General features: G+C 38.4%; 2 long non-coding RNA genes across 2 annotated transcripts; both read left to right on the top strand.

Annotated features, from left to right (window-relative positions):
- LOC110389261 lies at positions 3,706-18,857 on the top strand. The gene is made up of 4 exons (XR_002433097.1): positions 3,706-4,227; positions 10,178-10,281; positions 15,632-16,052; positions 17,698-18,857. It is a non-coding gene; the product is annotated as an uncharacterized LOC110389261 (long non-coding RNA).
- On the top strand, positions 57,323-64,181 carry LOC110389510. The gene is made up of 5 exons (XR_002433268.1): positions 57,323-57,419; positions 57,925-58,099; positions 61,227-61,296; positions 63,540-63,567; positions 63,939-64,181. It is a non-coding gene; the product is annotated as an uncharacterized LOC110389510 (long non-coding RNA).

The following is a 72,089-nucleotide window of genomic DNA, read 5'->3' as shown; positions in this document are numbered from 1 at the left end:
GAGATAATAGACTCACTGTCATCCCACGGCTCTGTCTAATTCTATGTAGCTTTTTTGAAATCCCATGCTTTTATGACAGGAAAGGTATAGTGTCACATTAAGTCAAATCAGTCCTTGTGGAGACAAGGTGCTGCTGTTTGATTTCGAAGAAGGCAGACATGGTTAAGCTAAATTATTTTAGTTATGCAAAAATAAAATCTGCCATGCCGTGGCACTACGGGATTTACACTGAGATATTCAGTTCCACATGAAACTTGCCTTTCACTGGAGTCAGTCTTCAGCTTTCATGTCACCACTTCCTTGCCAAAACATGGAAAAATAGAAGTGTCCATTCATCTGCCTGAAATAATGTTGACAAATGGATAAACTCTTGAAAACCTCAAGGTTTCCTCAACTATATGTCCTGGAATGTGATGTAATCCTCTGCTAAACTTTATGAGGTAGTCTCCTACATTTTTTGTCCATACTTGTAGCTACTGCTTTCTTGTTGAACTCAGACCTTCTAGTCTTTTTGCCAATGGAAATTGAGAAAATAAATGTGACCCTTTCTTTTCTAGTGTCGTTTTTGTAGTTGAACACTGTTGAATGCTGTTCTTTCATCAACCTTCTCTTTTCTACATTCACTGGTCTGATTTTTCCAGTATTTTCTGGGAAGGAAAATGAACTCAACCAGTTAACCTAGCTGAAAAAAATTGTTTCCTTATGTACTGTGTTGCATTTTTAAAGGCACAGATTTGTTTAAATAATTAGTGTGTGTATGAGAAGTAAAGCATGTCTTTACCTTGGCTGCTGCTGACATCTTGTGGAAATGTAAGACAAAATAAAGCAACTGGAAAATTTTATTTAGTACACAACTACACCTGAATGAACAAATGGTAGAAAAGATAATCTAATTCTGAATATTATAAAATGTAAGAATTCGACAAAGTATTCAGCTATCCTGAAATAAAAACTACATTCTCTTTTTTATTAGAGGAAATGAAAGGCTTACATTTGAGAAAACACAAGCACATTTCTTGTTTTAATTACGAGATGAAACTGTTTTGTTGAACTGGAAAACAGGCAAATGAAGATGGTAAGCTGCTGTTATTGGTGGTAGAATAGGAGATAATATAGAAAAGAAACATGAAAAGAGCTGGAAGAACTACTACAATCTTTCCTTCCTTCCATCTGGCTTTCTTAGGATCAACATTATGGCATTTTGCTATTTCAAAGATAACTGTTCTAGGGAAAGCAGGTATTTTTAGGTGTTGTTTTTTTTTTTCCTGACCTGGTAGTCACAATATGTATTTTATCTGTATGAATATATAGGTATGTATATATAGACAAACTCACAAAAGATGGAAGTGTATTCTTCTACACTAAAGAAGAATTCAGGAGTATAAAGTTTTTATTTGCTTATATCTATTATTGTTTCCTTAGCTGTTTTAAAATAACCGAAGAATCATTAGGATAATTAAATTTTGTTTTGTTTTTTTTTTTTAGTTGAACAGAGTATCTAACTGTTTCAAAGCGTGGTCGAAGGCACGCTGACAAACGTCATTGTCATCAGAACAGGGTATTGCAACCAGCCTGCAATACAGGGTGCATTCCAATCCAATATAGCCTACGCATAATCATTTGGCTTCACTTTTATGCCTCTTGCAGCATCTTCATTGTAGCCTGTTTTCAGAAGTGTGCATTACATTTCCTGCTGAGTGTATATGCTTCTGCCCTATTACATACTTAATTGCTTTATGTGCCAGTCTACTTGACTCGGTGTATGTGTGTGCATGTGCATATAAATGAATTAAAAGTCATCTTCTGATGAGTTCTTCATTGATTTTCACTTTTATTTCAAATTGCTTTAGAGCCAAGAGGTGTTGTATATTGTGCATGAGAACTTTTCAGTGATTATACTGATAATGGATATGAGTTTTCTGAATTTACATTGGTAATACATAACTAAACTGTATTGAAATCACAATGCAGTGACAAAGCTGATGCTGTGACTCATGTAACAGTTTATCACTGTTTAAGCATTTGCACATCACAGTAAGACAGGGCTCTAAATATGGCATAATCTCTCAAAAAATGTGAAATAAGCAACAGACTATTGGTAATGTTTATGATTTAAATAAAATGCAGTTTTATAGGCAGACTGTAAAAGAAAACTGTTAACAATGTTCATGCTGCCAACAGTACAGTCTCCTACTCCGTATGTCTACAATGTAAGTCTTAAAAACACTTTCAGGTAGGAGGCTAGAATTAATTTTATTTTGCATGTGTCCTTTGCCTAAATGAAGTACAAACATTTTATTAAACCAGAGCAGCCTACAGTGAGACTTGGTCCTAGAGAAAAAGCTAAGCTTATGACTAAGTCTGGGCAATCATCATCACTAAGAATAAACCATGGCTGAAGAAAGTAAGCTATCCATAATAAAGGACATAGCTAATGCACTGTATTTTAAATTCCAGTGCAAAACTTCATCTGGAAAACCACTCACTTTACACTTCTTAAAGCTGCCTTTTTAACTGTTTATTATATTTTAAAACATATTCAGGAAATTTTGTTCTATGACCAGTCTCAGGTTTTAAATTTACTTCTACAATCATTCAGAAGTAAATACTAAAATTTCTGCTTGTATAATTTAATAGTTTCAAATGGAACCAAAGCTATACATTGCAGTTTAAAAGGTTACTTTCCATAATAAATAGTTTGCTTATTTTAAAATTTGGAAAACAAGGTAGGTAGTAAGCATTAAGAGAATGATAGCATTGCATAGGTGACATGGTTGTATTCACCAGCACACTACGTATCCACTATATTTATTTATTTTCATGCATCTAAATGACAACTCATTAGATGGCATAGAGCATCTGTAGATGGTCATTGAAAACATTTAACACACCAGGTGGAGCCCCAGTAAAATTACCTGCTGTGTGACCCAAGACCTGTGTAGTGCACTACTCTATGAACACACTGCACAGCCTTCCTCTGCACAGATCCTCCTGTAGCCAGACCCAACCATCTGTGTGTATTGCCCAAGCTAGATTTTGTTCTCAGCTACAACCACATGGTGATACCACTGATCTTTGTGGATATTCTCCTGATATCTCTAGATGTAACAAAGACAAGGATACAAAACTATTTTGGTGGCATACATTCTTAAAAATGAGATAGTCATCTTCTTAAAGTGTAAAGGAGACGTGCTGACTTTGGCTGGCCCACCAGGTGCTCCTCCTCCTCAGCAGAACAGGGGACAGAAAGTAAAACAGAAAACCTGTGTGTTGAGATAAGGACAAGGAAATCACTTAACAATTACCATCAGGAACATAACTGACTTAATGTGGGGAAAATTAATTCATTTACTGACACTCAAAGTATGTTTAGATAGTGGGAAACAAAAATATATTTTCCCCATTCCCTCTTCTTTTTCGAGGCTCATCTTCATTCCTTCACACCCAGCTCCTTTACCTCCTCCTCCTCTCTAAGTGGTATTGAGGGTATGGGGAATGGGAGCTATGATCAGTTCATAACAGTCCATATCTATTGCTCCTTCTTCTACTGCACCATGGTCTGCTCTCATCGGGCTGCAGCTCCAGCTCAGGGCTTCTTCTGCAGGGATATCCATGGGGTGTGCCTCCCCCATGCTGCATCCACTGCTGCACCAGGGGCTCCTCCATGGCTGCACGGGGAGATCTGCAGCGGGACAGCCTGCTCCACCATGGGCCTCTCCTGGGCTGCAGGGAGCTGCTGCTCCGCGCCTGGAGCTCCTGCCCTCTTCCTGCATTGCCCTCAGTGCATGCAGGGCCGCTTCTCTCCCATTGCTCACTCCTCTCCCAGCTGCTGTCACACTGCGGTGTTTCCTCTCTTAACTCTGCTCTCCCAGAGCACACCCAGCATCACTCACGGCTCAACTCTGGCAGCGGCAGGACCCTGCTGGAGCAGCTGGAGCTGCTCTGCTCTGACATGGAGCACTGCTGGGCTCTGCTCACACTGACCATCCCTGCAGCTGTAGTGCTTAAATATGTAAACATGAGTACTATTAAAGTACATGGCAATGATGCTGAAGTTATGGTAAGTTGAACATGAGGCAGCAGTGTGTGCTGGAGCACAGAGGGCCAGGTGCGCCCTGGGGAGCAGCAGTCCTGGCACTGCCTCCGAGAGAGGGGAGGGGTTGTGTCATCTCCTCTGTGCTGTGCGGGCCTCACCTCTGGCACTTCGTGTGGGTTGAGTGCCACAGTGTAAGTAGGGCTTAAAGCTATTAGAGAGCATCCAAAGGAAGGCTAGAATGATGGTGAAGGGTCTGGAGGGCAAGGTGTATGAGGAGCAGCTGAGGCCCTTCTGTTTGTTCAGCCCAGAGCAGAGGAGCTGAGGGGAGGCCTCATGGCGGCTGCAGCTCCTCAAAGGGAGCGGAGGGCAGCGCTGAGCTCTGCTCTCTGTGACAGCGACAGGGCTGGAGGGAACGGGATGGAGCTGTGTCGGGGGAGGGGCAGCTGGGGGTTAGGGAAAGGGTCTGCACCAGAGGGCGGTGGGCATGGAACAGGCTGCCCAGGGCAGTGGGCAGGGCCGGAGTTCAAGGTATGTTTGGACAACACTCTGAGACACAGGGTTTGAATTTAGGGTGGTTCTGTGTGGAGCCAAGGGTTGGCTTTGATTGCAGGTATGGGTCCATTCCAACTCAGGAGATTCTGTGATTACCAAACAGAAAGTGAGCTTCCATCTAGAAGATCTTATTTTTGCACTTTCTATTTATCTGTAAAAAGATAAGGGCTTCTGACTCGAAAATAATCCATTCAAAAGCAGTTAAGATCTTTAGTAAGTCTCTTCACTTGGCTGAAAACTGTTTTCTGCTTAAATTGTTATCTTAGGTTCTTTCTAGTATTTTTATTTTAAAAAAGCATTTGAAGAGCTGATGGTGGCTTGTCTTCAAAATGCCACCCTTGTTTTACTTAAAAATATAGCTTTTAGTAGTTTGATAGAAATACTGTTCAGAGTGTGTGTGGAAGGAAGGGAGTGCTGGGGAGGAAAAGAGATCCTGCACAGAAGAATGTGAATTGAGACTGAGGCAGGTAGCCAAACTTCTTTCAGTTTCCCTGAAAATCAGTAATATAGAAGAACCATTCATTTCCACAGTATGAAAGCAGGTGTGCAATGTGACTAGAGGGGAAGAAATGGTAATGCGTAGTTTGAAAAGGGGATAAATGCAGTAATTGTTACCTGACCCAGTTGGCCTCCTCAGGCTCGAATTTCGCTCAGAAAATGCTGAAACAAAGAAGTATTGTTTAGGTCATTAGTTACTATTCACCCTTGCAGAATGGTGGCTTTGAGCATACAAAATTTGTTTCAGACTGTTAGCTAAAAGGCTTATAGCACTTTGAAAAGAAACTGTAATATCTGAAAGATAAGTTTCAATTGCTCACAGTCCAAGGAGACAGAAGAAAATAAGTAGTACAGAAAGAAAAACAATTAGAAGAAAAGAGACAAAGGTGATTTCCAAAGCTGTAGTTCATCATGAGATAATAATGGGATGTTTAGATCAGTCGTAAGATTTTTAGGACTTATAACAATTTCTGTAAAAGGTTGACAAGACTGCAAGGAACTTGCGTGCTTCTTTGTGTGTGTGAACTGTTTAGCAATATTCCCAATTTAAAGTTTCTCTGTCCCCTATTAAAACTAGAAGTTATGGTATTGGACAGATAAGAAAAACCAAATAAGGGATAAACATCCCATGACATTGGAAATGACAACTGTAATCTCACTGGAGGAAAAAAAGAGCCTGAAATATATTTACATTTATTCCATTTTGCCTAGAGGAAGGATGCAAAGTCGAAACAAATTTCTGCTTTGAAAACTGAAGCTGGCAAAATCTTGTCAGCCCAGTAACTCTTAAAAGTTGATGCCTAAGAGTCTTTCTGGAGCAACTTCCTAGGGAGATCACAGAGTTGTTTAGGATGGCAGAAATCTCGGGACACATTGCTGCTTTCAATTACAACACTCTGAAGTCATATTAGCCTCAACCTATTTAAACATGAATTCCTAAACCCTTGATTTACATAAAGAATTAAACTTGATTTTCTCAAATTGTGGATTGGCTGTGCACTGGCGGCAAGGGGAAGAAGTTCTGGAGAAGATACAACATGACATGAGATAAAAGACAAAAATAGTTACTATTTATTGAAATTCTCTCCCTCCATTGCAAATGAACATTCAAATAATGAGTAACAGAATGTAACAAACACACACAGTTATTTATTCAATAAAAGCAAATTTCCTGTTCTTCCCCATAAATCTAACGCCAAAACAAAGGTTATGTGCTCTTGATCACCTGAAAGAACAAAACATCCCCAGAGACAGTGATCCTTGAAGGCAGTAGGCCATTCTTCTCATAGTTCAAGCCTCGTGGTAAATAAACCAAATTTTGCAATGTCATGCTTTCTCTGGATTAGACAGTAAATACTATAGAATTAGAACACAAAATGTTACGTTAGTTATGGCTGTTCTACTTGAACTTTTAATTAGTATGACTAACAATTTTATGGCCAACTGAAACACTGAGGTTTTTTTTTATACTTTGTACTTATGCTTAGAAAAGAATCTGATAATCACTAGAACAACATCAAGTGCAAAACTAATCTAGCGTGGTGAACTGAGTTATTTATGTTCATAACTTACAACAGAAGGTCTTACTGAAAGCTAAATTGGACTGAAGTCCAATATGACATCTCTCCTCAGCACCAGACTGACTGAAGTAATAATAACAAAAAGGCAACAATTTCTCTTTTTTCTTCTTCTTTTTTATTTCCTTTTCTTTTTTTCTCTTCTTTCTTTCCTTCTTTCTTTCTTTTTTTCTTTCTCTCTTTGTTTCTTTCCTTCTTTCTTTTTTCTTTTTCTTTTTTTCTTTTTTATGCTTAAATATTGATGAAAACAAGATAATATGTTGTGGGTACATTCTTGCACTGACATTTTAAAAACTATTAGAAATTTTATTTTTTATGCAACAGTGCAAGTAGCAAGCAAACTAATTAATCTTCTGTTCTGCTCAGGTTTCCCACAGCCAGCTACATTTAGAGTAAGAAGCAAAATGGATTGCCTCTTTGTTAGTAATTAACAGTGTGATCCTGTTCTTATCATATTGATTGGTGTGGCATCTAATAATAACAACCTCATCCTCGATTTGTGTTTAATCCTTGAAATGTCAGTGAACATTTCTGACATTTAAGATGTTTTTGATAGTAAAAAGAGGTGTTTTTTTCATTTGTTTGTTTTTTTTTTCGGTTTTGGTTTTGGTTTTTGATATTCTAGGAAACTCCCAGTGCAAAGAAATGCAGAAAAGATCATTCTGAACAAAAAAGTCTAACTACAACAAGTCTCTTATGGCAACTGGAAACAATTAAATATATATATATCCAAGATGACTGATAAGCAAAAAGGTGAAAATCTGTTAACTATTTTCTTTTCCCTTGTATTAAAGGCTATGAAGTGATGCTGTGCTGTATTTGAAGGAGTGTTTTCTGTATGCACATATAACATTTAAAAAAAAGAAACCCACACATTTTTTCATAAGCCTTTTTATTTGATTATTTTTCCTCCAAGAGCGTTGTGCAGAAATCTGATTCAGACAAGATGCCATCTGCTGGAAAACTCTGGAAATTGTTTTCATGTCTTTCATGTGAAAGATAGATCTAACTCTTGATGTTCAAATTCATAAACACAGCAGGCAAGCTTCCAACTGTGGAGCCAATAAGAACAAGTTCTCCTGTACAGCTTAATCCGCCTGCCTGAGGGTGACTGCCAGCAAAGTTTCCCAGCAGGTTCTTTCTCCTTTTTCTTACCTGTAGACCTCCAGCAAGTCTCCTTAGCAGGAGTGGTTCCCTCTGCACTAGTTCGATGGATCATACTACCATACCCCCTGGCTGTACCCCCAAGTACAGTCCACTCTGCATCTCAGTATAATTTGCTTCTTATTTCTATTCTCTCTCCTCTTGTAACTAGAACACCTCCTTGTGCCTCTGGTAGCAGGATGGTTTAAAAAATCACATACATAAAATAGGTTTGCTGTGTTTGAACGTAAAATATTTTGATAGCTGTCAGAATGCTGGTCATGGGCTCTGGGGGAGTAGTTCCCACTCATGCAAAGGTATTTTTAAGTAGGAATTTGAGTAAAAGCTCTGCAGCTAGCTAGAGACCTGAAATTTCCTTCTGAACTATATCTTTCTTTCTACTGATGTTAAGGGAACTCAATAGCCAACAAAACAGTCTTTTCAAAATACTTATCTCCTCCATACAATGACTACACAAATCAATGCATTACATAATTAGTATTTCTAAACTCTGTTTATTCTCAAGTGTCTTCCAAAACCTTCTGCATTTTCTCACTATATTTGAAAGAACAGATGAAAAGAGCAACTAAAAAATGATTTACAAAAGAAAAGCAAAACCATACCAAACAACAGAAAAAAAAAAAAAACAACACATCAATTTCTCCTTAAGTTCTGGCTTTAAATATTTTATAGTTTTCTCCATAGTATAGGATCCTTAAGAACCTGTATTTCAGATAAAATGGAATTTAGTTATTTGTGAGTCAGTCTTCCTGAGTAATAAAACATTTACATATTCTTAATACTACATTGTTTCGTGAGTAATCCTGTTTTTCTCAATGAAGCTGCAAAAATCTGAGCTGCATATTAATTGTAGGGGTAAACAAAAAGAAAATCCTTTCTCTTTAAATGATGCTTTGGCCACACAAAGTAATTTTAGTCTGGAATTAGGAAATTTAAAATCATTAAGAAACTACCTCTCTAAACACACTGTTTGGAATTCTACAAAAAGTATAAAATGCAGTGTTGAAGGTTCTGAATATTTGTTAAGGTTTTATAAGTCCTTATCATTCATTATTCAAACAACTACTGGCAACTGTAGAAATGTTCGTGAATCCTGAAAGCTTAGTCAGTTGGAATAAGTGACATGTTTTGTTATGTATTTCTGGGGTACAGTAACTTTTTTTCCTTAAATACAATCAGGCTATCAGAGAATAACCTGCCTATACTGGTATGAACTACGTATCACAACAAATAATTAAGCTATTAGGACGATATGCCCTAAGTTGTGCCAGGAGAGTATATTAGGAGAGTATACTGTATATTAGGAGAAATTTCTTCTCAGAAAGGGTGGTAAGACATTGGAACTGGCTGCCCAGGGAGATGCTGGAGTCACCATCCCTGGAGGCGTTCAAGAAATGTGGAACTGAAGGACATGGGTTTGTGGGCATGGTGGAGATGGGCTGATGGTTGGACTAGATGATCTTACTGGTCTTTTCCAACCTTTATAATTCTATGATTCTATTAACAGTAAATGATTAAATGAATGAAAATTAATCTTTCAGACATTTTTGCAGATGCCTGCAAAAAACAAATTCATTTTGGTAAAACAAGATGTATTTGCTAGCAGATGGAAAACAAGATTGTTGCTTTGCAAACAAGTGATCTCAGACAAGAAGTCAGTGAACACAACTATGTCTGTGTAACAATTTTTGTAGGTTCAGTTCCTGTATTTAATACAGAAAGATCAGATATAACTACAAAAGCAAATCTGTTTAAACACCTGTCTTGAAAACCTCTCAGCCTGTGACACACAGTGATTTTTTCAGCTGAACACTATTTGCGTAGTGCAGACTGAGTTTGGAAGTACTGCCCTACTGCGGGTGTTATTTCTCTTCTTCTCTTGAAAGCAACCTAAACAATTTCTCCAGCCAACATCCCTCAGTCAACACTCACAAATGTAAACTGCACTTAGGTTTGCAAACAAACAGTCTCCCAAATCAAATATATGGGCCAGAAGGAGGTGTCACTACTCAAACTTATATCCATGTTGTTGAGACTGTAGGATTTCATGCACAAGTATGTTGGCAACTAATCCCTTCCAGGTGTGCAGGAAAGGCTTCCATGTCAATGGCCCACATCTGATGACCTCAGAAGTGTGGTGTGATGTTCTAATCTGCTTCTATTTGTCTCTTGTCCAGTAGTAATACCAGTTAGCCAGCACTGGTCTCTGTGCTTGAGACCCAACCTGAGCAAGGTTCAGAGTCTTGTCAAATAGCAGCAAAATTACATTCACATCAGAGTAGTGCTAAAAAGGCATGAAGTTGCTTAGCAATTTATCTTGATAAACTCCTTTTTCCCTTTCCCTATCTAGCATGATAGAGATATACAGAAGTAATTGCAGAATCTATCGAAGGAAGTTACTCCAGCCAGAGATCCTACAACATGAGAGTGATTAGATTTACATGTATAAAAAAAGTAAGTACTTCTTTATTGTATTTTGATTACAACTATGAGCTTTCAAAAGCAACACAATTATTCTCTAATTGCTAGCTATTACTGTGCTATAGGCTGAAGAGAGAATTAAAGCTCTAAATTTCATTTGAGCTGGTCTGGCAAAGTGGTGATAGAATCCTTAATACCAAATGTACTGCAGCTGAGCCAGTGTTTCTAGAGAATAGCAGGGTACATTTCACAGACTGCAAGCAAATATCTGCTATTTCAGCCACAGCTGTGTGCCAAAGCCTTTTGCAAAGATGTTTGTCTGAGGCAGATGCAGCCTCTTTCAGAAAAGGCATGTGCTTTGACTTGTTTTATACTGTTGGTTTTTGATAAAAGTCTAGCAATAGCACAGAGAAGGCTGGAAAAAAACACCCACCATGTCAGAGCAAGGTAATTTCGGTACTTGTCAAAAAGTCTGTGGCCAGTTCTCAGAAAGGGAGCCAGTACAAGTTACACAGCCAAACCAGCAAATGTTGCAGATCTGAATGCTTGTGTACAGACTCCAACTCAGCAAATTATCACTACTTGGATGTAGAACATCAGCCTATGCTTTGGGCTGGTTGAGGACTTTAGGTTCATGATTTTGCCTGAGAATTAGTTAATTTAGAAACAAGATATAGTACTTGAGAGACGTTCTGTGATCTCAGGATGAATCTGTACTAAGAGACCTCATTCTTTTTTAAAAGTTACACGTTTCTTTAAAAAATGATATCTGAAAACAAACGAACAAAAAAAAATACTGGTTACTGTCTTTCCTAAAGTTTGGCTGACATTTTCAGTGTAAGTATGAGAAAACAGAGTGCTCTTCACTTCATCCACACCATTTGATCACATTCAGACTTATGCCAAGGATTTTCCTCTGCTGTATCTACAAGTCCTTCACTCTAAATTCAGATACATTTATGAAAAGATTAAAAAAAGCATAGCAGTAGAACAGTGAGAGCAGTAGTTTTGAGGAGTATATATATGAAGCAATTAAATGCAAACAATAGCAGCATAACAAAACAAAACAAAAGACTAAAAGAACATGCTTCAGGTAATCATTAGTTACTGCAACCTTCATGAAGAATGGCAATTCCATGAATATCATATACTGAAAGAGATGTACACAAGAATGTATTTTAGAATTTATCTAATATTTAATTTATCTAAAATTTATGTAAGCATTTCTGATTTGTTGGTGATGATGGTTTTTGTTTTGCTGCTGTTTTTTGAGGGGATTTGTTTTCTTTTGTTTTAAAGCAAAGCTTCATCTTTATGTTACCTAAAATAATGGAGACTTGATTAAAACGGGAGTTGAATGAGAAAGTCGCATTCTGACATTCTGAATAAGCACATGTTTTTCAGCTTGCTAGGTGGATTCCAATGGGCTTCCAATCCAAGTATTTTTGTTTTATTTGGAAGGGTTTTTTAGTAGATAAAAAACAAATACTGCAGAGCTGCCTGCCTTGATGACATTGCCTACGCCTTATCTGAAATATGTTCTTTTTTTCCTCCAAAATTATGGAGCAAGACAGCCTGTCTATCAATAACGTCATGACCACTGAACTATGGCACTTTCTTGTCAGTTGGAGCAGCTTTAGGTAGGATAACATATTATTTACTTGGAGAACAGAGTGGGCATAACTCTGCAACTGAAAGCCACTTTTCCCATTCTGTAGGAAAATGTGGTAGAAGGTCATCCCAGGTTATTCTGTACTCTGTTAGCTCTAACACTTTGGAGGTAAATAGGCAATTTCAGCTTAAATTCTTAGTGTATTTTGGATTAGTAATGGCTTGTGCTCAAGGCACCCCTTCAGGATCTATAGCTCTCTTCTTACTTTAGATCTGAGAGGGATGTCAGCATCCTCCAGCTAATCTAGCTCAGTTTGTGGGATGACAAATCACCTATGAAGATTATTGAATTCCAGCATTCGCTGCTCATCTCACTTAACTTTGGCACATAAACTTTCAGGTCTAGCTGAAAATTTTGCAGAGAAGGTATCCCTGGAGGAATTTTTTTCCCCTCTCTTTTGAGATATTTGTAATGGGAGAGTGAATTAGAATTCAGGTTACAGACATACAGACAAAACACAGTGGAGACACGGCACTCTACCAGTGTCTTTTCAAGTCAAAGCCAAGAAACTGTGAAGAGCTACAAAGAGAGAAAAAAAAGACTCTGCATTTTCTGGCTGAAAGAAACTCATAAAGGCCAAGGCACAAATCAAAACCAGTGAAGGAAATTCAACATAGTAGCACAAGCATGAAAGAAGAGCAGCACTCCATAATTAACTGCTGGAAAGCAATATGCAAAATGTTCATCTTTTTAACTGGTCACACCGTAAGCATCCTAAATCTGTCAGTCAGTCTCAGCACTACTTTCAAACTAGGTTAAGATGTTGAATTACAGATTGAAGTGGTAAAAATGAGAAAGTTGCTTAGGAAAGGCTGAGCTCTGTGTAGCCAGTATCCTTGCCTGATAGCACATACCTCTTAGTCATTGTTTGTCCTAACTCAATTACAAAAGAGATTTTGCTCAAGAATTTCGGGTTTGTGATTTAAATACAGAATTGTTAAGCTCAGCTCTGACAGTCAGTACTCCAGTGATTACTTCAGTGCAAATTTGTAGAGAATGTTTCTGGAGTAATTGAACAGCTCTGCAAAATAAGATATTTCAGCATTTTAATATAGTTAGATGTCTATGATCATACTTTTCCTTTCTGTTCACTAATGTGTGAAAATTCGTAGATCAGACAATCATTTGCAGTCTATGCTCAGCGTTTTCAAACTCCTGTGTCTCATTTTAATTCTTGCTTCTAAGAATATCTGGAAGTATATATGGAAAACTAAATGAAGCCTTATAATCCTTGTCTAGAAATTTCTGGAATGGATATTCTGACTTTTCCTGGTAGATCTCATATAGATTGTCCTTATTAGTTTTCTTTATAAACACATGCAATATTCTTTTCTGTATTTATTTTGAAGTATAAAATACATAAATAATTTTATTTAGTCAGCGAAGTTGGAGAAGTGGAGTCACTGAAAGATGAACAGCAGGGGTGATAATTATCAAATGAATGACAGGAAGGTTTTTACTTCATCTTAATAAATGAGGGTTTTCATCAAGAGTTTCTTATAGCACTGGCTTGAAGAGATGTTTACTGTCTGTATGGGGTGTTGGGGAGAAGAGCTGAGCTGACATTTCTAACCATAAAGGTGCAGTGTAGACAAAAAACACATAAATGTTATGCCAGACTGATATGAACTACGTTCTCATTCTGGATATATTGATGTTTCTTTGCTAGAAAATAGACTTGATGTTAGTGACCCAAGATATACTGAAATAACTGTGAGAGACTTCTTTCACTGCAGTGTGCTTTGTCAGATCTCCAGTGTATCTTTCATTTCTAATTACTGTCATCCCATTAAAGGAAGAAAGATGTAAAAATCTTCAGGAAACATATGCATAATATCTGCAATTATAATACATTCACCCTGCTTGTAAAACTGTGTTTTAATGTCTGAGTCCATTTATAATAAGTAAAAAGCATCCATAGCATGTAGAAACTTCCTAAATGTCTGCAAGGCACAAAAAAAGTCTTTGCAGGGATGGTATATGGCTGCAGGGGCAGGCAGGTGTGGAGTATTTGATGAAGCTGGCAAGAAGTACATGCTTGAGAAACCTTGTCAGGGGTCATTGTTAGGTACTGTAGATAGAATGGATGAATTTTCCTTTAGTCCTGGCTTACTTGGCTAACTTGTTGGGAAAGTCACTTATGTCTTCCACTTCCCATATGTCAACAGTTTACGGGCTGGTCCAGCGTGGTTCTGTGACTAATGGGGCAGGGGGACCACAGACCCACACCCTGGGAAAAAGGAAGGAGGAAAGGGGGGAGGGTAGGGAGATGGGCCTAAAAGCAAAACAGCAGCAACAATCTGAGGAGAAACAAACTAATTTACTAAAAAAGATATTGGAATGCAAGATAACACAGTATCATACAATATAATTAGAATTGAAGTTAATAAATCAAATAAAATGAGAGTGTCCAAAAACTGAAGACTTTACTCTAATGCTGAAGGTGAGATTTCTAGGGAGCACACATGCTGCAGAGATGAGCAGAAAGAGAAAAAGAGGTCGTCTCATGATATGAGAACAGTTTTATCTTTTCCTGTGAATGGAAAATGGAAACACAAAGTCCTCTGGGGTGTGTAGTTCTTCTTCTCTTCTGAGACAGGTATACCCAGAACTATCAACAGTCCATGGAACTGGAGCATTAACTCTTTAACTCCCAGTGCACAACATGATCTTATGATGTGGAACACTGATAACAAAAAATTATGAAACCATGACACCATACAAAAACCCCAAATTCTTAATTAACTCAGCAGGAAATGCAGACAAAAAGCAAAACATGACATGAAAAACAGATACCATCCAGCTTCACTGGACAAATTATGTTGCAGACTAATAGTATGCAACTTACAAGCCAGGAGTTTAGTATAATTCCCAAGTAAGCTTAGCGATATAGCCAGAGATAACTAGGACACTGTTTTAAGCTATTATGCTTTTTTCAGTATCACAGTGAGGTCACTTATGAACATACGCACCAGTAGAATTACATCTACATTAACAAAAATGTCCTTTTCTCAGTGTAACAGATGTTGCTTTCTGAAGAGACTTACTTATTGCTGAGTTATTTTAAATAAGCTACCTCTTGAAGTGGTTATGATAGTGTGTCCTCTGGCTGGACCCCGGACTCTGCTCTCCTAGATCTGCTCTAATGGACTGCTTTGCTCTAATGGGGACACTGCAGAATGACCCAGAGATGGCACTTCAATTCTCACTGGTTTTGTAAAATAAATAAACTTATTCTTGGGCATATATAACAGCTTCCTCAAGCTGTTGGCCACATCTTAGTGAAGATCATGCAGTATATCATGTTGTTTTATACATACTGTCTGCGATTAAATTTGATAATAACCTATTAGGTTTGCAAATGTTACACTAAATGAAAATGCTAACAAATAACTTAATATGCCGCCATCAGCAATTTAAATACTTTTTTTTTTTTAAATAACTGCATCTTAAGGCCAGATGCAGCTCTCAAGATAGTCAGCAGGAAAGGACCCACTGACTTCCACTGTACAGTATTACAAGGTTCCCAAACCTCTGCAGGTATAACAAAGCAAGAGATGAGGAAAAAGAAGAGGTATAATAAAAAACAAATTAGTACATAGATTTTTTAGCATCTGTATGTTGAATTTAGAAATGAACTTTCAGTTTAAAACACTCTTCTTGGAGGTAACAACACTGATGTTTTTTGGCTGTTTTTTTTTTTTTTTTCAGAAGAATGAATCTTTCTTCAGCAGCTCAAGGCCAGAGTTCTTCTTGAAGATAGTTTTGTTTTCCACCAGAGATGCTCCATTCATTGATTCCTGATGTTGAGAAAAGAAGTTGGAAAGACAAAAGAAGACAAAAAGCTCCCCTTTGCTATTTTCCTTTCCATGCCTCCACTCAATTGCTTTTAGTGAGGCTGAGATCTGAGCTGTAAAATGCCCTGGAAGGAAAATTTGCCTTCATAAACGGTGTACAACCTGGAAAATATAGTTCAGTCCTTGTGGGAGCTCCTATGAAAAGCAGTCGAAATGTGGAGAAGTTTCTGAATACACCTTTTTTTCCCCCACAAGTCATAGATAATCTACAAATTAACTACTGCTTATCTACAGACAATTCACGTATTTTCCCTCATGTTGGGAAATGAAGACAGGTAGATATGAAATCAAGAAGTAAAGAAAATATTAGCAATTTTAATTGTTTTTTCACTTCCTTCCCTCACTTAGGCACTTAGCATTTCAACAAAACCATTAATAAATATTTACTCTGTCAAAATACTTCAGCCATTTCTGCCCATCTGCAGCATGAGTTCATGGCAGTGAAATTCTAATGTGGCCCTTCTCAATAGTTCATGGAGAGCACAACAACAACTAAGAATTTGAAAGGAGGATGCGCTCTGCTCCAAGATATAAGCAAGCAGTAAATGATCTCATTTACTGCATTCCAGAAGTAGTTTGCTACACAGGCTAATCAGAAGAGATAATGCTGTGGCTTGATTATGAGTCAGTTTTGCTCTAATGCTAAGCAAAAACATAACTCATTTTGTCTGGGATTATGTTCTGAGCATTCTGAGAATTAGGTGCTCAAATACAATTACAAAATAAAATTGAATTTATAACACAAAGGGATCAGTCTTTCCAGATTTGCACTTACAGATGCAAGCACCACAATTTCTAATCAAGTCTGTAATCTAAATTAATCCAAAACACTAGGCAAATATATTTTACATACCTGCACCTAGATTTCAGTAAGGATCTTGGTAATAAATTTTTAAAAGATATTGAGAGAAAAATCTATAATTATTGCAGTTGGAAAAAAAAAAATAACAGTGTTTAGAAAATGTGGATGAAGCTCCAGAAATATACAGTTCATTAACATCAACAGTATTTGCCTGGCAGAAACCTTGATTTTGCCTCTGCTCCTAAGGCATTTTACTTTTAACTTTCTCATTTTAAAAAAGTGTATCAGCTTTGAAAACACTCTTTTCAAACTGTTGTGATTGTAGTTTTTCCCACTGTATCTACTCCCCCTTATGCATTCTATTTTAGCTTCCTGCTGAGTTGCATGGTAATAGTGATAAGGAGTACGAGTGAGAACATAAACGATCTTGCTAGATACGTCCCATTAAAGAGAAGCCTCCTGTACTATGCATATGGGATTGTTTAATAATTGCCTAGTGTGTACTGTCTTTTCTTCTTTTATTATACTTTATGATCTGTGCATATTGCCTTACTGACAGTAAGAATAGGAAAAAAAAAAGATGAAGATGGAATATAGAAAGAAAAAGCTCTTTTATAGTAACACTGATAAATCCCCTCAAACACTGCAAGGTTTAAAGACGAGTTCCTATCCAGTTTTCACAAAGCTGCACATGAGAAATGGCGCAAGGCAGCTTGTGCACAAGTTCGTATAACTACTTGTTTCAGCAGTGGTAGCAGTAACAACTCTATGGGTCAGTGATGGTGACCTACCAAGCCACTTGAGCTGCATGTTAAAGCCGCTCAGCTGCATTGTACATGACCACAAGAACCTTAGCTGCCGCTCCATGTCCTGATCCTGCGAGATCCAGTAGGATTTATGCAGAATGAGACCCGAGAGAGTAGAATCAAACATGAGAATCTGAGCAGATTCCAGAATCAAACAATACAGCCTGAGGTCTGGTATCTTTCTCAACTAACTGCTTATGGACTAGAGGGAGAATCCTGTTCAGTCCTTCCTAGTCCCCTCTTTTTCTTTTCAGTTCATCCCTTCCTATGCAAAATGTAGTTCTGTTTATATTTTCTCATTCCTTTTCACAGAGACAACGTGAGATTTGCATAGGAGGTAGTGAAGCACGCATTCCCAATGTATTAAGAAGCACAGAAGGTTTGAAGCACTACTGCAAGGAGGAAATGGAGACAATGTTTTGCCTGACATTCATAATTGCATTCAAATACTCAGCTGGATTCATAGTGCTGGTCTTTGAACAAGGAGAAACTAAATCAGGTGTGCTCTCTGTCACATCTGTCAGCATCATGCTGTTGTGCACCTCAGGTGTTTGTCCATAAATACTCTGTTCACAGCCAGTAGGATCAGGTAAAGATGGGGTAAGCAAGCTGTAGGCCTGGGGATGGCTGCAAAAGGAACAAAATATCACTGTGCAGTAGTTGCTGGTGAGTTCTTCCATTATAAAGCAGCAGGCTTTAACCACAGGATCTTGTCAGCACCTGAAACAAGGGAAATGCCTATGCAAATATTTTGCTGGGATGTGTTCAGAAATACAAGTATTTACATCTGGGAAAGAAGAAATGCTACAGAAATAGCACATACACTCACAGACAAAAGCAAAGCTGAATTACACCTAAAAAGGCAGAATAGTGCCAGCCTGAAGGCAGAGATTTTTAGCCAACTTTTGCTTGAAAATGGCTTGGGACTATGAGCAAGGGGATTAGCGCCTGACATTTGATGTTTCTTCCCTCAGAAAAAAACAGTCAAATAAATGGCAAATAAACATGACTGCATCCCAGTTGCCTCAATCCACCACCAATCTATAACACTGACAAGACTTCAAGATCCAGAACTTTGAACCAAAGGGGAAAGAAAATGAATTAGTTCCATATTTGGACTCAGCCTCTCCACTTCTGCAGTGAATTCTATAATAATTTAGTTGTTTTTCTGCATACTTCTTGCACACCTGCAGCTCATTGGGTTTAGAGAAATGAGTCAGCAGGTCACGGAGGATGGGGAGAAGCTCCTTGTGAATGTTCACATTACCTTCTGGTAATTATATAATTTATCAGGCACCTTCCCAGGGATCAGAGCCAGCACTACGCTCTATCTTGTGCTTTGTTTGGTTCTGAGAGAGCACAAAGCAAGGGAGACTAACAGTGTTTTGGAAGTGGATAGAAAAATGTTGACAAAAGATCCTTTAAACCTCCTTGGTCTGAGCCTTTTATGGCAAAAGCGGGTTTTGAGAGAGCCTTGGGTTTCAAGACATCAAAAAACAGTTGTTTTCAGAAACTGTAAGAGGTCTCCAAATTCAGCAGATCTCTGTGGTCCTCAGAGCAGTTGCGGTGCCCTGCTGTGCAAAGAATTACAAACCATGAGCTACTACTCCCAAGTTTTCTAAAGGTGATCCAAAACAGGTCAAAAGCGCAATGGAAAACCAGATTAATTGGAAGCCTACAGAAAGCTAAGATGATGATCAAATCTGCAGAGAAGAAAAGAGTGATGTTTTTAAGCTATTTCATTGTTTTGAGGAATTTATTTTTTGCAACATCAGGCACCAGCTTTCATGAGCCTTGCATTATCATCTTCGCATGACAGGTGTGACGTAATATTTTAAGAGCGACCTGGCCACAGAACTGCAATTTACTATAAAAGTTACTGTGAACAAAGGTTTTTGCTGAACCTGGGTGGTAGAAAAGTAATGGATGCTATGAACTGCATTAATTGCCGTAAAATAAAACATTGCCCATTCAAATGGACAAAGGTTAGAATAAAATTACCATAAAGAAATGTGGACATTAGTAATTAAATACAAAGTTAGATGAAGAATAAAATAAAAAGATTTATACAGGAAGTTTAAAAAAATGCACACAATTATATGCTGCCAATGAAAAACATTTCATTTTTTTCTCTCTCTTATATACGATTTATTTTGTTTTTATTCTGTTTCACAAATAAGCTTTGGAATCACATGCTGAATCCACTATTGAACTTCTTCCACTTAGATTTATTTTTACATCTTTTACAGTAGTACTAAGAACACATCTGAGTATCAGTCATCAGCATTCAGTCTTGCACAAGAAGCTGAAGCGATGTATCAGATTCATTTTTAGGGATATAGAAATAATCACCTTGTACTTTGAAACATGCACTCATTGTGATTGAGATTAGAGATGTGGAGAAGTGTTTAGCTGGAGAAGATTGGAGAAGCTGGCAGAAGAAAAGGGAGAGACAACACCTTCCTCTGCCAATGGGCCCCTAAAACCTCATGTGTTTATAAAACTGGACAGTGGATTGCTACTAGCAGACCTCATTCCAGAGATCCACAAAGCACCACCAAACTCTTGGACCTTATGCACTTTACATCTTCTAGTTCCCTTTGCCTAGTCCTCCACTCCTTGCAGTGCCTACGCAGCTCTCCTGGCACCTTCCCACTGAGCCTTCTCTACAGCTATGGCAAGTGTAATATTGCTCAGTTCCTCCTTCAGAAAGCATCTATAAAATGCTTTATCTGTGGCATGACTGTCAACTGATCTTGTGTTTAGAAGATCAGTGGTTTTTTAAAAATTGGAAAACAGTGAAATCAGAGTATACTGACAGGGATTTTAGTTTATCTGTTGTTGTGATGTAAGGTAAGGAATACATTATGGCATGTTTTTTTACATGATCAGTAGAGGAAACACTTCTGTTGGGGACATGTTGAAAAATATTTTAAAATGGAAATTTTATCAAAAGAGATAACTTTAAACAATATCAATGGGAACAAGACTAAACTTGTTCTGTTTTGTTAGCCAGTATTCTGCTGTTTTGAAAAAGGAAGGGGAGTTTTGGAGCCATTTAGAATTGAATAGGGTGGTTCAGTTGGAAGAGATCTTAAAGATCATCTATTCCAACTGCCTGACCACTTCAGAGCTAACCAAAAGTTAACTCACATTATTGAGAGCGTTATCACAGAATCGTAGAATCATAGAATTATCCCAGCGCCTCTTGACCGCTGAAAGGCATGGGGCTTTCACCACCTCTGTAGGCGTTGGAAGACGCCTGTTCCAGGGTCTGACCACTCTCATGGTAAAGAGGTTTTTTCTGATATTCAGGCTGAATATCGCCTGGCGTGACTTTGACAAAAGCAAGAACAGAAAATACTCTGAGGAGGTTACAAAACTCTCAGAACCAAACAAGTTGTTTTAAGATTTAATAATAAAGGTTTATCTGTGGAACTGTATATTTGGTGTATTATTTAATCATCTTTCAATCATCATTTTGTTCATATTTGAAAATAATGTTAGTTTGAATATTCCAGCACAGAATTAATGAATTTAATCACATTAACATCATGCCTAAAACTTAGCAGGATCAAGACATCATTTGTTTGTAAAAGCATGCCTGTTACTTTATTTTTTAAAGCTATATTTTGAAACAATGCACAATTTTTCCTTTCTTCGTTTGTTTTCACCTCTGTACAAATATCAAATAAATGACTTTTATGGATTGGTTTGTTTTTGCATCACATAATATATATCCCATTGTGTAATGATTTAGTTATTTAGTTGATGCTTATACATTATTTTGTATTCTGGAAAAGTAGCCTTTAAAAGGTTACTAACATGAATTTCTCTTTTCTAGTAGCTGTTGACTTTCAAATTGCGTTTTTTTTTTTTCCACAGGCAAAACCATCACAATGATCCCTAAATCTTCTGCAGATAAGATACAGATGTTTATGTGGCTTGCTTAAACAAGACTATATGACCATGAACATAAAACACCAATGTTTTCTTTGCACCAAGAAATCTTCTTAAGTGACTTCACAAGATTCTACACAAACGTCAAAGCAGAACTGCTAAACCTGATGGTGGTTTATTGCCAAGTTACATAATGTATAAAATTGCAAACAAGTTTTTCAATATAATTGCCCTTTATTGGCATGGTTCTTAAAATCTTGACTTTTTGTAGTATTTGACAAACAGTATCAATTTCATCTGAGTAGTTAACAGGCAACTAAATAGAAGACATATTATGCTACAAGTTTTCTGTTGCTTTAAACAATGATAGGCTTAATAAAAGACTTATCATATGTCTCCTATTGAGTATGTTAGCAAATTAACAGAAAAATACTTAGACAGTTTTCTATTTGTTTCTTAGAATAAACACCCAGTGATGAAAAGAGACCTGTCATTTTTGTGGTACTCTGTTAGAGTTGCCAACCAAAACAGAGTCTGAATAATTCTCATCACATCAGTAAAAATGCGATGAAATCCTGGTATGTGAAGCTACTTAGGAACTTTGTTTGAACAGTGGAAACAAAAATTAGAATAATTTGCCTTTAACACAGTAGTTCTTTAGCATGAATTTATTATCATTTTGGATACAAATATGACCATAATGTTTTTCTGTCAGGCAGTGTATATATTTTGGTAGGAAAAGTATAAAGTGAAGTTGTTTGGAAAACCAGAATGTCAGTCAGAGCTCTCATATTATGGCAGTGATCATAATGAGTTTCTACATGTAAAAACAGTATAAGTGTCTGACCAATGGAATTAGAGATCTTGAATATATTGAGAGCTATTTACAGCTTGGCATTAATGCATGAATCAGCTAGCTAGCATTGTAAAAGTTCAAATTTTAAAAATGTTTATTTCGTATTTTTTTTCATAATAGTGCCTATCTTTATCTACTGAACCAAAAAGACTGGAAGTACTAGTGGAGGTCTCATCATTCCATAATGTATTTTTCAGTCTGTTTAGCATCACCAACCAAAAGCTAGCATAGAAACTTAATAAAATATTATATGAATCTGTGTCTAATCCATCAGTTAGCAGACTAGGTGTTCAAGGTATCTGAATCAGCTTTTTAAGGTCTGAGCTTTATGGGATTCATGACACAAATGAGGAACAAGTTTTAATCACTAGTTTCTAACATATTTGTAGGGAGTTTGCATGTTGTAGAGATCTATTGCTCAAAACTCCTTGAAATTGCATAGCCACGAATACAAGAATCATTGGACTTACACCAAGAAAAGCATAACAAAAAAAGACTTCTGCCTGTCCTGAACAGCTCTGCAGCTGAGTCCCCTCCAACAGTGAGGTGATTATGAAAGACACATGTACAACCAACATGCAGCACTTGGCTACTTGTAAGAGATTTTCACACCAAAACCCATGCTTCTCTTGTTCAGATGTACCTCATGTTCATCTCAATGTAACCTTGCTCATTTTGTGTGCTACATTTATGTATATGCCCACAAACAGATGTGCACAGATACTCTGATAAGATGGTGAAAAATGTTTAGGAAGTTCAGTTGAGTACGTGCTTGCCAAATGCCGAGACACCTACAGTTCCTTGATTGAGAAATTGACATTGTTCTTAAGTCCTCCAGCTCAGTGTAAGCTGATCAGTAAGACATTTTTAATACAACTAGATAAAGAATTCTTGAGTAGTACCTCTTAGAACACATAAAATGCAAAATTAATCTCAGTTGGAAAAACAGAATCATGTAATTGTTTGAGTCGGAAGGGACCCTTAAAGGCCATCAAATCCAACTCCCCTGCAATGAACAGAGACATCTACAGCTAGATCAGGGTGCTCAGAGCCCTGTCAAGCCCAACCTTGAATGCCTCCAGGGGCAGGGTATCCAAAGGGCATATGTTAAATTCAACACATCAAGTTTCTACTCCAACTTACTGTGAAATTTTAACTGAAGGTGTTGAATCCAGCACTGATGTTCAACTGCTAAAAAGGATATCACTTCCTGGATGTCTCCTTATGTTGCCCATAGCTTATTATTTTGCATTTATATTTCATATTGTAACACGATGTGGGGCTCATTTAACATATCCGTTTCGCACATGGGAAAGGAGTACGAATATCCTTGTAATGCAATGGAGAACACTGCAGTGGTCTCTGAGCACAATTTGGTATGCCTGCACAGCTCTGTGCCAACCACGCAGGGTTACCAGCTGATCTTCTGGATAGATACATAATCTCTCATTTCCAAGGATAATTCAGTTCTCCTGATTCAGACCTGTCTTCTCCCTCAGTAGTGTAGTATGCCATGAGGAAATCACATTCCCAAGGAAGACCTCGTTCTAATTGAGCTAGCTCAAGTACCTCTATCTTAAAGGACTAGAGCTTCAAAATTCCTCTCAGAGTTTTTCATTATCCCTTGAGCAGATGCAGATGTAGACCATTACATTTTATCTCTGGTGTCATGGTTACCTGATCTGGTGCATTATAACCTGTTGCAATCAATTTTCCTGACTGGTATGTGACTACAGCCTGAAGTTCATATGAGAACTATGCTGTAGAACAAGGAAGCTAGTCTTTTGAATAAACGTGTTAAAATAGCCTTCTCTTTTCTATAGATTCAGTTAAGTATCTGAGTTATAATGAAATATTATCTGTAATTTTCACTCTGCAATGTAAGCTTACAGTTGCTTTGTCTGTGTATTTGCATACAGTAATGAATGTTTCCAGTATCCTTCAAAATGCCAGATCTCCTCTGAATTCTGGAGGAATCTGAAGTGCAAAAGGAGCAGAAGGTCAGGAAATACAGCCTACATACCTTATTCTCTTAAAGGAGTTTTATGATTTTCTGCTGCTGTTTATGTTTTATGCCGTGTGCTGACATATTTCAAAGGATTAGGAATTAATTACATTTTGGATTACAAAGTCTCATACCTTGAAAAGTGCAAATGTGAATCTGCTTCTTTTTTTAAATCTCCAGTTGCTTATGTTCTCAACACAAAAGGTCACAATCTGAAGAAAATGACAGTCATGTTCTGCTATGTAGGAGGAACAAATCTACTTCAGTGCACTGTAAGGTAATTCTGTGCATGAAAAGTCAGTGTCTCACAGCCGTGCTCACTACAATTGAAGTAGCCTCTCTGTGCTTGTCTTAGTTATTCCCACTCAGTGTTCAGAGCCACCCCTCCCCTTGTAAACCTTGTAAACCTTGTAAACCAACAAGCTGTTGGAGCAGGTCCAGAGGAGGGCCACTAAGATGATCAGAGGGCTGTCCCCTGTGGGGACAGGCTGAGGGAGTTGACACATCTCAGCCTGGAGAAGAGAAGGCTCTGGGGAGACTGATAGCGGCCCTCCAGTACCTGAAGGGCTTACAGAAAAGCTGGGGAGGGACTTTTTATACAGCATGTAGCAACAGGATGAGGGGAAATGGCTTTAAACTGGAAGAAGGTAGATTTAGACTAGATATTAGGAATAAATTCTTTACTGTGAGGGTGGTGAGACACTGGCACAGGTTGCCTGGTGAGGTTGTGGATGCCCCCTCCCTGGAAGCATTCAAGGCCAGGCTGGATGGGACTCCGAGCAACCTGGTCTAGAGGCAGGTGTCCCTGCCTACAGCAGGGCGTTTGGAACTAGATGATCTTAAAGGTCCCTTTGAACGCAAACCATTCTATGGTTCAGTGATTCAATGAACATTTAGTGTACTATGAAAGACCGAACCTTCCATTTAAGCATTGTCTTTAAATTGACTTCATTTGCAGGAGCTAAAATAGCTGTCTCTCATGCAAGAAATAAAGATGTCCCAGAGTTGAGGAAAAGCCTTCTTTCCTTTTTGGCAATTAAAATTTGCCGGTGACAAAAGGCATAAAGTGCAACAACACTGGCCACAGCACAACATTCCCTATGGAAGAAATAGGCATACTGGAAGGAAGCTATATTCTATGCTGGGTAATTTATCTTACCTCTTCCCTTCAGCTAGGATATTATGATGTTGAGTGTTATGGAAAAAAGGACTGAGTACTAAGAAATAAAGTCTGGAATGTATTCATATCCCTTGCTGTGTGTCACATACATTATTTTCTCCGCAAGTCATATTTAGAAGTTGATAGGCATGCACAAAGTCGGCTCCTATTTTATTCTGTTGCCCCACAACATCAGAGGTGGATGCTGATGATATGGCAGAAGGGGCTGTACCTTCCGCTCCAATATCCCATCACATTTTGTTGCCATGCTACAGACGGCAGCAGAGGGACAGTTTGACAAAATGGTGTCTGACATGGAAGTGCATATGAAGCAAAGGTGTGTCACTGAATTCTTCTGCTCAGAAAAAAATGGCAGCCACTGGCATTCAAGCATGTTTGTGAAGTTTCACTGAGATCAAGCAGTGGATGTGAGCACAGTGATGGGTGGATGGTGTATTTCAGCAGTGTGACAGTGACAATGGGTCACACCCACTGCTGCAGATTGTTACAAGCTCAGCATGCAGGCTCTTGTTCATTGCTGGTGAAAGTACATAACTAATTTGTATGCATTACATTTTGCAACTAATGACGACTTTGATGAAAAACACTGCTTTGTAGCAGAGATTTTCCTCTATTAAAAAGTGTTATTGTGTCCTTTGTTGTAGTTTCCATGGAAATACATAGGGGGCATTACTTTTGGAGTGACATGTATATAGTACAGTCAATTTGCTTTTACTCGCAGAATGAATTACACACCTTGAATTCCTGGTTTTTTGGGTTTTTTTTTGGTCTGTTTTTTTTTAAGTACATTCTACCAAGTAACATTGTTCTAGAAGTAAAATGGAGAGGAATCACCCTTTGAAAAGTGGAATAGAACAACGCCAGAAAAAGTTTCCTTTGCCTAAAGAGGAGTTACTGCATGTCCTGGCAGAAAGTCTTCTGGAGGAATGTATGGAATTAAAAACTCACTTCTCTGTGAAAAGACTGTGAGAAACAACCACTGGATTCTAGCCTAGATGATTTACTGTAGTGAAACGTTGCTGACATTTGCACTGATATGAACCTTGCATCTCTGTGCATTGACAGGTGAGAGAAGGAGCCCTTCCAGTTAAATAAGGAAGAAACTCAATGAAAATCCTCTTTCTGCAGAAAAGAGGTAAAAGTACGAATGAGCAGCTCATTCCTTGCAGAATTTTTCTTCTCTATAAATGAAATAAAAGGTTCATTAGCACTACTAATTAATTTTGTCCTTTATTCTTCATTTCAATTTCAACCTGCCAACATTCATAATTAGGTTGAGGCTACTTCATTTTCTAATGGAATGGAAAAATATGAAAAAGAAATCATTCTGATTAGATATAACTATTATTTCTAATATGGAATAGATCTGCTTCTCAGCTAATTATACTGTAGGAATTATCACCCTTTTTGCTATTGAAATTAAGAAATAATTTCATAACTCATCTTTTCATAGATTATTGAGGTTTCAGGACATTTGTTTCTCTTAATTAGGTTATTTAAGTGCTGGACAAGATTTGCTAGCAGAATACAAAAATCTTTCTGGCTCTAAAAGAATTAATTGTACTTTAACTATTATTTGACTTTTCAACAGTTTTATGGTCCAAAGACACATATAACTATTATATGTCAATTATTCCCCTCATCTATGTTGTCTTCAAACTGCCTTAAGGAGGTTTAATTCCTCCCATAATCTCTTCTCAAATCTTATTTTAGCATGGCTGAAATTCTGCCATAGTTACCAGAAGTGTTTAAATAGAAGTTCTTCAATCTATTAACTCTGATGATGGAATCAGATTTTCCAGGTTACTCTGTGAGTAATGCCAAGGGTTGAGACATCAGAGCCTGATGTTGAGGTCAGAACAAAGAACTTCTAGCACAAAGCAAGAACAGAAATTTCTATTTTGAATTCATTTTAGGCAGAGGATTTTCCTGCATCCCACTGTCTGCTGGCGTCTAGCCACTTTCAACATCAAGTGCTCCAAGAGCAGCTGCTGGATTCTTCCAAGGCAAGATATTGCTATTAGTAATGAACAGTCATTGTACATGTAAATTGCCTGGGACTTGTGAAAGGGACTGAAAATAGATTCTCTTGCTGCTGCTGAGTAAGGCTTGCATAGGTGAAGCATAGCTAAATTAGTACATATCTTTTCTATTAAACGAATAAATGAGGCTGCTAAGTGACAAAATGGTTCTCAAAAACCTTCTCAAAGTGTCATACATTGTCATACTGAGAATGGTTAAAAAAATGGAACGTGACAAGTAAAATTGAAGCATCAAGTAAATCCCTTTTTCCATCTCTATATCTTATATGAGACAAAGGATCAGATCAGATTCCTTTCCAGCTTTCTTACTTGTGAACTACAGTGGTAGAAGAAAATACCAAATTTTCAGTGATTAAACTTTAATTATATTTCAGGATTCCACATTTTGTCCATTATTCCATAATGGGCCCTGTATCTGAAAGACATCCTTAATTTTCATCTAGTTTGGGTACAGCTGTTTCCTTGGTTGTTGCTGTAAGATCCTAGACTATGTAGCTAACATAGTTAATTTATGATTTTTCTACAAAATTAGGTTGCAGGGAAATTCTCTCCTACTTATTAGTTTTATTAAGGAAATTAAAATGCTTGCAGTTCTTATATCATATATTCAAAACCTTGTTTCAAACTTATTTCTGAGTAAAAGACTTAACCTACTGTTCATTTCCTTGAAGCATATAAGAAACAAACCCTAAAAAAGCACAGTAACATCAGTGTATGAGAAAATGACATGTATTATATGTATCAATTTAATAAAATTAATATTTTAGTGTGTAATTAATACATATTGAAAATTACAGCAATTTTTAATATGGCAGCAGAAGAGCAAGACCAATTCCTAGTTTGAGAATGTTTCTTGACATTTGAGAATCAATGCATCAATTTTAGCATATTTTCCTTTCAGTACTTTCCCAAAATTCAGTTTGAGATGTTTCTGTGTATGATGCCAGAACTTCAGATTTGCAAGATAATTACTTACTTATTGATTGATTGATTTGTTTGGCTGGTGGTGAAGATTGGCATGGAACTTCAATTGAAGTTCTCTGAAAAATCTCATGTTGCATGACTAGAGGCTTCAAGGCAGTGAAGCTAGATATATCAAATGCTGGCGTGGGGTGAACATGGCTAAACTATACATGCAGATAGATATTAAGCACAAATTAAAATTGGTTGTGAAAACATCTGACCGCAATTGAGCAGCTTTAACCACCAAGAGACTGAAATGCTGGAAAACTCCTTTTCAGTGCTAGCATGAAACTAATGTGGTTATAAGAGGAGCTTTCATCAGTTTAGATGAGTGTTCCCTGTGTAGCACACAAACAGGCTTTGTGTCCAAGAAGCTTCTCTCACAGACTCAACACCAGTGACAACAGGTGCCCAATTTGAGACATTTCTGCCTTGAATTTTTCACATGCTCACAACTCCATTTAATAGAAGTTAATGAGACATACAGCACCGATGGCCCTGCGTCTCATAAAACATGATTCTTCATGTGAAGTAAACATATCGCCTCGGAAGCCTGCCCTTCGCTGACCTGCTTTCTAATGAGAGGGACCTTTCATCAATTGTTATTTTCCTCTGAATCTTTTGCTATTAATTCAAAGGGTGAGGTACAGGGGCCACGAATCAACGTCAGCTTAGAATCAGTGTTTTGATTGCAAAGATCTCAGAAATTAATACATCTTAATATGCCAGAAGGAAACTCAGAGAACTATTTTCAGCCTGAGATGACCTTCAGCGGGACTTTTGCTTCCTCTTTCAGAAGCCTGTAGCTTAGGTGGGGTTGAGGAAATTAAAGCAGACTTCTTGAAGTGGTCAAATCTCATTCACTGACTCACTTCTTGAAACTGCACCTCATGATGCATTGAAGAAAACTAATTAAGCCATTTTAATTAAAGATAATAATCCAAACATCCCATTGGCAATTAGCCTCTGTTGAGATTTGAACAATGTAGTTAACTGCTTCTAAAGTTTGAAGTCAGTTTTTGTATGAATTAATAACATTGAACGTTTACTGATTTGACTGATGTTTTTGGAATTTTCAAATTCAGACGACAGAAAAAACTGGAGGGGTGGGGTTACCAGTTGTGGAGCAGTCTTAATATGTCTCAATTCAGTATCCAGTGTATCAATTGATTACTAGAACATGAGTCTAACACAACTATAACTAATCAGATGGGGATTTTTTTTTTCTGTAGACAGAGATCTTTATGTGATTGATGAAGTCAAATTGTTCTGAAAGCCATTCCCAGCACTAGTGAAGAAGGGCATATAGGAGTGCTGACTAGAAGAAAGCACAGAATCATGGAATCATAGTGAATTGGAAGGGACCTGTAAAGATCACCGAGTCCAACCCTTGGCCCCACACAGAACCACCGAAAAATCAGAATGTAAGCCCGAGCGTGCCATCCAAACACCCCTTGAACCCTGGCAGCTTGGGGCTGTGCCCACTGCCCTGGGCAGCCCATTCCATGCCCACCGCCCTCTGGGGCAGAACCTTTCCCTAACCAGCAGCTGAAATGTAAGATGTCTGATAGCTTTCCAAGCACAAGTGCCTTGTGCATATCACAGATCCCTATAAATTGAAACTATTCTAAATCACTTTAAGGTTTGTATAGGTACGGAACTGGCTTCTGTGTACTATACAACTGTTTCCTGGGGCAAAAAGGAATGTGGGTCCTGTCAGTTGAAACACACTATTGTATAACAGTTGGATTAATTCTGTCTGTAATAAAGTTGTGAACTTTCATGGATACTAAAACCCCAATTTTACAGTAATTTTGTGCATTTTATCTATTAAAACAATTTGAACCCCTTGGATTTTTATTTACTAGAATACAACACTAGAGTCCTTTTAGATGTGTACATAATTCAGAATCAACTACGTGAGACTTTTAGTTAATTGTTCAGCACAGTTTGAAAGCATTCTTCCCACCATGATTCCAAGTTAATCTGTTGAAGATGAACTTTTTGATTCATTTTCTTATTTAATATTTGGTACAAGTACTTGACATTGTTCAGTACAGTGACAATCCTTAGAAAGTAAAAGTCAAAGCTCAGATTCATACAAAAACAACTTTAGATGAGGTTTTCACTACTATATGGCATAAATACCTTTCTAAAGACATTTATTCCATTTCACAAACATCATTTATTTAAAAATTAAAAAGAATTAGAATCAGCTAAGAGAAAGACATATTTGGCAAGTTAAAGTATCTTGCTCCTTTGTTCCTATAAAACGCTTTTATTCAAATTTGATTTTTATTTTATTATTTGTGGAATAAGGATCACACACTAACTGTGCACTTTACGATCTTTTGAGGTGAGAACTGATACAGAAAGGGCAGTTAAACCACAGCTATATTTAATGTTTTTCAAAAAGTACAATTCTGTGCACTTGAGACATCCATAAACCACAAAACATTTTAACATACCAAAGTAGAAATATGTGTTACAACTATGCTGTTATGTTGATTACTATTTCTAAATTGTTGGCACATTTTCCTGCAGAGCTTGATTTTCATGTGACAAAGTTGATGCAGTTTTATGGGTTTCAGTGAACTCACACTAAGATACCCCAGAACAATTTTTTTAAAAGTCCCACTAGATTTTCCAAAAATGATGAAATACTTGTTTGACATCTGTATCACACAACTTCTCAGACTTCTGTCAAGAAATAGGTTGAAAAAGTTAGTCATGCCAGAACGAAAAGCCAGCCTGATTTCTTGTATAAAGCTGATAATATGCAAATAAACTAAGTCAAGTCATGAAGAAATATCAATAAATGCTTCAACACACACTCGGAGAGTTCAGCCATCATACTTACATCAGGTAGGAAGAGCACTTTCTAAAATAAAAGGCAAAAAATTCAGAACATCCACCTAAGTTTGTACCAAATGACTATGAACACAATAGTCAAAGAGGATTAGGAAGTAGGGAATGTGCAGTATGGGTGAAAATGGAGGGCAGAAATAAATGATTTTTCCATTAAACCAGAAAACTATAAAATCCACAAACATTTAAAAGCTATGCTTGTTACAAGCATGCATTTCAGCATCATTTCTCATTAAGCTTAACAACACCATCTCTTTTCAGTTTCTCATGACACAACAACAGATGTGCCACAAGCTAAAACTGTATGTGCAAGCTCAGTGCCTCAGGCTCAGCTTTCTGAAAACAAAACAAAACAAAAAAGAAACAGTCAGAATAGGTCCACCATCAACACAAAAACAGAATGACAATGTATTTTTATGCCTGTGTGAAAAACCTGTGGCCGCCTTCTCTTTGGCTTAGTGCAACACATAAAATTAGTTGGTAGAGGGAAGAGGGAAAGGATGCATGAAGCATGTTGGTTCTCTCCAGCACGGTCAGGATGGTGGAAGACCAGGAGACCACACAAGGTGAGCAGATGATCCAAGACACAGCCATATATTGTGCTCTCTCTGAGCAATATGATGTCAGTGTCCTTTTCTGGAATGCAGCGCAGCCAGAGGGCTCAAATTTTAAGAGGGACTAATAGTTTTAATGCAGACACACAATAGTTGGAATTCATCCTAGGTGTTTGCGCTGTGACAAATGTAATCCTCCTCTGTTCCCAGCTGCTTGAGAATGCAGACTGGAAAGTCTTTGGCAATGATGGGAAGTGGGAATTGCCCTACGTGCCCAGTGGCACTCAGTGGCCTCCTGGACCATGAAGAGGAAGCTGTTTGACTTAGAACTGTGCTGGAAATAGGAGAGAACCAGGGATAAACAAGGGAAGGAATATGTTTTCAGAGGAGAAAGAGTAATACAAGCAAATACCAGCAAAAGCATTTATTTCCTTTCTCACGTTTCCCTGGGATGACTTATAAACAATATCAAGATCATGTTTTACTTATTTTTGGTCTTCTCTGTCACGGTCTTATTAAAGCTATCTTAGCCTTTCTTTAGTACGCATTAGCATCGTCAGCATAGCTGCAGACCTCAGCAGCCCTCATCTACATCTGCACTCCAAAAAATCATAGAATCATAGAATCATACAATGGCCTGGGTTGAAAAGGACCTCAAAGATCATCGAGTTTCAACCCCGCTGCTGAGTGCAGGGTAGCCAACCACTAGACCAGGCTGCCCAGAGCCACGTCCAGCCTGGCCTTGAATGCCTCCAGGGATGGGACATCCACAACCTCCCTGGGCAAACTGTTCCAGTGCGTCACCACCCTCTGAGTGAAAACCTTCCTCCTAATACCTAACATACATCTCCCCTGTCTCAGTTTAAAACCATTACCCCTTGTTCTATCACTATCCACCCTCACAAACAATCGATCCCCCTCCTGTTTATATGCTCCCTTCAAGTATTGGAAGGCCACAATGAGGTCTCCCCAGAGCCTTCTCTTCTCCCAGATAAACAAGCCCGGTTCCCTCAACCTTTCCTCATAGGAGAGGTGCTCCAGCCCTCTGATCATCTTGGTGGCCATCCTCTGAACTCGTTCCAAGAGCTCCACGTCTTTCTTGTGCTGGGAGCCCCAGGCCTGGACGCAGTACTCCAGATAGGGCCTCACAAGAGCTGAGTAGAGGGGGACCACCACCTCCCTCTCCCTGCTGACCACTCCTCTTTTAATGCAGCCCAGAACATAGTTGGCCTTCTGGGCTGCCAGCGCACACTGCTGGCTCATGTCCAGCTTCTCGTCCACCAGGACCCCCAAGTCCCTCTCCACGGGGCTGCTCTCGAGGAGTATGTATAAAAGAGTTTGTATAAATACCTGGGATTGCTCCGACCCAAGTGTAGCACCCTGCATTTGGCCTTGTTAAACCTCATCAGGTTCTCGTGGGCCCACTTCTCCAGCCTGTCCAGGTCCCTCTGGATGGCTTCCCTTCCCTTTACTGTATTGACTGCACCGCTCAGCTTGTTGTCATCTGCAAACTCGCTGAGGGTGCACTTGATTCCATCGTCTACGTCGTTGATAAAGATGTTGAAGAGCACCAAGACTGAGCCTTGGGGGACACCACTCATGACCGGCCTCCACTCTGACGCAGAACGGTTAATCACAACCCTTTGGCTGCAACCAGCCAACCAGTTCTTAATCCACCAAACAGTGCATCCTTCAAACGTATACATTTCCAATTTGGAGAGAAGGATGTGGTGAGGCACCCTGTCAAAGGCCTTGGAGAAGTCCAGGTAGATGACATCCAGTGCCCTTCTCCCATCCACTAATGCCATCACTCCATCATAGAAGGCCACCAGATTGGTCAGGCAAGATCTGCCCTTGGTGAAGCCATGCTGGCTGTCTCGGATCACCTCCTTGTCATGTATGTGCCTTGACATGTCTTCTAGGAGGATCTTCTCCATGATCTTCCCAGGCACAGAGGTGAGGCTCACTGGCCTGTAGTTCTCCAGGTCATCCTTTCCCCCTTTCTTAAAAATGGGAGTAATGTTTTGCCTTTCTCCAGTCACCAGGGACTTCACCGGACAGCCATGATTTTTCAAATATGATGGAGAGCAGTGTTGAGGTATGCTTTTCTACTCCAGTATTTAAGTCAAGACTGAAATTTGGCCAGGTAGCAGCAAAAGCACCGCTGGACAAATAGTTTCACATAAAAACAAGTTTATCTGTGACTTTAACAGCATTAACTGCTCAGAGCTGCACCTCATACATTACTGTAAGCATGTGCTTGTTACCAAGACCTCGTAATTCTTGGCTGTTAAACTTGCCAGAGATGAGCGACTGAGTTGAAACCTGGAGAGGTCTTTACGAGGTGACTACTCATTTTTTTTTTTAAATCCTCCATGTTTTTATATATATTTTGTGTTGGTTTTCATTTGAAACCAGCTTGAAGTAATCTCACATGCTTTGAACTTCAGCAAAGGCACATCATGTGTTTTCTTTATGGACTCCTCATTTTGGTCCTGCTCCTCCCTCTCCTGCATTCTCCAGCACATGCAGGACCTGTGCCACATGCTGCTGCTGTTCAGCATCTCAGGAGACTGTCAGATGATTTTAATCAGTCAGGTTAGAACTCCATTTTCCTACGGCAGTCCCTCCTGATAAGTGCTTGTGGCCATGAGAAAACCCTTCCCATATGACAGGATAGTTCAGTTCTAGGGTAACACATGGAATTTTTCCAGTTGAGGCATTCATAGGAGATTCATAGAATCATAGAATGGTTTGTGTTGGAAGGCACTTTAAAGCCCACCCAGTTCCAACCCCGTGCAATGGGCAAGGCTGCCCCTCAACAGCTCAGGCTGTCCAGGGCCCCATCCAACCCGGCCTTGAGCGCCTCCAGGGATGGGCCACCCACAGCTCCTCTGTGCAGCCTGTGTCAGGGCCTCACCATCCTCTGAGTAAAGGATTTACTCCGAACATCCAGTCTAAATCCCTTCTCTTTTAGTTTAAAACCATTCTCCCTTGTCCTATCACTATTTTTCCATGTAAAAAGTTGCTATTCTTCCTTCTTCTAAGCTCCCTTCAGGTACTGGAAGGCCACAGTAAGGTCTTCCTCAAGTCTTCTCTACTCCAGGATGAACAAGCCCAGATCCCTCAACCTTTCTTCACAGGAGAGATGCTCCAGCCCTCTGATCATCTTAGTGGCCCTTCTCTGGACCCACTCCAACAGCTCCATACATTTCTTCTGCTGGGGGATCCTGACCTGGGCACAGCACTCTAGATGGGGCCTCAGGAGGGCAAAGCAGATAAGGATGTGTTTGCATACTTTTTCTCCTTCTTCTTCTTCCCTTTTTCTTTCTATCTCTCTCTTTCTCTTTTTCTTTCTCTCTTCTTCTCTTTCTTTTTCCTTTTCTTTTTCCTTTTCTTTTTCCTTTTCTCTTTTTTTTCTCTTTCTCTTTCTCTTTCTCTTTCTCTTTCTCTTTCTCTTTCTCTTTCTCTTTCTCTTTCTCTTTCTCCTTCTCTTTCTCTTTCTCTTTCTCTTTCTCTTTCTCTTTCTCTTTCTCTTTCTCTTTCTCTTTCTCTTTCTCCTTCTCTTTCTCTTCTCCTCCTCTTTCTCTTCTCCTCCTCTTTCTCTTCCTTTCTCTCTCTTTTTTTTTTCTCTTTCCCCTTCACCTTCCTCCTCCTTTCTCCAATCCCTTCTCTCCCCCGCGTTCCCCCCCCCGCCGCGCCGTGACGCCGCCGTGCCCCTCTCCCGGTCCCGCAGCGCCGCCCCGTGGCCGCATCCGCGCGGTTCCCCATGACTTTTCCTGGGAATGTCGGAACGCCGCGAAGAGCCGCCTCGGCTCTTTGTCAAGTGGAACGGGGAAGCAAAGGAAATAAAACAAAGCCAGCATGCATGGGACTTGCTTTATCTACTTGTCATTAACTAGCACTACATATACAGAGTGCAGCTAAGCTCTAATACGGATATGAGATTGTTGTGCTTCTTTGCATCTTTCAATTCGCAGTGTCTGATGTCACATTACAAGAAGATGACGTCAGTTTTGCCCTGACAGGTCACAAGGTGTCCTGCTCACTGTCCCCTCCCTGACGAAAATCGTTAACAAATGTATCTGAGTCCGAGGGCACAAAGGCACAGCTCTAACACCCGCATCACACTGCAGCGAGGAATTTCTCCATTTAAGCTCGCTGTCTGAAGAGCACCTCCTTTCTTTTTTCTCTCTCCAAGCACACAAATATGCATATGTTATATGTATATACACGAAAATGACCAGCTAAGTGTTGAACATAAGGCTTGTCTGCTGCCTTTCTCTGTTGTCTTTTTGGAACTTCTTTTGTACCTTCCTAAATTAACACCTGGTGATCTGCCTTTCCTGTGCAATTCGTGACATTACAGATATCCCTCCCACTTTTCTATCCTGTCATTTATTTTTCAGATTGCAAAGTCTTCCTTTAAGCAATTCTTGATATAGGAGCTAATCCTCCATCTTCTTCAGTTGCCCTTTTTGTGTCTCTTTACTCTCATTGCATCATTTAAAATGTAATAAAGCAGTAAGAGTTGCACACTGCAGCATGTAGATGTATGCTTTCTCCTCATTTGTCTGTTTTCTTTAGTGATTTTTAAATCTCTTCGTAAAGGCCAGATATGCAAAAGTTCACCTATTTACTTTTATATGTAATTTATAAACTTAATTCCTTTTAAGACAAGCGAATCTTTTAAATCTGCCTCTAAGGAAAATTGCTTCTGTCTCATCTGCTTCAGATCCCAGCCAATGTTCCCTCAGTGGACGTGATTTCTCTACAGTCTGCTCTGCTCTGCTCAGGAGCTGCACTTTTAGCTAAGAGTTGCATGCAACAAAGAGTTATTGATTTAACCTTATGAAAAGCGTCTGAGTACAAAAAAATGTTCTATCATCTGAATTTAGAATTAGGCTGGAATGTTTTAAAGTGTGAAACTGTACTGTTATCGTCAGGAGAATACTGCAACCAGCTCTTACTCCTAAAGCAAACAACTGAGGCTGAAATCCAAGTGAGGAACAGAAAGTCACACATAAAATAACAATATTTTGTGAATATTTAGAACATTAACTGTTCAATAAATTCAAAAGGAATTTATTCTGAGATACACAAATGAAATAATACCATATAACAAATACAATAAAAGGCCCTATCTTCCAAACTCCCTTGTTCCTCACATTTCTAAGTAAGTACAGATTTCTCAGCCATGGTCTTTATTTCTTATAAATTCAGATACACTTTGAAAGCAGATCAGAATGTCAGATGTAAAATCCTGAAGTGAATGTGACTTTACACTTCTTTTTTTTTTAATTTCCCCTAAAAGGTTATTGGTTACTTTCTGTAGTCAGAATCTGGTTCTTCCTTCAGGTGGAAATAACTTTTTTCCTGTCACAGCCTTGGTGAAAGAGCCACAAATACAATTTGATTATTTTTCACATCCATTTTCAGATCTTTTGTGACACTAGAAAATAATTTCCACCAGAAGGTTCTGCATGGGGAGAGATCATGCTGCACAAAGTTCTGGGGCCCAAAGAGGCCGTAGTACATGCCAGTCCAACCTCCTGGCTTGCCTGAGCTGCACTGAGTGGAGAGGAATTGTATTGGGCTGCATCTATGTAGGTCACTCTGAAAGTAGCGCTTCCCATTTATTCCCATTGAAACTACAACAGATACAACGAGCACAGTAACGCTGTTTGAAATAAAAAATTCTCAGCTACAAAATACTATTTTTCAACGCAGTCACCATTAGCTATGCATTTTCACCAGCATTGAACAAGAGCTTGTATGCTGTTTTTGTAACTATCTGCACCAGTGGGGGTAACCCACAGTCACCACAGCAGAAATGCACTGCCCACCACCTCACTGTGCTCCTGCCTGCCATGGTAGGCTGCTTTTGAGATGTACATTTCATGAAAACAAAAGGAAAAAAGTAAAGAGAAGGACCTCTGTCCTTCAGCTGAAGTGAAGTCTGGCCACCACGCCATCCGCTTTTTGCATCTGCTTCATAACATAAAAAGATAACGAAATGGGTGGGAAGGAAGCAGAGTGTGAAGTGGGAGTGTTGGCAACATTTGCTTCCAGATTCATTTCCAGAGAAAGAGAAATGTCCAGTTGTGGGCTCCTCAGTTCAAGAAAGACAGGAAACTACTGGAGGGAGTTCAGCTGAGGACTACAGTTATTCAGGGCTTGCTACACCTCCCTTATGAGGAAAGGCTGAGAGACCTGGGACTGTTCAGCTTGGAGAAGAGAAGACTGAGAGGGGATCTTATCAATGCTTAGAAATATCCAAAAGGCAGGTGTCAAGAAGATGAGGCCAGGCTGTTGTCAGAGGTGCCCAGTGACAGAACAAGGGGCAAAAGGAACGAACTGGAATACAGGAATTTCTATCTGAACATGCGAATAAACTTCTTTATTTTGGGGCTGACAGAGCACTGGAACAGGCTGCTCAGAGAGGCTGTGCATTCTCCTTCTCTGAAGATATTCAAAAGACACCTGGATGCTTTCCTATGTAGCCTATTCTATGGAACCTGATTTAGCAGGGGATTGGACTCAATGATCTCCAGAGATCCCTTCCAACCTCTAAAACTCTATGATACTGTGCTTCTGTGAAAGGGAATTTTTGTTCTATCCATATCTTTCTCAATACCAAGCTGGTATTTTCCCAGGTCAGTGGATATCAAGGGGATGATCTGGAGGAAAAAAATCATTTGAGCAATGTATATGTTGACCACTTTTTTTGAGCCTTTAGAATCTCTTCTGCAAAAGATTGGGGAATGCTTGTTCACATCTGAGTTTGTTATCATACCCAAAGAAGACTCACCAAAGCAATGTAAGAGGACCTAAGGAAATACTTTCACCTATGTTACTATAAAACACTCTGAAACTGAGTAAGTCAATTGTTTTCTGATATACTCTAGTCAACTTTTATCAATTATATATAATAGATAATTATATTATATATAAAATCTACAGTTTGGGGGAATTTGGCTAGTATGAAAAGTAATACTGGAAAAAAATGAAGCACCTTAAAGTACAGTCAAACAGAGCTGTTGAGAGAGAAATGTGTGAGGTAGAAAATAAAGAACTCTGTGTTGAACCTAAGGCTTGTCTACTTTATCTATAATTTTTTAACCCTGTTTTCAGCATGAATACAAGTCTATGGTCATGGCATAATCGCATGCTGGCATCTTCTGCTCACATGATATTTGATCTTACATGCAAAAACATGGGTGTTAGAATAAGAACAGTAAGAGTATGGGCTAATAACTCTAGAGTACTGAGTCATCCATGAGTTACCCAGCTAGGTAATCTGAACACTTTAAGAGAAAATTCTTAGAATCTATTATTGAGTGGATGTTTGGAAGTGAAAAAAAAAAAAAAAAAAAAAGTAGCAGATACTCTCTGGAATAGGAAAAAAGAAAAAAGAAAAAGAAGAAAAAGAGGGGAAAAAAAAGAGAACAAGGAATATTCATAGAGACCTTTCAAAAGAAAAAGTCAGCAAAAGGAAAAAGAATACCAGATTCCTTATACAGTCTAAAACAATGGGAAACAAAGCAGAAAAATAATCATAAATATTTTATTTAGGTCTGCTTTCCCTCCTTGTCTGAACTGCAGTTTTCTTGCTTTTGTTCATCTCACCCTCTGGGTCTTACCACCTCCTTTTCACTTCTGTGCCCATACTTCTGTGTGATGGAATATTTTGACAAACTCTCTCTCCCCATTTCAATTCTCAAGTCTTTTTTTTTTTACTTTATGCAAAATCCTGCAGAACTTTTAAGATAAGAGCTTGGGAAATACTATTATTTTAGGTAGTTTACTTGCTGTGAGATTTAAGTAGGTGTTACCTTATATTTCTCTGAAGTATCCAAGTCCAAGAAGTTGCTCAGTAGAAAGCTCCTATGCAGTTGTATCTCCTCATGGCTGTAGGGTTTTTTTAGCCTGTATAAGCTCATTCTACATCTGTTCTCCTCTCCCTTTCTTTAACTTTCCTAGATACATAAAGACTAGAGAACTTTTTCTTGTAGCAGAGGGTGAAAAGCAAGTTGCTTAAGTCTCTCAGATAAAAGCAATTGCATTGCCTCACGGACTCGGCAAGTTCTAAGTATGGTTTCAGGTCTGATCCTGTCTACACGGAAACCCAACATAAAAATTCCCATTTTCTGAATAAAAAGGTATGGCTGGACATAAAGATGAAGTTTAATAGTGAAGAAGCCTTCTTTTATTTTTGAGATTTTTCCTTGTACTGAACCACAATCAGTGCAGCTGAATAATATTTTGGTAGACTGGAAGAAATTCCTCAATTACCATTCTTCCACAAGTTTTCTCTGTGGCTCAAAATGGGCTAGGAACTTAGTTATTTTTAGCAAATAAATAGGGAACTTCAGTGGTGAGATTCAAGATGTGAGACTATGAGTTTCCATCCAGCTACAGACCATGATTTCAAAAAGTGGAACTGTGTGCTGTTGTCTTCTGTTCCTTGTCATTTGGATTAGTTTCCATTTTTTATTTTTCTTTCAGTACAAACTTTGGAGAAGAGAGTGAAATCCTTTCTTCATTATTCATTAATCTCACAGTAAATTTATAAATATCCTGAAGTCTGTAGGTGCTCCCTTAGGATTAACCACAAGTGGTCTACCACGGAACAAAGTGACGCTAAAACCTAACCATTTTATATGTGTGAGAGTTGGCCCCAAGAAATTTAAGCAGAGATGGCATGACCCATGATGCATTCCAATTTAGTGTTAATCACAAATGAGAGATAAAAATGGCCATTGGCATTTGGTTTGTAAAAATCTGGTCTCTTTAAGATGCTGCTATTTTTGAGGTTCAGTGTTAAAAGGTAGAAATAACTTCCTTTTGCTGAAAATGTAATGAGATATTAAGCTTGTTAACTTTTTGCTTTTATTGATTTTGTTTCTATTGATTTTGTTTCAGAAGTTCCTAGAGGACATTTTGAGCAGAAAACAGGAGGTATATTAAATACTTGTTGTTCATCTTTTAAATAATTCTCATAAAGGGAATTGTGTTTGGGAAAATTATAAATCATAACTGTGTAAGCAAATTGATACACAATCCTAGAAGCCTTGCTGTTTTTGCCTACTTTGTATCTTTACAAGCTGAGATTCTCCTCTTTGGCTCTGAAGTCACACCTTTGGCCTTGATCTATTTAATTAAAAAAAAAAAAAAAAAAAAAAAAACAAGAAACAATTCTCTTGAAGATTTATGAAATATCTCAGAGATATTCTAACCACACTGCTCACAACATATATTTCTGAAAATCCTTGTCTTCTGCAGAGAGGTAAAATACCGGAAAAGTGAACATCTGGGATTTAACTAATCTCAGCTTACTGTTGATTCCCTTCACAGAACCGCCGAATGGCTGAGGTTGGCAGGGACCTCCAGATCCATGCAGTCCATCCCCTGCTCCAGCAGGGACACCCAGAGCAGGGTGCCCAGGACCACGTCCAGGTGGCTTTTGGAGATCTCCAAGGAGGAGACCCCACAGCCTTTGGGTCCCTGTGCCAGCGCTCTACCACCTGCTCAGTGCTGAAGGGCTGCCTGATGGTCAGTCAGAACCTCCTGTGCTCCACGTTGTGCCCATTGCCTCTGGTCCTGGCACTGGGCACCACTGAACAGAGCCTGTTTCCATCTTCTGTGTACACTTCCTTCAGGGATTTATGGGCACTGATGAGATCCCCCTGATCTTCTTCTTTAGTCCCAGCTCTCTCAGCCTCTCCCCAGAGGAGAGATGCACCAGGCTTTGCAGCATTTTCATGGCCTTTTGTGGGACTCCCTCCAGTATATCCAGACCATTCTTGTACTGGGGAGCCCAGAATAGGACACAGGATTCCAGGTATGGCCTCATCAGCGCTGAGCAGAGGAGAAAGACCATTTCCCTTGGTCTGCTGGTGATACTTTGCCTAGTGCAGCCCAGAATATTGTTAAGCCTCTCAGCAGCAAGGGCAAATGCTGGCTTATGTTCAACTTACTATGTCCATCAGCACCCCAAAGGCCTTCCAAAGCTGCAGAGCTGCTTCCAGCGTGTCCTGCTGCCTGGGGTTGTTCCTCTCTCAGCACTTCTCCTTCTTGTACTACAGGAGCTTCCTGTCAGACACAGCCCCCCCAACCTGTCCAGATCCCTCTGGATGGCAGCACGGCCCGCTGGTGAGTCAGCCATTGCCTCTAGCTATGTGTCATCAGTGAATTTACTGCAGGTGCACTCTGCCATTGTCTAGATCTCTACTTTTGAAAAGGGTAGGACCCAGTATTCACCTCTGAATTATACCACTGTCTCCTCGCTTCCAACTAGATGTGCACCACTGACCTGTGCAGACTGGTTATGACATTCAGCCAGTTTTCAGTCCACCTCACTGTCCACTCACCCATCCCACAAACCATGAGCTTCTTCACCAGACATGCTTTACTTGACCAAACGTAGACAGATGAAGAACCAATGATTCTTTTTATGTCCCAACACAGAAGTTAACTCTCCAGTTACCTGAATGGTAGGCTTAGGAACAATGTTTATTTATGAGCTGTTTCAATGCTGTCTATGAGACGTCATGCTATTATGTGAAATGGATTACACAGTGTAAGAGGAGTATTTGTGGTGGGTTTGCTCTTTTTGCTGTTGCAGCTGCTGGTGCTGGCACTTAGTTTTTTTTCAGTTCAGCTGTTTCTGGCTGCTAAACAACACAGTTAACAACAAAGAAATATTTTAAAGGGTTGCAATGCAGACAAGGATTGAGGATTAGTCACCCAGGCTAAAGGAGAGGAATTCGATGAATTATTGCATTTCAGTCTCGGACAGACATGGTCTGTAGAACTAAAATCAGTGAAAAAGAGTTTTGAGAGTAAGAGAATTTGAAAAACAACCGAGACAGATCTACCCTGGTAACTGGCCATAGAGCAATGCTGCTCCTCAGTATAGTGTATGATACTGCCCTGAGTGAGGTAAAGCTGATAATCCTGAAGCCTCTTGTATTCAAATAGCTGGATGCTTTCTTTCTTTCTTGTCAAATTTCTTTCACTCAGATGCACTTTTAAATATCAGGTCACTTTTAAATATACTTTCTGATACGAAATTCTGTAAAAATAGTAGGTCTAGATTTCTGAATCAAATGATAGGGCATCTGCAGCACTAATTGACTAATGTGGAATTGGCTACTTCCACTACAAAGTTTTTTGTTTGAAACAAAAATGAAAAGTACCTGTGAGGTCACCCATGGCCAGAAGAAATACTGACATCCAGATGGATGGGATCTGATAAACCTCAGCTTGTTCCTGCTGCCCTACTTGTACAAAATAACGCAAAGTTATAAGATGACTTCTAGATGGCAAACATCACAATAAAACTGGACATACTATATCTGTTTTATATACCACTATTTTTTCTTCACTGCTAGAAAGTGAACACAAAGTCACACATCTATCCCTATCTCTGTTCAAGGATTTTATCAGGATGGTGAGCATATCTATGCTTTGTCTTGCGGCCCATCAAATCCTAGATCTTTTCTTCATGCGTCAACTGATAAATACTGCCTTATGCTCACAAAATGTATACACATCTCCTTTGCAGAGTCTTCCTGCACATAACTAAATGCATTTGAGGAAAATGACTCAATGAGTTAGGGCGACCTCTATCATGAGATTTTTATCTGTGAGTACAAAACAGAACTCTCTGGAGCAAATGGACTCAAGTCTATATGTCAGAAAGAAAGGTGATATCTCAGATGAGCTAAAAAGAGTCAGATGAAATAAATCCACAAATCAAATATAGATAGTAGAGATATGTAGGATGCTTACCACATAATGTGTCAGGAATATTAAGAATAAAACACCTATGAATAGTAAAACCATCACCTCTCAGGACAGGTCTGTTGATTAGAGAATCATGAAACAAATGTTATTTTTTCTAGTGTTCCAAGCCCTAAAAACAAAGATTCATGTAATTTCCATTTTCTACAGCTAAAAGAGATACTACCAGTTAGACTGCCCTTTCTTTCTAGTTTTCATCCAACTCTAGAAATACCTCTGTGCAAAAGACTAAATTCTTAATTTTAGACAACTCCAGCTTCATTTATCACATTTATCAGCTATTATATACTGACTGTATTAGCTATTTCTAACTTTGTGTTTCTTAGTAGTTCACCAACTTTGCTAGCTTATCTCTTAACTCATAAATTTGTCTCTATCTTGTTTGCTTTTTGTTTTTTTTCTGGTTGTTTATTTGTTTATTTTTCTGGAAGTCCACAATTTTTATTGTTTATTTCTAATAAAGTAGTAATCATAATTGAGCAGAAGGTTCCAGACGTAATCAAGAAGGCTAAAGAAACAAAGGGAAGTTTTTTTCCCCCAGCACACTTTTTTTTTTTTTTTGCCATAGAACTCTGCCACTGGATGTTCCAAACACCAGCTGCCCAAAAATGGTTCCGTGATTAGACAAATTCATGCAAGAAAGGCTCAGGAAAACGTTCAAGTAAGATGATACGCATGTAATCCCACCAGCCCTGGTGTCTGTCTTCTGGAAATCCGCAAATGGCAGACAGCCAGATGCTGGAAGACCATGCAACAGAAGTGACCAAACATATTACTCTGTGCCTATGAGATGCCATGCCAGGTGCCTGGGGTTATAAGTAATAAGAAATATGCTTGGGAATATTTTTTTTTCTAAAAACTCATGTCTTCTTTGATGCCTACTAGTTGAGGTAATGTTTCTCACCTTCTTCTCCTCTGTTCCACATCTCTTATATTTTAAAATTTTGTATTTCTGATTTTTTTCAAGTTCAAGTCACCAGTTTTGGGGTTTTTTTGTGTGTTTATTTTTGCTGTTGCTTGTTGTTGTTGTTGTTGTTTTGTTTTCAAGGTTCATTTTCCTTCTAGGTTCCTTTGTGGTATTTCTCCTTTCCAAAATGCTCACATCTCCTCCTGAATTAGAAAAATCTATACATTTCCTCAATGTGTTTCTTATTCCTCTTTCTAGAACAGTAAAGAAGTCATTAAATAAGATCATTCTTTTTGCCAGTGACTGGTGTCCCGCAGGTTGTTTTTCCATAGAATTTATAGTGCGGTAAGAAAAGGCTTGGATAAACATCATAATGATTGTTCTTCATCCTTTCCAAGATGGGCACGCTTAATGCTGATTTCTAAGTTCCACTCTGGGGGGTGTTCTGAACAAACCTCAGTTATCCTTCTCTACCTACACCACAACTTGTACCTCATCATGATGTCCACATTTTATATTTTCAAAACATTTACAGATGTTAACCCAGGTATTCTTAAGTTGGCTGTACATTATATTATGTTTCTCTTTGAGTTTGCATAAACTGAAGTGGAGTAGAATAAAAGATTTGAAAAAGGATCAGAGGAACCAACGGAGAACTGCAGGATTGCTTCAGAGCCTTAGGCTTCTAGTACACACAATAGAGAGAAGAGATAACATGGCTGCACTGATGGAGAGAACTAAAATTAAAGTTAGGATATAATTACTTGTTTTTGAGACAACTATCTCAGGGGAAAAAAATCTAAATATTCTACATTCAAATTGGCATCATTCGTTACGGAAGGAACAAAAATGAAGAGTGAGGAGTAAGAAAATCTAAGAGGGGTGGAGACAAAAATAGAACTAAAAGAAAGTGGACAGAAAATAAATACCAACAATATGAAAGACTATGACACAGGGAATTGTAAGACTTGAAGGATTTGTTGTAGTTATGAATGCTAATGCAGAAAATAGCATGAGAAGACAAAAGCACACAGGAGTGGGAATATGAAAAGAAAGCAAAAAGCATTCCCAGTGAAGGACAGCATCTGGAGCTAAACCAGACAAAATCATTCTCCTACTGACAGTGAAAGTTTAATTGAGCAGTTACAGTGTTTTCTGTTATAGTGAAGACAAATGATCAAAGTAGGTGTCACACAGTGAAAGAAAACTGCTGACCCAAAGGGGCAACAGTCACTAGAACACACTGCATTGGTTTAACACCAACAGGCAGCTCAGCCTCACCATGCCACTCTCTCACTCTCTCTCTTCAACAGAATAGGGGTAGAAGATAGGAAGAAAAAGGTCTTGGGGGCTGAGGTAAAAGCAAGGAGATCAATTACCATCCTGAGCAAAACAGACTCAGCATAGGTTTATTAATGTGATTTATTGCCTACTGCTGACAGACTAGGGCCGTGAGAACTAAAGGCAATCACCCTCCTCCCATCCAACCTCTCCTACCTTCTCCACCTGAGCAACGTGGGGGAGCAGAGAATGGGGGCTGCTCTCAAATGCTAAGGCTTCATCTCTGCTGCTCCTTCATGGCCACTCTGCCCCTGCTCCAGCGCAGGGTCTCTGCTCCCAGAGGTCACCTCTGCAGGCCCCTGCTACCAAACCTTGCCACATAAGCCCAATACACATAAGCGCCAGTTTCTCTTGCCTACTAATTGTGAGAAATGGTGGAATAACCCTTTTTTTAAATGGTAACTGAACCGGTAAGTAAGTTGCAAAAATCCAGATCAGTTGTTTATCATTTGTATTGAAAGAAGATCGTACCTTCAAAAAAGTGTGTTTTCTTTCCCACTTTCCACTGCATTGCGTTACAGTGAGTCATGGAGTCTAATGCTGAGACATGCTGCAGCAAATCAGATGTGACATGACAAATACAATGAATCAAAATGGTGCTTGTTTTTACACATCAAATTCCTAGCAGTTTTTAAGCCATAGGACAACTTACCTGTCAGAGGAATTGATAGCTGCATAAAATATATTCCTGAATTTTATACATCATTAAATAATATCATTAAGGTTCAGTTCTTACAACCCACCAAGTTTGTAAGGATTGCCAGCAGTGCACCCCAAAACAGGTAGTTCCTATTAATAAATAGACAGTGCTGAAACCTGAGCTCAGTATCTTGGAAACCCTGCAAAATCCAAGCAAGTCAGTGGCAGATCTCCCCAGCTCAGGGATCTCTTGTTGGCTGGTTGTTCTGTATCTTTCTTCAGTAATGGTCTGCTTGATGCACTGACTCACCTGAAGGCCTTACCAAGGGTTCTCTCCTGATTTCTCCAGCCAACCACAGACATTTATGAAAACAGTCTTCAGCTTTCAGTCTCCAGTAACCTATGGAAAAGACTAACAAGAAGTAGTGCTAACATGAGTCTATGTGAGTCACAGATGGAGCTTTATTAATGTCAGCTGGTTTTGATGTGGTGACTACATTTTTCCAACAAAAAATATTCTGCCACAAATTTCTAGTCAGGTCTCCAAATACCAGCAAGGACTTCCATGTCAGTAGTTCCTCAGGCCAACCAATAATTGCAGAGTGAATTTTTGGCAAGAATGCATCTTGTTGACATAGTGAAGTGGTTCAATCCAGAATAAAGCTGGTCTAAGAACATGCTGAACTGTGAGAGCAATAGGAACTCTGAATTTGTGATTTAGGCTTCTCACTCTCAGTTCTATTAGACAGATGTCCAGACACAGCACCCAGGTCGTCAGCTCATCAAGTGGAGTGAACAGTGGAGATGATCAAAGACCTCTGAAGGAATGGCGGGCTCTAAATAAAAGCAAATGTAGTGTCTCTGGGAGAAGGACTAATTCTGTCCTGTGCATTTGTTATCAGAAGACGCAAAAATTGTGGCAAAGTATTAGCAGATATTTCTCGTAAGAGCTTTACGCTTTCTCATCTGGAAGCACAGATGAGAAAAGAACTATGAAGGTATTCCAGCCAAGGTTAGACCAAATCTAGAATGCAGTGGGTTTGGGTACTGTGTTTAATGCCTAAAGGAAGAAAAGAGGAATGAGAGATCACACATTGGAACCGTAGGAAAAACAATATACTTTTAAAACATGTTTTCAGTTCCATCTATATTCTATCCATAAATTTCGGCATCCTTAAATGTTTTAGTTTGCATTTTTTATTTGCTCAATTGCAAATTATCTCAAGAGGAATAAATATTATATATAAAAGACAAGCATTAGTCCATGACTTAATGGGTGGATAGAGATACTTCCAAGTGATGTTAGCCTGCACTTACCTCACATGAAAATATTTTAACAAAGAACACAAAAGCATCTGCTTATTTTTCTCCCTGAAATGTTTTAAGGGTCGATATAAAAATGCTTCTAGACAAAATATTTTCTGCTCTAATGGGTATAAAAGCTTTACATACCCTTCAACTTAAATTGTAAGATTACTTAAAGAAAAGCTTGCAAAAAATAGTAGAAGGTAAATTTGTTCTTCTTCTTTTTCTTTTTTTTCTTTTTTTTTAAGAACAAGGAAGTATATGTTTGTGAATAACTTTGTTGAAGAGTGTAGCTACAGCTTCTATGGAAACCTGACTGGAACTTTATATATACTGATTTTTTAACTGAAAATTCAACTTTTGTTATTATGTAGCAAAATGGGAAATCTTAAAATATATGGCAAGGCATGTAGTCAACAACAGATTGGACAAATACTCACCCATCTTGAATCAGAACAAGTTCATTTCTTTAAAAAGCAACTTCATCGTAAATTAAGTGAACTTTTGAGTTAAAAGATAAAATAATTCTATTTCTTGACTAATAGAATTTCATTTTAGGACAGGCAGCAATTTTTCTGGTAAACTAACACCATCACAAATCTACATGAGAGTAGCTAGAGTGGAGGAGCTTTTGTTGGCATTGTACACATCTGCTGGGGAAGGGAGACCTGAACATAAAAACCATAATGAGTAGAACACATCAAATATCTCATGAAGTATATTTGATTTAATTTACTCTGAAATAAATCCAGTTTGCATATAAAGACTGCTCTGTAGCATAAACTACAGTGCATCAAATGAGGACCACTGGGAAATTAACTGATTCAAAGTGGAACTTTATTGTTTCTTGTATCTTGGCAGTGAAATACATATCACATTTGCACAAGATGTGTACAAATCAGTAAGTCTGAGCATTTCTCTCCAAAAGAAATAATTCACTTTTTAAGAATGACTCCTTTGACCATGTTCAGGCTACTTGTCAATCTATTAAGTAAAAACCCCCATTCTTTCTTTCCAGAGATCATATGCCAAAATTGGACCTTATACAGGTTTGCCAGAAGATATCCCTGGAGTTACCACTCCCATGTTTGTCCACACTTGTCCACATTCAGTCCGCAAACCTACTTCCCTGTCCCCACTGAACTGTATTCTTGAGGTCACTTCCTCCTTTAGTCCTGGCTCACGGCTCAGCTCTGGCAGTGGCGGGTCCCTGTTGGAGCAGCTGGAGCTGCTCTGCTCTGATGTGAGGCACTGCTGAGTTCTGCAAAAACAAAACACAAAGCAAAACACAATAATGTTAGTGGTTTAATCAAAGTTGATTGCCCAAGGATCATTTAGACAGGACAGAACAGCTAAAATTAGGTCAGTGCAGCAGAGAACTGATAAAAGTTGTGCCAAAACTGGCAGGTACACTAGCCTTGAAATTATGACTATGGTTTAGGTTCAAGGTAATGATTTTTTAATTCAGTAGTTCACCTGGGGCTGCCAAAATCTACTAGGCTAGTTTGAGTGCCATGGCAGACTTTAGGGTCCCCTGCAGGTGTCAGTGAGGATCAGCCTTTGTTCCAGAACATGGTCTAGAGTATATTCTGGATTGGTGCTGCCAACAATCACATAGCACTATAATTATCTCAGAAATACACTTCAAATAATTCATTATTTGCTTTACTATTTTTTTGCTTATTTCTCACATCTCCAAAATGTAAGGCTTTAAATTTGTCAGATTCATGCATCTCTTATTGTATGACTAGCAGCAGTAGTGCTAAGCAAGGAATATAACAGGTTAATATAACAGGTTCTGGAGTTCAAAAGATTAAGAAATATTGGCTTTTGACATTTATAAAGGTAGTGAAGAAATATATTATTTAAATACTGGATTGGAATCTTTCCAGTCTTTCTGAACATCTTTTGTACTTAAACTGTAGTAGAAGGAAAATAGTAATAATGGTTTTCCAAAATGCACAGCTAAACAAATAATTATCTTGTTAATTCTGGAGGTGAAAAGAAAGGATGATAAACAAGATTATGAATAAATCCTAGTGTTCATGGGTCACGTATTTATCTAGCTGTATACCAAGGTTGGTATGGCACATCCAAGTGCCATAAAAGCCTACATTTATTCCATAATTGCTAGAGACATTGTTAACATGGTGAATTAAAAAAGGGCAGCTCCTATTCTTCTTCTATTTCTTTTTCAGTGCTGCAGAGTAATTAGAAGTGACATGCAATTTCACTCACTGTGTTCTACCATAAAGCGCAAGACACTGGATAGTACAAGCAGGACAGTGAATGTCATGTAGGAATGAACTCCCAAAACATAATTAGTACGCTGCTTTGATTTTCTGTTTAGGTAATAGTTGGATAATAAATTCTGATTATTTGTCAGTGTACTGAGGACTCCACATTTGGAGATTCCAGAAAGCCAGAGTGTTCTGAAATAACAAATTTGACCAGCAATTGTGAAAGCAAGGACAGATGGAATTAAATTATCTGCAGACGGTGAATGAAATATAATGTAAAATTGAAGATACTACTGTTCATGTGCCATTATAGTGAGATTAGATTCTTGAATCTATGAGGTCATCTCTTTGACCGCTAGAGAGATACATCCGATACATCTTGCATGGGTGCAGGAAGTTTTAGTGATATAAATTTGTTCTTGCAAAAGTAGAAAACATGGAATTTTTGAAAGAATGAATCCTTGGTTTTCTTTCTGTTATAGATTTTGAATACTAGAAGAATTAAATGTTGGTGTTATTAGAAAAGTCATGTAGGTTGCTCAGAAAGTAATGCCTCCTATTTATTTCCTTGGAAACTACAGCAGATACAAATAGCACAATAACAGTGTTTGAAAGAGCAAATTCTCAGCTACAAAACACTACTTTTCAACATAGTCATAATTTTTAGCTGTGCATTTTCACCAGCAGTGGACAAGAGCCAGCATGTCACGCTTGTAAAAATCTGTACTAGCAGAGGTGACCCACTGTTTCACAGATGCCACAACAGCATTGTTGCTAGAAATATGTTGCCCATACAACCCATCCTTCATTGGCCCTAACAAATGGAAGTTGGAAGATGCCAAATCCTGACTATACTATTGGTATAGTATGACAGTGCAGCCAATATTGGCAGTCTCCAAACTAGTATGGGGCCTGGCATTATCATGTTGCCAGAGAAAGGTTATCTTCTTCTCTGGCCTGACTCTGGAAGTCCAATCCTTCAGCTTAGTCAGCATCATGATACAGTGGTCAGAGCAGATGGTTTGTGTGGGTTCCAGGAAATCCAGAATGATCACACTTTCCTATCCCAAAAGAACAGTGCACATCACTTTACCCACTGAGGACTATGTCTTGAACTTTTTCTTCAGTGGGGAATTCACAGTCACTACTCCATGAACTGTAGTTTTGAATGCAGCTTATCATGGTGTCATCACATCTCATCATTGGTAATGATGTGATCCGGGAAACTGTCACCTTCGGCTCAACATGTCCTGACAAACTTACATACAGCATTCTTCTGTTCATGTGTGAGCATTCAGGGGACCCATCTAGAGCAAATTTTGCGATACTCCAACTACTCCACTGTTTTCAATGCAGTGAAGCCAAAATTCGTCTCTATACACAGTTCCCTGATTGTAACCCACCAATTTGTATGGATGAGATGATTAAGATGCTCTTCATTTCATGGTGTGACAGCTGTCTGGAACGTAGCTCGTCTTTCACATCGTTGTCACCACTGCTGAAACACTGTTTGGTCTCCATCAACGTTCAGCAAGAGTCAATGAAAGTCAATGAGTACAACTTTTCCCACATGGAGGAATTCAGTGACACACTTTTGCTTCATCTGCACTTCCACGTCAGATGCCATTTTGTCAGACTGCCCCTCTGCTGCCATCTGTCACATGGCAACAAAGTGTAATGGAATACTGGTGGGAAGGTTCATCTCCTACTGCCATACCACCCCCATCCTCCTCTGATGTCATGGGCAAACATCATAAAGCAGAAGGCATTATCATTTGCGCAGTCTTTGTATATGCAGACTTTCCATCTAACTGCACACCAGATTGGCCAGTGAAAATGAAACCAAACGTACCATAAGATTTCATGGGTACTGGCTGTAATACATCTACTAGTTTCTAGAACACCAAATTAGTATGAATGACCAAACCGGGGAAACACAAATGTTTGCAAAGCTCTTAAGTAGAAAATGTTATGTAAGTGAATCAAGTTGATTTGCAACCACAGCACAGTGGAAAGACACGAACACAGAAAGCTTAGAGCATCAGTTGAACTGCCTGTTTTCACTAATAAGACTCAGAAATGAAGCACAGGCAGGAGACCATTTCCACCATGAAGAAAAATCTTTGTAGTGTTGCACTGTAGTAAGGGGATGCCTACACAGACAGCAGCTTATTCATCAATCTACAGACATAAGCTGGGAGGCCCAGACTTTAATTAAGCTTGTCTAAACAAATGTTTGTCTATGCATATGATGCAGACATACCATGCAGTACTATTAACTCACAGTATACTGCATGAATTGGTTACTGAGCTAGGTGAAAATTTTCAAAACCTGAAACACATACCACGAAATTCTATTAACATTTAGAGAATTTTCACTGACAATTTCAAAGCCAGTGAGGAAAAAGAGGAAAACATTGTGATCAAATATACTTCTGTTTGTTTGGTTTTCCTCCTGATTAGTCTGAGAGACAAGGTCAAGCAGAGAGGTAAAATCAGACAGAATCAAACCGCTGGAATAAGCCTCAGTTTGTGGGAGCAGGATGCTGTAAGACTCTTCCTAGTTGACAGTTGTTCTGTAAGCCGTAAGTTCTCAGTTGTCATATACATAAGGTATTTGTTGCATTTTCCTAATATTAACAGTATCTTTAAACAATTGGGCTCCTATTAAAAACTATTAAAAAGCATATTTCTCTTTTAGGGCAATTTCAATTCAGAGACATTTCTCACAAGATAGAATTGTGAGTTTGGCTTCAAAAAAGAACTGTCTCATCACACAGAAAACCAATGCTTCTGAACTAAACAACAGATAGTCATTGATTTCAACATTTTTTAGAGTTTCACAGTTGCTCATTGAACTTGTGACTAGAACTGAATCATTCTGCGGTTTGAGGTTTGGGGGAATTTTGAACAAAGGAAATGTATAATGTGACCGAAGCAATTCAGAAATTACGATCCAATTTTATGAATACTTTCCAATCCCTGAACCTGCAAACTGTGTTTTGCACTGAAAGAGTAGTAGTGAGAAACCAAAACTTACTAACACCACTTCCTTGCCAAGTAACAGTTTTTCTGAATTAAGAAGACAAGCGTGCCATTTTGGTACATGAGGGGCTTATTTTTCCAGCATAATAGGCTGAGATTAACCAAGGTCTAAGAGCAGGTTGCTCTCTCAAATTAAACTAAATGTTCAATAATGAAAGTGTTTGGGGATTATACACCAGGAAAAGTCATGGCACAATACAATGCATACTACCACAGTGCAGTAGCATAAAAACTTTCAGCTAGATATACACTTTAACAGAAAAAAACAGATTTCTCACTAATTTTTGTACAGTAATACTACATCTGTAACTTGAAGCATATCAAAGAATTAATTTTTAATGGAAATTTTATCGAATCTAATGCATAATTTGTATAGTAGCAATATTTCTAATTTTTTGCCACTTGAAGATTTATTTCCACTTGAAAAAGATATAAAATATTAGCAGCTGTTGAAGCAACAACAGCAAGCTTGTAGAAAAGTATTCTTAAAACCAAATACAAAGTCTTCCGCGGGGGTGGTTCACCACTTCCTGTGGCTGCCTTGCAGGAACTCATTTAGCAGAGAAGATAAAAACAAGAGCTGAATGATGAATAATTAAACACTAGAGATGACTCTGGATAAGAATTCCTTTACATTGTGTACTGGACACTGTGGATTATTCATTTTTCTTTAGTATAATTTTGCTTTTATGAAGTGCAATGACATTTGGTTTCAACTTAAGAAAACATACAAATTTCTGCAGAAAGATAATACTTTAATAGAAGACCCACTGGAGAGAAGGAACTTGGAGGTTAAGGGTAAGGATTAAAAAAAAACACGATATGGAAATAGGGTCCCCTGCAGTTCACTCAACAAATTTACCCACCTCCAATTGGCTAGCTATGAACCAGAACCAGACTAAGTTTAACAGTTTTTGCATCTTAACCACAGTTCTGTTGCAAGAACAGTTTTTGCACTGACTCCTTGTGTAAGTTATGTCCTTCTGCCTCCTCAAATGAAAATCTCTGAACTGTTGCAGCCATCTGGTATCTGTGTAGTAGATGTCCTTCTCCTTGAATATCATATGTATAGCAACTGCCTTATTGTCAGTGGCAGAATGAACCACACCAGCCACATCAGGTTTGTATTCTTCTAAATCTGAACACTGACTACAGAAATTGCCACAGCAACATTCAACATTTTTTTTCAGAAACATAACCAACTAAACCATAAATACTACTGTGACTCAATTGAGATCATATGACATTAGCAAGTCTTGAACTTTATACAGAGGAGCATTGACATTTACCATAAAAGATCACTCTACAATCATTCCCACCTTTAAGTCACTGAAAAGAAGTTAGATGACAACAGGCTATCTTTAAATGTCTTCCACTCTGTGTGGTACAATGGATACACCAGGGCTTAACTCTTATGCTCCTAGAAGCTGAGCAAAGTCAAGCAGCTTAGCACATTTAACCATCATCAGAGTAGATGAAGGAAGAACAATTCTGCTGGCGACAAAAAAGTCAACACTCGGTGCAAACTTGGACACTGAGATGTCTCTCATGAACATTCCATTAATTGTAATATAAATCTCTGAAAATTAAATGCAACTAAACTGCCATCTTTCTTTGCTTGTAAAACTACTTAGCGAAGCTGGACTCGTGAATATATGAATTCGAATTTTTATCTTTTTACTTCAAGATGTTTCTAAAATTATCTCCACAAGGCTCTAGGGATTCTGTTCAATGCATGTATGTTCAAAGTCTAGAAGTCTTCTAAGCGAATTTGTTGAGCATTAACCTTTAATAATGCAGGCATACTCTACAAGCTGATTGAGGTTTTAAAAAACAGCATGAGGGAAAATGAAAGAATGCATTTCAAAGCTGTGTGCAGAAGATAAAATGTTCACATCTTATTTTTTAAAAGCTAAGCTGAAGTGTGTGTTTCATGCAGATTCCTTTGTTAAGCCAGATTTTATTACATCTGGGGATTCAATATTTAGGTTCGCAATGCTTTCAAAGTTCATAGAAGTTTGAAAATATATCCCACTGCACAGTGGCTCAAAACCCAGTATAGCAAGACTTTCAACACCTTCATTGATGAGGTAGCAGTAACTTCTCTGGGTAACCTGTTCCAGCGTCTCACCACTCTCACTGTGAAAAGTCTCTTTCTTATACTCACTCCAAATCTATCCTATTTCAATAGAAAACTGTTGCCTCTTATCCTGTTACTACATGTCCTGGTAAAATAATAATAATAATAATAATAATAATAATAATAATAATAATAATAATAATAATAATAATAATGAAGAACTTGCTTTGCAATTTCTTTCCACTCAAACATTATTAAGAAAATGACGTTGTACTTGAAGAAGTACAGATTTGCAATGAGCATCTTCCACAAAAAAACAGTGCTGGGTTTTTCCTAACACAAACTGATTGAAATGTTTTAGTTTTTACCAAAAAATAGGAAATTTTGAAATTACCTGTTGTAACACCGGATTCCTCTAATGAGTGTTTGTGTGTACTTTCCAACTAGCAGTGGCAACATAGCTGCAAGAAAAGATGCTGATATCTTGTTTAGATAGTGGATTGATTGTTTTTCGTAGCTATTTTTTTCCCACCTTTAGAAGAAAATTCTATCTAGAAAAGCTGCTGTAAAATGAAGGTCAATAGATTTTACTTAAGAGAGAAAAAATTCTTTTTAAAATAGCTGAATCTCTAAAAAGAATAACAGTAGATAGTTATGGTCAGTTAGTCCTGTTGAATCCTGTTGAAGCAAATATTTTGTAGAAGAGAAGACAAGTCGTTGACTGTGGAACCATATTTTTTCTACACAATGAAATTTCTCCCCTTAATGCTAAAAGGTTAAAGGAGTGTATTTATAGCATTATCACTGTTAGCGTGAAGCTAATTTCTAGAATGTCCTAAGGCCTAAACCTGCAGTTCCCAGGCACTACTTCACACAGGGTGAGTAGTTCAGGTGCCTGCAGGGCATGGCTGCATCTGAACCCATTCTATACCCATGGACCATATAAAACCATAGAAGACCACAACTATCACAATTTTGGAGGGCTACACTGTGGGGCTGAAAGAAAAATTAAGAATTAAAATGATTCCAACAGTTTGGAACTCATTGGGTTACACTATTGCTGAAAATTTTCTCTTTTTTTCAGCATTCTCTCACAGTTAGCTTTTACTCTGTAAACTTACCACAAGCGAAAGAGATTAAAATATCATTCAGAAGGCTAAACTAAATGACAGTAATTTCCCTGATGCCCAGGTTTGTGATAACTGGGTTATAGACGCTAAGCAGTGAAATCAAATATTGATAATTAACTAAATTGATAGATTTCCTGATAGTTTAGTATCCTTTTTCAAATACACATTTGGATTTACCAGTTCATTATTTTATAATTATTATTATTTTTAATTTTTTTGTGACTATATTATAATGAACAACCATAAATGAAAGGAAGCTAAAGAAAGATGTGACTGTTACAAAGAAAACTGTGAAGAGACAGGGTGCAATACCCATCTGTCAACACTGTATGTTTCTTATTACCAAGAATAACACCATCTTCATTTCAAGTACTGGTGGCTATCTGATAACCTAAGAAAAGATTTCAGTGGCATCCTTAGAGGACAAGTGTCACAGCAGAGAAATCACTCTCTGAGCCAGATACTACCTTCAGTTAATAAACAGTTTAAGCCAAAGCCAGACAGACAATGATAGCCGAAATATCAATGAAAACAAAGAGTGCCTAAAGAAAGACCACTCAATCTCAATAACTGGTAAGAAATAAATAAATAAGAAAATGCCCAAAAGGTCAACCATCATCTGATGCACATTGTGGCATTTTTTTTCCTAGCTGAATACAGGCTATTACTCCATAGGTACTCGCCTTTGAAAGAGAAAAAATGTAATGATAAATCTGTGGCTTTTTTTGGCATAGCTGCATTGAGTCAGGGAGTATAAATACAAAGATATTAGTAGCTACCAGTCCTTGAAAACCAATGGTACTCTAAAATCAACATCAGGGTACTGTCTATTCCTCTTACTGCTTCATTGAACAGGGTGTGAAAAGGAAGACTTACTGAACAAGCTGACAGGAACCAAAGAAAATACAGCTACTTCAGTGTTCTTCTTGACTGAAGACTTATCAGATTCGTTTAGAAAACAGAACCTCAACAACAGTAAAGTGCAGAGCAACAAAGGCTGTAACTTTCAGTTCATTCTAGAAGCAATGCTGTAATAAGCCCAAAGGGAAAAGTTTGCCATAGAAACAGTGAAAACTGTGACTACAACAAAGCTCAAGATCTCAGCCAACTAACTCACAGTCCTTACCCAGATAAATCTCTTAGAAAATTCAGACTGGTTGAAAAATAGGTGGTAAGTGATTGGCAAAATAATTTTACAAGGAGAATAACATCTTAGAAAGGAGAAAAGTTCATTACCAACCTTATAATGGAGAAAGTCTAGAAAACAAACAAAAGTTAAGGTTTACAGGACTGGCAGACAATCGTGAATTAAGAGTCAGACGAGTTATAAAGAACGCATCTATGAGGTTAATATTTGGTTCAATTGAGTTAAAGGAGCAAAAGGGTAAACAAGTAAAAGGTAATGCATGTATGTTACTATGTGCAAGAAACCAAGGTCAAACTCCCTGAGACTGCTTGTAAATGTAGAATAAAGAGAAGTAAAAAAACCAGATCAGAAGTATTACTATAAGGTACAGATGTCTACAAGAGCTTCTTAGAGCAAGCATAAACAACTTTATTTCTAGAGAAGACAAAACACATCTGAGGAAAATATTTTGTATTCCTACAGAGAATTTAGCAGAATGTTAGCTGCTTCTTCTTGGTTTTAATTCTAAGTGTTTCTGCTGTCTTTACAGAAACAAATGAGAGGAGGATGATCTACTTTACACTTACTACTGCAAATAACTGACTGTATTGCACTGTACAGCTGACTGTACAGCTCCTTGGTGAATAACACAGACATATGAGTTGATTCATCCTCACACACAGAAATATTTTCTCATCTGATGGAATATGTCATCATATGTTCAAGTAAGTTCACAATCCCTAAAACACAAAGTATCAAAGACAAATGTTCTTATGAAATGAAGCTTCCACTAAAGTTGTATGCAGAGTTGTAGTACTTGGTACTGATAGTAAATCCTTGTAGTAAGCTGTCTTTCTAACACCTAAAGGCAAGATCCAAAGCCTACTGAAATCAAAAAACAGCTTTTCATGAATTTCAAAAGATCTGCATTGGGTTCTGGAAGGCTACAGTTGAAGTTTGGAGATGATGATACTGCTTCAACAATTACTGTGTATGAGTTGTGTCAAATGCAAAAGATTTGAATTCAGCTATTCAGCTTGGATTACCGCAGAAAACACGTAGCTTGAAATGAAATCTGAAACCCAGATCCTTAACAGGACGATGAATGCAACACCAATGCCATTTTCTATGCAGAGCAACCAATTTGTTGGCTAAGACTCACTTATGCTCATATTGTATTGCTTAGTGATAAGCATTTTATTGCAGCTAGAACATTCTAATATATATTTGGCTTTAAAAAAAAAAGTTGATTTACCTATTTTTCTATATTAAAAATGCCTTGTCAATAGGCAGTTCCTTGCTTCTGGAAGATAGAAAAGTGAAGTCCTGGTTAGGTCAAATGACAGAATTCATTTTTGACATCAAATCCTTATGACTTTTGAGGAATGAGATAAAACATTTTTCACTATATGAGTGAAAAGGTAATTCTAACATGTAGCTCAGCTGAAAATCTGATTTGTACTAGTATGGTGAGTCTGAATGTGTCACAAATAACTAAATATTCTTATGAGATTTTGTAGAATTTGGAACAAATGATATTTCAGTATTTAACATCTTACTACTGAGTACAGGACCAACACATTATCAAAAAAATGGATCACAATCTGAGAAAAAGTTTTCATCTCTTGCAAACAACAGAAATCTCTAAAGTGTTATTTAAAGATTATTTTCTTCCTTTGTTTAAATGATTTTTGTTTCTTCAGCATGACCTCTCCCTCCTTTGATAATATCCAGGAGCAAGCTTCATATCTGGCAATCCCTGTAGCCATACCCAGATCTCAGGCAATTTCTTCTTACTTTTGGTGCACAACTTACCGCAACCCTCACATGAAAGCAGGCAAACATGCAGATGTGCTTTCCCTTAGTTTCAGAAAAAGCCAAGCAACCTTCCTGTAATTGCCACAGAAGGCTAGGCTGTTACCATGTATGTGGGTGGATGGCAAATCAGTCTCCTACCTGACCTCTTCCTGACCCTGACGGCCCGAATTTACTGCTGTAGGTAGCAGGGTAGCAGCTCTTATTGTGGGAGGTGCTACTCCAGCCTTCATCATGACTTACTGGTTATGATGGATAAGCACTACAACAACAATTTTCCAGGATATTGCCATAAACTCAAAAATATGTTGTGATTCTAGGTAGGCATTGGAAGGTAACGGTAACATTTTATTTTTTTGCTGGTTGCACTGGTATAGGGTGTGGTATGAGAAAATGAAGAAACCTTGAGCAAAAAATCATAGAATCATGGTCGAAAAAGACCAATAAGATCATCTTGTCCATACAGATCTTCACAGGGCTGTGATCCATCTATTTTATCCAGCTGAGTTTTTCATCATTCTCTGTTGATTTGGAACAAAAATTAGCACTAGAGAGCTCTTCGGCATAGCACACAATGGAACAACAAGACAACATATCTGCAAATTAAAAGGCAGAGCTACAGGAAAAAAACATGTATTTTTTCAGTGGTAAGGACAGCCTAGTTTGATTCATGAGTGTCAGTGGGTGAGATTCACTTCACCTCATTTTAACTGTCCAGAAGTTAAATGTTTAGTTTAAATTAGGGTGGGAGCTCTGTATTGTCAGCCTTCTGAAAAGTTGTTCACCACCTCTTGTTGTTGCTGTCACCACTGCTGAAATGCACCACCCACCCCTCACTGCGCTCACATCCACTGCTTGGTCTCCATCAATGTTCAGCAAGCACTGGTGAGTGTCAATAGTTGTCATTTTTTCTGCATAGAGGAATTCAGTGACACACCTTTGCCTCATCCACAGAGATTTTTCTGTGACTGACATTAACCAATTATAATCATAACCGTGTATTCATCTGAAATGAGGTTATTATGATCCACCTGTCTATACAAATTAAAACTCTCAATTTCTGAGTAAACCAGGTTGTTCTAGACTACTGCCAGAAGAAAGGATCAACATCTTTTTGGAACAAAATACCTATCAATACAAAATATCTGTCTATTCTGCTTAGTTGCAGAATCCCTGTCCCAAAGATGTAAACTGAGTGAAGGCTCATGGGACATATCCCACTAACAGCTGAGGCTCAACTCATACTTCTTTTCCTTGTAGGCTTATAACATTTAAAATAGTAACTACCTGCCCTTTCATGGTTCCAAAAATTTCCTCATATAATGTTATCTTGCACAGGAACTCTGTTAGTATATCCACATGAAATTTGAAAAGAATGTAATGACAAAGGGAAAGACTTTAACTTTTCTTTACTGGAATACTATCACAAGTAAAGTAAAAAGTAAAGTAAAATCTTTTACTTTAAAAAAAGTAAAGTAAATCTTTTACTTTTTAAGTAAAAGAGAAGATAAGAATCAGATGTTAAGCAGTTGATGTAGGTAAAAAACTTGAAACACTTTCCTAGAAGTGGAAATTATGCATCTAATTGGAAGGTTGGATGGCAAAGTATACAGAGAGAGGACTCAAAATCTGAATTAGTTATTTGTTGAACTACATTAGAGGTTTTTCATATAAAAAGTCAGCTCAGTCGCTGAAAGCACAACAAGACAAGGGATGCTGGAGGAAATGTAAGGTCAGTTACAACTATCTTTCCTAACATTATTAGGTCCTTTCAGCTTTAGTAATACTGCAGTAATAGGTAAACCTAAAATTGCTCTACTTGATTTATAAAACAGATTTATTGGCTTTCTTATATTGTATTATTGCTACAGCTAACTGTCTGCTCTTGTCAAACCAGTGGACAGAAAGTGCCAGTTCCACTGCTGATGTAAATCTAATATGCCAGATAACAGTATTGAAAAGGAATGGACAAAATTCTGAAATAACTCAAAAAACATCACATTTTGCTTCAAAATTTTGTATTTTCATTTTCTCCAGAGATGGCAATGGAATGTGAAATGAGAGAAATATGAAACAAACAAAAAGACTGATGCAGATAATTCACATGGTAAGCAAACCACAAAAACAGCAACGTGATGGAAATCATATTCTGAGACAGACTCTTAATAACTCAGATACTCTGAATTACTTTTCAAAAGGAAGTGGTTATTTCCGTGGTGGGGGTAGGGAAGGATGTCAGCTATCACATGATATTTCACTACATTTACATTTAGAGCCTTTAGGAAGTCACTTATTATTGTTGAAAAAATACAAAATATACTTTATCCACTTCTCAAAATTGCCATCATGGGATTGAGAGAACACAACCCTACATTTGTGTCCTGCTAGCAGAATCTGTTTTTCAGTATTTCCTGTCAGCAGTGGGACTAGTAGAGTATTGAAGAACTAAAGACAGGACTGACCTGGAATCAGAAGGGAATTGAGATGCAGTGCGCTGATGGGCATGAATTACTGTATGCAAGTCAAGATGCACTGGTAATCAGCTTGGTCATCCAGACTTCTGTGTCTTTGCTATCATCAACCAGGAATATGACAGCTGGGGATGCAAACTTTTCCCTCATCCATTCATTTGCTTTTCTCATTCCTCCCCGTTCCTCCTAACTTAAACCTTAATTGTAATCCTCTTTCAGCAAACAGCTTCATATTCCCTTCCTTATCTACAATTAGCACTTAAAATAAAATGAGAAAGTTCTGACTTTAAAGGGGAAATGCCAGGATCTTGTGATGAGACCTGATTCTTCCCTCCGAGTACTGATTTATTTAAATAGAAGCAGCATAAATGGAAATGGCAATGAGACAGAATTTATCTTCTCTAGTGGAACTTGTAATATTCAGCTTTCAAATCTTAGATCTCATAATGCGCAGCTTTCGTATGAGTGGAAGGTTTGCTGAGTCTCTTGCATATAGAGTGAGGACACCAAGATGAGTGGTGCAGTTGACATGCTAGAGGGAAGGGATGCCCTCCAGAGGGACCTGGACTGGCTTGAGGGGTGTGCCCATGTCAACATTATGAAGTTCAACAAGGCTAAGTGCAAGATCTTGCACTGGGTCAGGGCAATCCCAAGCACAAATACAGGCTGAGTGGAGAATGGCTTGAGAGCAGCCCTGAGGAAGATTTGGGGATGTCAGTTGATGAAAGACTCAACATAAGCCAGCAATGTGAGCTTGCAGTCAAGAAGGCCAACCATATCCTAGATTGCATCTAGTGTGGCCAGCAGGTCAAGGGAGGTGATTTTGTCCCTCTACTCTGCTCTTGTGAGTCCCCATCGGGAAGACTGTGTTCAGTTCTGGGCTGCCCCAACATATGAGGATATCAAGCCATTGGAGCGGGTCCAGAGGAGCACCACAAAGATGATCAGAGGGCTGGAGCACCTCCCCTACAAGGATTAGCTGAGAGAGCTGGGGCTCTTCAGCCTGAAGAAGAGAAGGCTCCAGGGAACCTTATAGCAGCCCTCCAGTACCTGAAGGGGACCTACAGGAAAGCTGGGAAGGAACTTTTTATACGAGCATGAAGCAACAGGATGAGGGGAAATGGCTTTAAACTGGAAGAAGGTAGATTTAGGCTAGATATTAGGAAGAAATTCCTTACTGTGAGGGTGATGAGACACTGGAACAAGTTGTCCAGAGAGGTTGTGAATGCCCCCTCCCTGGAACTATTCAAGGCCAGGCTGGATACAGCTTTGAGCAACTTGGTCTAGTGGGAGGCATCCCTGCCTATAGCAGGGGGTTGGAACTAGACGATCTTAAAAATCCCTTCCAACTCAAATCATTCTATGATTCTATGAATTGGAGAAAGAAAGTCATGAATTCATTCCCCATTGTTCAAAGATGCAGTCGACTCTGACAGATGATCACAGTTCACTGACATTATTATATAATTTTGTATGTTATAAAAGAATTGCTTTAACCTCAAACTCAGATGCCAAAATAGACATTTATTATTGGTATTTTGGGATTAGATTTTTATAAGAATAGAGTTAATTCCATGCTTTTCCATGCTCAAGTGACATGAATGGAATTATGATCTTCATTACTGATCAGAATGATGGACAGCGTACCCTCAGTGTACCCTCCTTCCTGGTCTTTATACACGAATATCACATTACATTATTTTGCTTCCTCTTGTAAAATTTGTTGGTCGATTTGAAGCAAGGAAATATTTTAAATGAGCAATTACTAATATATATTTAGGAATACAAGAAATTGTAGAATTGTTCTTGCAAGCAGAAAAGATATATGCTTCTTAAATGCCCTGCTTCATTTATTTCCTCGCTAATTTTCACCTTTCAGCTTCAACTTCCAAAATAGCAAGAGAATGGTAAGTTATCTTTGTTTTCCACTACAATAATTAGTTTTCCCTTCCTGTCACTAAACACTTCATCTTTCACACTCTGAATGTGAGAAAACTGTGGTTTTCTGTGGAAAAGCTTATATTTCAGTCTCAGTGTAAAGTAAAACTCAAAGTTAAAATGTATATTTGAGAAAATAAATGTTACCCACATCATAAAGAACTGAAAGGGGTAAAGAGGACATTTTTTCCTTCCTTTCTGAATTTCTTTGAAGAGCAACAAGGCCAAACTAAGCCCATTAAACACAAAGAGTGGAAAGAAAAATCACTATCTTGTTTGATTAGCAATCAAATGGTTATTTTAAGAGAGTTATGGCTGAACAAACCTCACTCTTTTCCAGACTACAAGATCTTACTGGAGAAATGAGCCAGCAAATAATGACAAGAATCCAGCATTGTAGTAAATATGAAATGTGTAAGTTACAGCCATTAGGTAAAATTGCTACCTTTAAAACTGTATGAATAACAACACATCTGAATATACGAAACAGGAAAACTTTCAGCATGTCATGAATACAAAGAACATTAATTCTCTTCTCAGTTCGGACACAGTGGCATTAATCTAAAGATAAGCATAATAAAATACAAACAACTAGGACTTTCAATGAAACATAATGATTTTGTTTCTTGTAAAAAACAGTTGATAAATGAAAGCTATGTATAACATATTTGAGAAACTGAGTTTTACTGAGAATACCAAATAAACAAACTAACACTAATATAGCTTCAGTGACAGCTTCCTCTGAAACTATAGATGGGCATTGTGAGATAATGTTTTGTCAAGACACATGTCAGAAGGTCAGCAGAAAATATCTTAAAGTAAATACATTTACACAGACCTCTGACATATTTTAGTTTCAGTCATCCTGTCTTCTAAGCAAGAAAGAATTCTGTGCCTCATCCATTCTATAAGGTTGTACGTAATGGGACATGAGTAGGATTGTGCTGAGTACCCGGCAGAGTTTGAGTTTGTGGTGTTGGACAATGCCAAGCACTACCACAGAAGCAGAAACAGGTTGTTCAGAACTTATTCAGGTATCTCTATATGGCATCTCTGCTTTTCATGGGAGATAATTTCCTCAGCAGAGTTTCACCATTGTGAAAACTCAAATACTCTTCAACCAAGAGAGAGGAGAGCTATACTGAAACCAATTATTAGTATAGCCACAATCTAAAGATCGTCTTCTTTTGGTGTAGCCTGACAGAGCATGCATAAAAATACCTTTCAGGTATCTGTCTATCTATCAAATAATTTCAGCAGACTTATTCATTTAAAAAATTATTCCCACTTTTCACACTGTGTAAACATGAAAAAATGTTTATTTTGTAAAATAAGGCTTATGTATTAACTTCCAGAGTGAGAAAATATTATTTATATTAATGAAGCAAAATACTTTCAAATCACTCTTATGTGTGTGTCTTAATAGGAGTATATAGATCTAAAGCATTTTATCTGGTCCCCTTTTCATCAGTTACTTCATTTTTATATACTTTTCCATTCCCTTTGCTCAAAATGCCCTTTTTGTTTATTCTCCTCAGATATTCCTCCACTAATCTGGAATCCCACAGCTTCATTTTTATAGACTACTTTTAAAATTCCTAGCATTATTATTAAAAATACACGATAAATGCATGCTTAACTCATTTCTTCTGAAGTGTATAGTAAGATTTAAAGGGATTTGAATATTCTTCAAGTTATTTTCTCCAAAATTTCAGGACATTAGGACTTCTTTTCTTTCCAGATATGTCTAAAATCATTATTATTCAAGTCTTTTCACACTTTGATTTTAGCAAATCTAACCTGTCTTTAGATGCGTATATGGACAGACATTAGAGTTGTGTTTCACTGCATAAAATTTGAGTGCTTTCACATAAACTCCAATGTTGTTTGGTTTTGCTGTTTTTGTTGCTTGTATGTTTATTTGTAGTTTAGATGCACCTCTATCCAGAAAATGACATATATTATATCCAGACCTGCGCTGGGGAGAACACAGAAGTACAATATGAGAGCAACTGTGTTTCACTGATTTATCCTACTTCTTTCAAGCAGAAGATAACAAATCTTCTGTGTTTTAATGAAGAGTCTCCACTGGTGGCATACAGAAGATGTCTGACTGCTTGGAGAAGCATCCATAGGATGTAGCAAACACCAACGTTTGATTAAATCTCAGACAGTTCTTCCTCAGATCACATTAATTAGTTCAGGAAAGGAGTTCTAACCGTCACATAAAGAAAATGTGAAATGTATAATATGGCATCCCCTAATTCCTCTGTCTATCCCATTCACTCAGAAATGTATAATCACAATGGCTGAATGGATATGCTAACAATTATACAGACTACACATATACAGGTGTTTGCACTGAAAAAATATCAATTTTTGAAGGAAAGACTGTGATTGAGCATTTGTGTTTTGTGGGTTTTTTTGTTTTGTTTTGCTTTTAAGACAGTCTTTGGGGCAGTTCAAATCCCTGTGCTCACAACCTTTTCTTCTTTTGTTTCTATGTAAATGTTAGACATTTTGACGTGTGCAAAAATATCCATGGCACAATAGCAAGCAATTTATATTTTCAAAAATTCAGCTACATAATTGCACATTAAGAGGGTAATAACAATAGCATAACATACAGTCACTGTGACTGCAAGCCGAATCATAAGTGGCTTTCTCTATAACAAGCAGAAAAAGAAAGTAGTAGATCAAACATCAGTTGAAGAGACAGTTTTGAGAAATCTTATGTAAGGGTGACAGTACAATACAATTCTTATTATAACTGAGTAGAAATGTGGAAAGGTTGGACATGTTTCCTAAAATAAACAGAGGTTCTGACACGTTGCTTAACTGTGAATCAGAATGACAACCTGGCTTTTTCAAATTCTTTGCAAAGGATGCTTCAAGAACAAGTTTGGGACTGGTCAAAATCTTTTGTTCTGATAACATACTGTATTTTCTGTGCAATGTAGAAATAACAACCAAATCAAATTACTTCAAATCAATGCATTACTTCAAATGAATGCATACACTTTTTTTCCAAAGGGATCAGAATCTTCAACAGTCAAATCCAGAATGAGACAGTAACTAACCTCAGTTAGAGAGCGTAAATACATGAAGATGTTCCCCAAGGCTTTTAAAATAGTTCCATATTGACTATTTTGCTTAATTCTGATATTCCACTGAAATTAATCTTTTAAATGGAATGGTATATACAGGAACACTGATAGCAGACTTTACAGCTTTTCTTTTTTAAATAGGTTTTAAAAGAGCCACATCTCACCTGCATTTCTTAATCGCTCTCATAGAATCATAGAATGTTTGGGTTAAAGCCCACCCAGTTCCAACCCCACGTCATGGGCAGTTTGCCCTCAACCAGCTCAGGCTGCCTAGGGCCCCATCCAATCTGATCTTGAGTGCCTTCAAGGATGGGGCACCCTCAGCTCCTCTCGGCAACCTGTGCCAGGGCCTCACCGCCCTCTGAGTAAACAATTTCTTCCAAATGCCTGATCTAAATCTCCCTTCTTTAGTTTCAAATCATTCTTTCTTGTCCTATCGCTACTGTGTAAAAAGTCTCCCTCCTGCTTATAAGCTCTTTCTAAATACCGGAAGCATTCATCTTTAATTTCATTGAAATATACAGCTCTAGAAAGATATTCTAAAAAAAAATTCCTAAGAAAATTACACCTTAAAAATGCTGAGATGGTTTAGAAATCTGTTTAAATGAAAACATTTGTGGGTTTCCCACATAGAGCATATAAATTGAGATGTTTTCTCACTTCTGATTTGGTATTATTCCATATGAGTTTATTCTACCCGTTACCATGATCTTTCTCTTGTATCTTTGACACTGACTGAATGGTGAATATGCAAACGTTGGTGACAATCAAAACTGACATTAGTAGGTAAGACAAAATGGCAAATTCTGTTTTCTCTATGTTTATTTAAGGTAATACTTCTATTAGCAAAAAAAATAATTAAACAGTATTTGAAGAAATAAAACTTGAGACCTGGGTGTGTTCAACCTGGAGGAATGCAGGCTTGGGAAACACCTCATTTCAGCCTTCCAATACTTACAGGGAGCTCATAAACAGGAGAGAAATCAAGTTTTTACACAACCAGATTATGATAGGACAAGGAGGAAATGTTTTAAACTAAAGGAGGGAAGATTTAGGTTAGATGTTGGGGAAATTTTTCACAGAGAAGGTGGTGAGGCCCTGGCAGAGGACACCCAGAGAAGCTGTGAATACTCCACCCCTGGAGCTGCTCAATGACAGGTTGGATGGGGCCCTGGGCAACCTCACCTTGTGCCTGATCTAGTGGTTGGCAACCCTACCCACAGCAGGGGGATTGGAACTAGATGATCTCTGAGGTCCCTCCCAATGCACACCATTCTAGGATTCTATGATTTAATAGTGTTTATCATGCTTATATTCATCTCATATTGCTTCATGCTTAAAAGGTTTGTGTGACAGTATGTTTTATATCAACATCTGGGAAATATCATATATAGTATTATATGAATTATTTTTCCATCGAGTCATTTACACAATTAATTCTAAATTACAGAGACCAAATTATCCTAACTCTATTAATTTGAAAATACTTTTTGACAATGAATTTACATCCTGTTCCTGGAAGAGTTATGTGGAATTACACCTCGACTGAGAAGATAAGTGTATACCGCTTTTTGCACATGCTTTCTATACTTAGAAGAACTTGAAGAAAACATATAAACAGGCATTCTGCATGCATTATGTGAACCAATTCCTTTGCACACCGAATGAGATTTACTAAATGCATTGTGCATGAACCTTAAGCATGGCAATTGTGTCAATTTTGTCTGCATATGCAGCATTATACCAGATATTTCAGGCCAAATAAAATCTATTCAATTGTATTATAGACTGCATGAAATTACTCTATTTTTCCATCTCACAATGAAAGAGATATTGTAGATGTCAGATATATCATTATAGTCAATTATGCTATTAATTGAAGCAAAATCTGACAGTATTACTATGCAGTAAAATCTTCAATCCCTTTTTTTTCTTTTCTTTCCTCTCCTTTTGTTTCTTCAACTGATGGTCTTGATGTAGTTGGGGATCTATTTAAAAATATAAGCATTCATGTAAGCATTTAATCCTAACTGGAGCAGTTCAAGCAAACAGCTGTTATTTGCTGAGAGTCATTGATCCCACATGCAAGGGATTTCCTCTGAAGTATACCTAAATGTCATGTGTGTGTATTTCATAATGACTGCTTGTACCACATACAGGGAGATATATGGCTGAATCTTGTCAGTGATCTGTAATTTGTTTTGTAATTACAAGTGAAATTCTAAAAACATTATAGAAAGCATCTTACTGAAGACCTTCATAAATTTTTACACAGGTAACATGAGATGACAAGCAAATGTGAGTTGTTTATTGATTCAAAACAATTATCGCATGGTAGCTTTCAGTCCCCGACCACTGCTGCCAATAAGTTTTAAGCAATTTGACAAGGACAAATCTACCTCTGTTTCTTTTGGAGTAGAGTTGTATGCAGCTACTAAAGTTGGTAGTTTTCTGTTGTAAGGCTTTTCACAACTTCTAATGGTCCTCCAAATAAAGTCATGTAATTAACAGAACCCATGGCCAGTTTATAATCCTCAAAGTCCATATATACTAAGGTGTACATCTTCAATGCATTCTGATCACTATTATATTTCCTATGCATTACTTCAGGTTAGCCTAAAAAAAAAGTGATTTTTGAAATTTCCAGGCATTCTCATCTATTTGTTGTAATTGAAAAAGTATTGCTACAGAGTTTTGCTTTGTGTATGAATGCTGTTGGCATGTGGAAATTCCAGGAGGGTGAACCCTCCCTAGTGAATAATACAGGCAGGCTGGTAACAATGGACAAGGAGAAGGCTGAGGTATTCAACGACTTTTTTGCCTCAGTCTTCACTAGCAACTGCTCTACACACAGAATGCTGGCAGATGGTTCGGAAGATGGGAACTGTGGGAATGATGCCCCTCCCACTGTAAGTGACGATCAGGTTCATGACCACCTGAGGAATCAGAACACCCATAAGTCTACAGATCCCTATGAGATGCATCCTAGAGTCTTGAGGGAACTGGCTGATGTAGTAGCCAAACCACTCTTGATGATATTTGGAAAGTCATGGAGGTCAGGTGAAGTCCCTGGTGACTGGAAAAAAGGCAATATAGCAACCCTTTTTAAGAAGATCGGAAAGGATGACCCAGAGAACTACTGACCTGTCAGCCTCACCTTTCTGCTGGGGAAGATCATGGAGAAGATCCTCCTGGAAGCTATGCTAGGGCACATGGAAGAGAGGGAGGTGATATGGGATAACCATAGTGGCTTCACTAAGAACAGGTCCTGCCTGATCAACCTTATCACTTTTTATGATGGTGTAACTGCGTGAATGGACAAGGGAAGAGAGACTTTCAGATTTATCTGGACTTCAGTTAAGGCCTTGAACACGGTACCCCAAAATATCCTTCTCTCCAAATTGGAAAGATATGGATTTGATAGGTGGACTATCTGATGTATGAGGAACTGGTTGTGAGACCATACCCAGGGAGTGGTGGCCAATGGCTCAATGTCCAGATGGAGGTGAGTAACAAATGTTGTCCCTCGGGGGTCAGTACCAGAATCAGTGCTCTTTAACATCTCCATTAACGACATCAGTGGGATCAACTCTCAGCAAGTTTGCAGATGACACCAAGCTGTGTGGTGCAATCAACATGCCCGAGGGATGGGATGACATTCAGAGAGACCTAAACAGGCTGAGCAGTGGGCCTAGGAGAACTGCACAAGATTCAATAAATCCAAGTGCAAGGTCATGCACCTAGTTCATGGCAATCCCCACTAACAGGACAAGTTGGGGACTGAAAAGATGGAGCACAGCCCTGTTGGAAAGGATCTTGGGGTACTGGTGGATGGCAAGATGGACATGAGCCAGCAATGTGCTCTTGCAGTCCAGAAAGCCAGCTGTATCCTGGGCTGCATCAAAAGAACCATGGCAGGTTGAGGCTGGTAGGACCTCTCCTGGAGTGTTGCAGTCAGATGTGGAGTCCTCAGTACAGGAGAGAAGTGAACCTATTGGAGCATGTCCAGAGAAGGGCCACAGAAATGCGTTCAGTCTGAAAAAGACAAGGCTCCAGAGAGACTTGATAGTAGCCTTTCAGTATCTAAAAGGGGGCTGTAAGAAGTAAGGGGACAGACTCATTATCAGGGTTTGTTGTGGCAGGACAAAGGAAAATGGTCTCAAACTTAGAAAGGGGAGATTTAAACTGGGCTTAAGGAAGAAGTTTTTCACAGTAGAGGTTGTGAGGCATTAGAACAGGCTGCCCAGAGAGGTGGTGGAAGCCCTGTCCTTGGAGACATTCAAGGACAGGCTTGATGGGGCTCTGAGCAACCTTATCTAGCTGTAAGTGTCTCTCTTCGTTGCAGGGAAATTGGATTAGATGACCTTTAAAGGTCCATTCCAACTCAAAAGATTCTATGTTTCTATTCTATGATCCCTCCTCCATCCCAGATGATTTTGCTTTTATTTGTCTATCAGCACCTGATAAAACACTTTATCAGACACAAAAAGAATTAACTGTCGCTAAAGGGGATGCAGGATGATAGAGGTGTATGCTCTTTGGAAACTGACAGGCAAATATTAAGTGTAGTTAGGAGCCTTAAGGAAGCAAGTAATTCCTGCCTTGAATTATAAGCGAATGCTCAGTCCTTCACAGATTCTGAAAGGCAATGGAAAAAAAATTGCAGAGCTGAGAAGATGCTGTATGCTGTTCTCTCTTAGTCTGCCAAGAATATGTCTGTGTGCCTAATTTGAAAAATGAGCATGTCTTTTCATATGTTTTCCCAGAGTTACATGCTGGTGGGCATTTATCTTCTAGAAAGTTTTCTTAGAGTTAGCATGTCTATATGAGTGAACACAACAAATCTCTGTGACTGTAGCAGAATCCCACTGAGGAAAATGGAAGGTGACCAGATGGACCACAAGCTCCAAGAATAGTAATTACCTGCTTGGTATCTCTACCAACCACCTGTGTGTCTGGTTTTCTACAAAGTGCAGTGTGCACTTGCAGCCCGGAAAGCCAACTATGTTCTGGGCTGCATTAAAAGAGGAGTGGCCAGCAGGGAGAGGGAGGTGATTGTCCCCCTCTACTCAGCTCTTGTGAGGCCTCATCTGGAGTACTGCGTCCAGGCCTGGGGCCCCCAGCACAAGAAAGATGCAGAGCTCTTGGAATGAGTTCAGAGGAGGACCACCAAGATGATCAGAGGGCTGGAGCACCTCTCCCATGAAGAAACGCTGAGGGAACTGGGCTTGTTTATCTGGGAGAAAAGAAGGCTCCAGGGAGACCTCATTGTGGCTTTCCAATACGTGAAGGGAGTGTATAAACAGGAGGGGGAACATTTACAAGGGTGGATAGTGATAGGACAAATGGGAATGGTTTTAAATTAAGACAAGGGAGATTTAAGT

Source organism: Numida meleagris, chromosome Z (genome assembly GCF_002078875.1).
Source record: "Numida meleagris isolate 19003 breed g44 Domestic line chromosome Z, NumMel1.0, whole genome shotgun sequence".
Lineage (NCBI taxonomy): Eukaryota > Metazoa > Chordata > Aves > Galliformes > Numididae > Numida > Numida meleagris.
The sequence above is the reverse complement of the archived record's forward strand: the minus strand, read 5'-3'. Positions and strand labels throughout refer to the sequence as shown.